We start from the raw sequence: 72,089 nt of genomic DNA on the forward strand, positions 1-72,089 counted from the left end.
AGCCTATACGAACGGAAGAACTTGATCATCGACTTGGCCACGGATAGAATGAAGGAAGAGAAATTTGGTGAAACGGTAAATGTACCATCCATATTTAAAATTTCAGATTTGGTTAAGTGCTCAAAATACTTTCCGGAAGTGTTGATTGCACAATTTAGTATTGTGGCAATTATATTCCTCCCACTCTCCAAGTTGACTCGAGCTTTTTCTGTGACTACATTGTACTTTGTTTTTAAGACAAGGTCAGAATTTACAGTATCAATAACTTTTTTCCTGTTTGTGGTATACGCTTCGTTATAATATTTTCCAATGTGGTTCATAATTAAAGTAAATATTTCCATCGCTTCTAGAGTTTAGGGTACTGGAGATTCTTTCTATTTTGCGCATCAATCCATTCTCTCATTTCTTTTGGCACTTTTGACACATCCTTTTCTCTTAACACATGCCCAATAGCTCTGCTGTCTTTCGAAATTTTTGATTTTAACAACTTATGAAAAATGAAGCCTTATTTTCAACTCGAACTTCAGAGGATATTTTATTCGTATGCATATATATTTGTCCAACATCAAATAAGTCAGTCAGGGAAAAGTGAAGGCCTGTATATTTTTCTCTGTCAGTGAGGTTATCAACTGTCTGTAAAATTATTTCATTTTATTCCATTCATTTTATGGGCACCAAATTTACCTTTTGACTATCGCAAACAAGCATCTCAATTTCTTCCTTATTAGTTAGACTTTTGAAAAGTTTGTATTGTTTATCTTCTGGGGTTTTTGAAAAGATACATGCCCAAAGACGTTTGACTTGTTGAAAAACAAACGAAGATTTGTCTAAAGACAGAATATAGCTGATTATAGTTGTTTGGTTTGGCAAAATTGGCAAATCCTCTTTTTATTTTAAGGTCTTCTGAGCTTTAGTCCAAGAACTATCAAACATTTCTTCATAATCATTTGCTAGTAATGACATATTTATTAGGCTTGAATTTAAACGAAAAAGTTGACCAAAATAAAAGCTAATTACTTGTAACTATTTGTTTAGCATAAGAAGGTTTTTCAATAGTGGCTGTTTGTTCCCTAAAAGTTAAATGGGTTGTTTAATCAATAGAGTTTAAAATTATATTAGCTACTTGTGCAGGACAATTATTTAAAAATTGAATAAAAACAACGATATTTAAAAGTACACAAGATTATTTATTTAAAAATTTGACCCGACTAGTTTCGGTTGCGTTAGTGTACCGTCATCAGGGGTATGCCCCGTTTACAATTATACCTTCTATTTATAACCTAGTTTAAAGTTTTTTAAATAACAGTTTTTTCCAAGTATTAAGTCCGTAATCGCGGTTTAAACATTTGTTTTCAATCATCGATTTTTACAGTGTTTTTTAAGTGTGACTGACTCAAAATTAATGACATGATTAGTTTGGGATACATGAGTGGCTAGGGCAGTTTTTCAACCCTCTTATGTTTTACATCAGTGTAATGCTCTTTTATACGTTTTTACCTCTCCGAAGGGACATAGTTCCCTCGGAGGGGTTTTACAATCACCGTATCTGTCTGGGTGTGTGTGTCTGTCTGTCCTGCGAACGCGTTCGCATTTTCGGTGCAAAGCGTAATTTTTTTAAATTGTATATATAATCGCATGTAACTGTTGTTAGTTGGTTTAGTTTTCTCGAAATCATGTAACCTTGTACATATATATGTAAATGAACCAGTTTCGTATTGTTATAAGCCTCTTCATCACTTGGAAGCTTTACTATCTCCGTTGAACAATTACTTCAACACTTTTTAACGATTTGTTTTTGGATTTTGGTCATTACGACTTTATTATATTACTAAGTAGGATTTCAGATTGCCCAGTTGTGATAATAGAGAGCGCTACAGGGTCCCGGGGAGCTGCGAGGCCACCTGGAAAGAAATGGGGTGCAAGAAGAGAAGCCCCCGGACAAACAAACATGTGAATTTTTTTAAAACAGCGTTTCTGCAATATATATTTTTTCTTGGTAATACTTGATCTTCACCGAAACAAAACTGCCGATTTGGATCATTAATAATGAATTTTCATTTAATCGTGTCCCTTTAATTAATTCCGCAAATAACTTTTATATGGTTTAATCTTTGACCACTGATTATCCGAAAGAAATAAAAAACCAAAGGTGCTATTGTTAAAAATTTCCGTTAGAGAAGATAGCCTGTATAAAGATCAGAGGATTATGGATCTAGATTAGGCTCCATGATTCCCTTATCCATAATCACATTTTTTTATAGATACCAAAATTATAGAGCGATTTTTAAAGAGCCACCGAATTTATAGATCCAAAATTATGGAGCCCTCTAACTTCGCCTTTTTTTCTTCACCTCGCGCCTCATTTTATGGATACCTCCACTTACCTATATTTCTTTTTTACCTAAAATGTATCGGAAAAAATAACGAGACGAATATTATACTAAATCATTTTATATAACACTTTTCTGTACATGTTTTATTAAAATAGGATGTGAAATATTATTAATACGGGAGATTCTTCTTTTAAAATGGAAATTATTTAATAAGGAATAGTTAGTTCGATCTTCTACATCGAGGAAAAAGAGAGTTACGCGATGTTGAGCATGAATGATTTTAAAAAGACGTTCCCGCAATAATAGTTTTTTGCAAATTTGCAATCGGGAAATAGTCTCCCGTGTTCCAGAAGGCATCGTATTCCGCTCCCCAGTCCTGGATCTCTCCCCCACAGAAAAAACACTTCACGCAGTCCGCGAAGTCGGTAAAGAAAAAACCCGCGTTGGTGAGTTCCATGTGGAACGGCTTCTCTAGCGGGAAACTGGTGAAAGTCTTCAACCACTCGTCCGCATACCTCATAGGGCCTAGTTGGGCATCGTAGGTCTCCAGAAGCTTTGCGAACTCGAGCTTAGCGTACTCGCACTCGGGAAACAAGGCGGTGTGGCAATGTAAGGGGTTAGATCCCAGCTCCCAATCCCGCACCAGACCGTCGCACCAGAAGCAGATGGTTATGTCCTTATGCCCGATGTAGAAGAAGCCCACCTGGGCTAGTTCGAGAGTGTCCATATATTCCACCGGGAACTTTTTAAAACTAGCGACTCGCTTTGCCAGGGTATTAATTTTTTTCTAGAGTAGATTAAAAACTTTGTCCGACACCTTCGTAAACTAGCGATCGAATGATTCCTATCGAACTAAAATCCCGGGAGAAATCTCTATCTAGGGGGCAAGAGAGAGACCCCCGAATGAAGGAATTTCTCAAACCGTGAGAAAGTTAGGGAAAAGAGAGATTCCCACGGCCTCCAAAACCTATTATCCAATTGTGCAAAAATGTTTAGTCTCCAGTCGTTTCCTATTATCCCCCTCTAAAATGTCAACAACCTTTTTCAAAAAACAGTATACTATGGCTTTCTCGGCAGTCGAAGAATAAGGTGGCTGGTTAGTTTCTACAATATCCTCGTCAGCTATAAAATGAGATACATTTCCACATTCTTCCCCTAATATAAATTTACAATGGGGGAAATATTTCCTATGTTCACCGAAAGGACTATCGCCTTTTACCCACACCATAAGTCCACCCTCACACGCGAAACACTTAACAGAATCTTTGTAATTTAAATAATAAAACCCAGCCCGAGTTAAGGCTCTACCATCTACGATATTAACCGGGAATCCGTTGTTAAACGAGCGAAGTCTCTCGAGCTCATGGCGCATAGGATTTAGCTCCGTGTCCTCCTCCTCCGTCTCCTCTTTCGGCAGTGTTAGGACGGGGACATTCCCTGTATTCTCGTCATTTACCAATTTACACAAGCGATTCTGTTCTATATGTCTCAGTAACGGGACGTCGTTAGGCATCCACCCCTTGACGACCCTCTCGCAAGAGAAGCACATGACGTTATTAGTGTGCCCGGTGTAGGAAAAACCCGCTTTCGCTAGCTCCCTCAGGATTTAAAAACTTACAGGGAAACCCTCTGAAACTAGCGATCCTATTTTTCTAAAAATGCATCTTTTAACGGAAGCCGAGTAAAATGGTGTCTATCACCTTCGTCCGACCGATCGAATGATCCTTAGAACCGAGGCGGGGGTAAATCCCTCTTTTCATCTCTCGCTGAGGGGTGAATGACCCCCCTAAAAAATAGTCTATTATCACGCGGCCCCCCTCGAATTCCTCGGGAGAAATATAAAATCTATTATTGCCCGGGCATGTCTAGATCTTGGCCTTTATCTAAGACTTCGACTATTTCGTTTAAATAATCGTATATTAATAGTTATTCGGGGTAAGTCGAATAATTCAATTGGTTGTCTTTTTCTACGATATCCTCAGCGGTTATAAAATGCTTTACATTTCCACTTCTTGCCCTTGAAAAAAGAAATTTACAATGAGGAAATTTTTCCCGATGTTCCTCGAACGGACTATCTTCCTTATTCCAGTTCATTAGTTCCCCAGAACAGGAAAAGCATTTAACGCAATCTTTGAAATTCGTATAATAAAAACCAGCTTTGGATAAATGCCTAGCTTCCCTTAAAGGATCAATCGGCAAACCTTCCTTATTATTAAATCCTCTAGTAAAGGAACGAATTCGTGCAATCTCGTATCGCATCGGCTTTGACCCTGTCCCTTCAAGCTCCATCGATACGGCTGGGACGTTTCCCGAAAAATCATTGCTCATGAACGGAAAAAAGTTACACTCTTTTTCGTGTCTTAGTAACGGGACGTCGTCGGACGTCCAGTCCTTGACGACACACTGACAGGAGAAACACATTACGCTGTCCCAGTGACCGACGTAGAAAAAACCCGCTTTCATTAGCTCCCTCACGTTTAAAAACGTACAGGGAAAACCCTTGAAACTAGCGATTCTGTTTTTCTCAAAATTCATCTTTAACTTAAGAAAATTACGTCTACCTCTTACTTCTCAGACTTCGGGAATGATCCGGTACTAGACGGCTAAAAAAACCCTCGACTTTCTCTTTCCCCCACCCCCCTTTACAAGTTTAGGCGCGTATGTTGAATAAGAAAACATAAATTCGAACGAAACATTTACTAATACATATTACAAAAAATGATACGAAATGAAAATACGCGCGAATTGAGAAAATTACGTAATGGTTTTTTAAATACACTAGAGTTCGAAAAAGAATTAATTGTTTTGAAATAAAGAAAAGTTTCAAAAGAATCCTTCGTCTTCTTCGAAGAGGGGCGAGGGAGCCGTCTGGTGATGGGCTTCCAGCCACTTGGCGAAGCGGCAGGCCTTCTCCCGCGCGCAGAGAAGCGTCGGGCTTCCTCGTCGATGAAATCGACACCGAAAGTTCTGCTCGATAGTGATGTCCTTGGCCTTTGGACAACCGATTCCCCCGAGTTCGATCACCTCTTGGAGGGTGAGTTTCCTGAGAACGTGGCATTTATCCTCTCCCTCGCAGTAAACGAATTCGGAGTCCTCGGTTAAGGCCTTGGGCCGATGTTCTAGCTCGATGTAGGGGGTATCGCCGTGGTTCCAGAGGTAACCGTTGATGTGGGTAAGGACCCATGGATTTTGCCGGGCTACGTGATGAGAAAGACCGCTACCGTGGTACAGAGGTTTAACGAATAAACTTTTAACTAGGGGAAATTCCCCGACGATGGCGACGGCAACTTCTTTAACGACCGGTTCGTATTTCGCGCCGAGTAAGAATTCAAAATCGACAACTACCAGCGGTCTTTCCATGATGTTCCTGTTGGCTGATACCCCCTCTGACTCAAGGTAGGTTAAATCCGCTTCCTTAATAGGGTCTCCACGCGATTGTCATTACTCCATTGGTTCCTCGGCAACCTATTAGCGAAGGAGGTCAAACTCCGCCCCCTATAGCGATGTTCCAGATAGAGCACGCAGTATTGTCCGCAAACTTTGCTTCCCACGGCCTGTAGACGACGTCTATTCTAGGATAATTTCGAGGATTTTTTTTTCAGGAACTTTTTTTACCGTGGGAAGATTCACGGGACGACGCACCGAGTCAAAGTACCCGGCCCTCCTGAAAGCGTCTAGGTAAATAGCTACCCAATGAGTCCCGGGCACATCGTGAGGGAGGTGGGGAAGGAAGGGATATATTCGGGGAGTCTATCGGAAGCAAAGGCGCCTTGATACCCGGGTAAATGCCCGAGGATCTCGTTTATTTCTAAAGTGTTCATTTTTAATAATCAATCACCACGTTACGGTCTTTGTCTATTTGCATTAAACTATGGAATTCCCCGTAAATAACGACAGAAACCGATTCCGTGAGCGGGGTTTCGAATCCCAACTCGATACGTAACTGTCCCCGTCTTACGGGGTTCCAATGAGAGTTGTCACTTGCGGAAAGATCAGGCGTGATATCAAAGGCATATAGAGTGTACCTCCTCGGATATTCTGAGGGCGATATATTATTCCCATCATCTTTAAAGTGGATATTCGTCCCCATAAACAAGGTGTAATATTCACGGGCAAATTGATTCTGGGAAAACTTGGGCTGGAGAGGTTTGCTCGGAACCGCGTCCGAATCAACGTAGAGGGATAAGAAATTTAACCCGAATGGTTGAAAGTTATAAGGATTTTTATGAAAATCGCCCGCGCAAGCCGTATGTGAGACTAGGCCGATAATAACGCGTTGAGGAAGCGGTCCCAGCCACACATTGTCGAGACTCGTATTTGAAACGCCGGTGAGCAGTACGTGGCTTTTCACTTCGGTTCTGGTAAAGGGGTATTTCGCTGTGGCGCTTAAGGGAGCGTTTTCGTGAGCCCGAATGATTTGAGGACTTATCTTGCATTTTCGTATTTCCAAAGTAGCGTCCATTATAGCGATCTTAAAATTTCCCACGTTTAACGAGGGGTCTCCCATAAGGACGAAAGCCGTTTTACTCCTAGAAAGTCAAACTTTAATTTCCACGCCACTTAGAAGGTATTTCGGAATGTTGAAAAGGTCGGCGTATATTGCCCCTACTAAGGAAATTTCCTTTGAATCCTTATTAGCTGCTTGACGAATCTTGCTCCCCGAGTTGGTAATTATATCGTCAAACTTTCCGGCGGCGTCTTTAGCGTAGAGACACGAAGTCAGGTGAGAAGTTTTCGCCTCACCGGAATAGTTCAAAAGCGATTCTAAATAGGCCCGATATGAATATCGACTTGCCGAGGGCGTGATTAAATTGTCGTTCAAGTAAATTTCAATTTGATCGAAGAGACTATGCATTAGGTTATTACAAGTTGATAATTTAACGTCGGGGTCTAAATTAGCCCCATTCTCCCGCATGACTTTACATTTTACGTGAAGGAGACTCATCGCGAGATCCGTATACTCCGGGCTTTCATGGATACAAAATTCAATTTGGGAATCATCTCGTAGCGTAGAGATCGGTCGATAGAAAGTTGGAGTCGCGCTTTCGACGCTAGTTTGCACGGGGGTGACCGAGAACAGGTCCAATTCCGATTTCAAGGCTTCAACTTTGTACATTTTGGTCTTTTAGTTGAGGGAAAAAATGTCACGAACGTGTTTCGCGGACTTCCGACGAGCTACTGCCCCGATTCTGCGTTTAACGGTCCTTTTTCTAGATTTCCTCCTGCTAGTGGTTTTCTTCTTTCTAATCGTCTTAGTTCTCCTACGCTTTTTCCGCCCCGAACCGCTTTGCCCGGTTATCCCTTCTAGTGCTTCGCCGAAGATTTTATATTCTCACCCGCCACGGCGTCATTGAGGATTTTACTTCCGACCCCCAACGCTTGTTTTCCTATATACTTCGCCCCTCTAACTAAAAGAGGGGAGGCCTAGCGGAAGAGCCCCGAGAACAGACTCCCGAGACCGTGTCCTTTCTGATATGCGGCTCCTTGATAGAAATTAGACCCCCCGGTTTGAGCTTGATTATCTTGTTTCCGTAGATGTAGTTTAACCGTCAGAGACCCGAAGGCAAATGGCGCCGGTTTCCCCTGAGGGTTCATTATATGTACTTTTATCGTTTCGAAATAGCGTTTGGAGACTCGCACGTAATGAGGCACGTCGTACATTTTCCCGACGTTATCCCCAAACGAGCCTTCTACGGGGACAATCCTAACGAGAGGAACGAGAGTGTCACCAACCATTTGATCTTCGACGATATTAGTGTAAACGTAAAGTTGAGGGGGGATTTGAAAGCCTATAAGGGCCGGTCTAACGCCTCGGTAACCCTTTTCCAAAGATGGAATTCCGGGATCGAAGCCCAATGTCATGGCTAGGCCATAATGAAATTGCACTAGTACGTTATGGCGAAAGGGGGTTATACGGACTCGCCGCGTGATCTCGTTATATTGGAGAGACGTCTTCATTTCTTTAATAATTTCGTTTATTACCTTAATTAAATGTTCGGTAGAAGAATAGTATCCTATGGGTACCCTATAAACGTGGGAGTTCCCTCTGGGTCTTCTAGGCTGAGCTGCGCATTCGGCGATCTGAGCTTCACCCGTAAGGGTTACCTCGTTTTTGGTGACATCGAAAATCTGCTCCGATTTTTTCCGTTTCGGATTTTTTTCCCCCGGCGTGGTAATTTTAAGTGTTATACCCAAACTAGGTTGATCGGCTTGAAGCGGCTCGCCAAGTGGCTCTAGGTTCATTTTGTTTGACTTCGATTGGAGACGGGTTGCATTCGACAAGAGGGATTTCGTCGACAACCATGAAAACGATAGTGTTTTGCCCCTCGAGAACGTTGAAGAATGCGCTAGTGTAATTTATCTCAGCTATTCCGCACTCCCAAGACCCCGCCAATTCGACAGGTTTCGGTAACGCGGAGGTATAGGAGGCCATCGTATTGTCGGCGTAAACCCGCATGCTAGCGTTTGAAGGTAATGTCAGATACATCTTTTTTCTTGACCCTCGAGTTCGCGTTCGGCGGATATCCTACGAAACTGACAAAGTATTCGACCTGAATTTTGCGTTTACGAGACTTGAGAATTTTATTGATCTTGTATAACCGAGGTTTAGCGGCTAATTGCAGTTCTTCCTGATAGTAACGTCCCTTTATTGGTTCCCCCGTTAAATCTTCGATCGTGTGAAGGGTCTAAATTCACGAGACGAGTGATTTTAAAGACTTCTTTTGATCAAGTACCGGGGTAGGCTTTATCAAAGACCCCTTTGTATTTGCTGATCCGACAAAATTCGCCGTTTTTAAGTTTAGGAAGACGCTGTCTTTTACGGGGATCTCCTTGTAAATTGTTTTAAATACTTTCAGGATATTGTTCGGTTTAACGTCTAGGGGTGCCATTTTTATCGTAGAATGTGGCGTGAATTAAATCAGGGAGGACGTCCAAGTATTGATAGGTGTTATTCGCGGTGAAATATTTATACATTTTAGAATTTAGCGTACGATTTAGTCGCTCGACCATACACGCTTTGATTGTATCGTTTTCGCTAGTAAAGAATTTAACTTTTTTATTTTTAAGGAAATCCTGATATTTTTCCCCGTGAACTCCCCCCTTTATCGGTTTGAACTTTAAGATGCGTGAGATCCTCGAATATTTTCTCGGTTGCCGCGATTACGTCCACGGCTTTCTTACTTTTTATAGGGACGGCCCACGCGCGTCGCGAGAATGTATCGATACATACTAGTAGGTAATTAAAGCCCGAATTGAGTTGGGAAATGTCTCTCATGTCCGCTAAGTCCATTTGAAACTGGTCGCCTATATTCGTCGCAAAAACCTTGCTCTTTTTAAATTTCCGATAGGCGGTCTTATGTAATGTGTACGATTCTTGCTTCCCCAGCAAACACTAATCGTCCCTGGGACGTCCCAGCATGGTCCATAGAGCCCAGCTTGGTCCCGTCCAAAATTCGTCCTACGGGACGAATAACTGACGTCCCATTTTAGTCCTCGTAGTACCAATTTTGCGACATCCGATATTCAGCCCAATCGACGTCGCATGGATCTCCACTATTCGTCCATCAATGATATCTAGAGGCGCGTTTATCAGCAATTAATTTTAATTTGTTTCACCTTTATTTGTATTTGAGCTGAACCACAAAATATTAATTTTATTATGAATATTATTTAAATTTACGAGTTTGTTTAACAATAATTAATGAAATTACGTGTTAAATCAAAACTACATAATTATTTAATTAATTTTTCTGTTCTTAATTTTTATATTTTTTATATTATTATTTTCTTAATTTTTATTTCCATTATTTTCATTTGATGAATTATTTCTTCAATCACAGCCAATTACTGCGAAAAAGCTGATCTAAGTTGGCCGCGCTAAAGTCCTTTTAAAATATCTGGTAGCCCAGTTTGTAGTATCTTTTGTACGACGCCATTACTCGATAGTTTGGAATCGGTCACCATAAAGTCCATCATGCGTTCTACACAAACGTTAAAGATTATAACATAGTAATCTCTAGTATCGCTGATAATATATCATAAGAGTAAGTATTTTATTAAAAAACTGTTTGATTTTTTTTATGATTTTAATTCGACTTTTTTAATGTGTCTTTTACAGAGGTAGGAAGAAAATATGTTTGATCAAAGTTTATTTTGACTCGTTACCTTTATGGAGTATTCATCTTCACTCTCACTGAATGGTGGACTTATAGCTCAAATGTGTTCCGTGAATAGTTTAGTGAATTTGTATTTCTAAAAGTAAGATTTGCGTTGAATTCTCCGAAAGTTAGGGAAGGTTCGCTGTTTTTAAAGTTCATTTTGGACCTGTACATTTTTCAATTGAACTTTTTAAGTTTATTATTCATTACTCTCACTGAGTGATCCGCCTAAAGCTTTATTTCATACTGTTATATTTTATATATTGAATTTGGAATTCCAAAAGTAAGATTGGGGTAGATATTAAAATTAAGCTTCGAGAAACAGCAATTTCTAGAGTACATTTTTCATCCCATAGTCTTAATTTTTTTTATAGAATAGTATTAAATGGCTTAGTTTTATTTTGCTTCTGATTTAAAAATTAATTTTATTTTTTTTTACATTTGTATAAGGGAGGTTATTTAATTTTTTAATAGTTTAGTTCCAAATTTATTTTTTATATAAAAATTAACTATATAAGTTTTGTAATTTATATGTTAACTGCTAATACTTGAGTTTCCTACTTTCGAAAACCTATCGTAAAAATTTATTAAACTTATATAATAAATTTAAATTCTCAATTTTTATGCAGAGTTCGTGTTATTACAATCAAATTGTAATCCTGTTGCTGGATTTTTTCCGTTATCTTATATTTTAATGTTTTGAATAAAATTTTAATATAAAGTTTGGCTTTTTAAATTATTTGTTCAGAATACGATATCCAATGAACGTCCTAGTTTCATCCCTATTGAGCCATGATTGAACCAAATTAAAGGCAGAAAGACATCCAGGGGACGACCGCCGTTGGACGTCCGAAAACTCGTCCCCAGGACGTACTACGGCTATAGACAAACCGGACATTTGGACGTCCTTTAACGTCCAACCGACGTCAATCCCGGATTTTGGGATGTCCTACGGACGAAGGCAAGATCCGAGTGTGACGTCTTTCGGATGTCCAAAGGACGTTCTTGTGTTTGCTGGGTCGTTAACCATTTTTCTACCGTTTCCCGGGGAATACCTCTGTCTCTCACGGCCTGATAAAGTTTTTCCAATCCGTCGAAACTCGCGGGGTGTTTTGGATCGTAATAAATTTTTTCAAGACTGCCTCGGGGTTAGAAACTCTTCCCATATTGGTTGTTCCGTTTTCCTTTTTTTCGCGCCTCTATTGATAACCCCTTTCGATAAGGCCCGGGGTATTATTTCGAGCGGTGTCCGAACGACTGATGCTTTTCTTGGTTTCGCCGAAAATGTTATTTTTTTCTTCTTCACTCGCGGGATGGTTTTCTTGAATGATACCGTAGGCGTGAACATGGCGTCGAACTCGTTCCAACCGGTGGAGGGAGGCGTTCGTTTTCTATTTATAGCCCCAACGGCGTAACTCACGAGCGTAGCGATGTCTGACCCGGGCACGCGCGTCTGATCTAAAAACTACTCGCCTTCACTCGACCACGAAACTTTATCTCTTAAACTAATCAGTCGGTTAATTAAGTCCTTCGCACTCGCCCTAAACTGAATCGGTACGAGATTTAAGAAGGCCATGTCCTGTCCGGTTTCTTTTCTATTTTTTGGCTTCGTCGCTGTATCCCTAATGTTTTGATATCGATGGAACATCTGCTCGAATGTCAAGATTGGAATTGAGTACGTCGGTCATGCTATTATTTAATTCACCCATGGAGGGCCCTAACGGATGGGGAAATGAAAATTGAGGGGTATCTTGAGGGGGGATGAGAACATTTTTATTATTATTACCTAATGAGTCGAGGGTGACTAGGGATAACTTTTGAGCGTACATTTTTTTATTTCCTCAAGAACGACCTAAAAACCCCCTGAGGGCTTAAGTAACGGTGGGGATGATGATACTGCTATCTGTCTAATGAATTTCTTTTGTTTAGCTAGTTTTCGTTTCTGACAAGGGTTTAACTTTAAATTCCCTTTCAAAGTATTATCGCAGCATTCAGCAATAGCATCAATTAACGGTTTTTAGCGTGATAAAGAATGGCACGTTGTTGTTTAAAATTCGATCTACCTAGGGCCGAGAGAAAATCTTTGTGTCCGGCAACCAGGGCCGGCATTTTCGAACTGGTTAGGGACTTCTTGCTCTCCGCTGACTTTATACCCCCTACTTTTTTTTCTTGGGGATATAAACCATTTCGGTTTCGTCGGGAAAAATATCCGTTCTTAAACGGAAGTCATCGGGGCACTCCTGCCTATTGTCGATAATAATATAGCCGTGAGGACGTTTGGTCGCGTCGAGATAGGCCTCGATGGCAAATCGGTAATTGGCGACGGAATAATATAGTGGGTTGAAGTTGATCACGAGGGTTCTTAATTCGAATTCTATGAGCAGTCGCGCGCATCCTTTGTTTTTGGGAAAATGTTCTGGGTTATAAATACGAAGCTTATATTACGGTGGTGAACGCCTTTCGTGAAGAAAGCCCCGATTTGACCATTGTTCTCGTTCATTAAATCGTTGGCGATAAGGAGAATATGTTCGCCTTCTTCACCGGGATAATCATCGAGATTCGGGACTCCATCTCGGAACACTACGGAGTCTTTTAAAGTGTCATAAAGTGTTTGCCGCTCACTATAATGCGAAAATATTCTAGTCGGCGGTGGGGAAATCATTTCATCTTTATTTTTTATAATTCGCGCCATCAAAACGGACTTTCCACTACTGCTCGGTCCGCTCAGAAGATCGGAGAAAGGACCATACAGTGGTAACATGCTTTATTAAATGAGGCCTCTAAGTTAAACTACATCGATATTTAAAAAACAAACCGTTCGGGTAAAAATAAAATATGAGTTTAGCGGTGTTCTTTACTTAATACTGATGCTGCCATTTTAAGGCGACTTATCGCCTAATATGAGTAACATTATAGGTTAATAGTTTTAAAGCCATAACGACTTATCTTTGAATATGTTGGATAAAAAACAGTTATTAGCGAAACTTCGCGTATAAGGGTAATTAATCAATAATTCCTTTACCGACATTCTATAAGAGGGTTATACCTGAATATTAGGATATGTTTTCATTCTCATTCTGAACTAGTCATTTTTAAAAAATATTATTCTTTATATCCGAACGGTAATGTTTCGAAATTATCGATAACGCGTAATTTATTGACAACTGGTCGATATTTTTTAACTTGTTTTACAGTTACCACTGTATGATCATTTAACCGACAAATATGGTGGGGAATTTCGATTTCTTTCTCGAGAGTGGGTGCGTCTACGTCGATTCCAAGCATCCCTTTCAATGAGTCCATAGAGATGGAATTCCTGCCTAAGACCTTTAGCCTTGACGACCTCCTTAATTTCACCAGTATCGCGGTTGAGTACGCGGAAGGCGTAATTTTTGGGACCGCCCGAGCAAAATTCGTTAATATGGCAATTTGCACCAAATTCGGAAAGTTGATTGGTCATGTCCCCTAGAAAGCTCTCTTCCTGCACTAGCTTATTCCCATCACGTGATCTATAAATTAAGCTGTCCGTATCGTGGTATAAAATACGATCTCCTAGAGCCTCTAAATGACTATAGAGCCTCATTCGGGCAAAAGCGGTGGTATAACAGGCTAAAACTACGTTTACATGAGCCAAAACCGGATCAATTTCCTTGAGATGTTCCCATTTGAAAAGCAACGTCTTATCGTTTATCGCCAAGACACTTTTCCTTTCAATATTCGGATCGTTAAATAGTTTACAGAATTGTTCGCGGTCCTTAATGATCTCAGTTTTTACGAGGTTATTCCGTTGCCCCCACTTACCGTAAAAACTATTTAACATGAACTTAGCGACCGCGCGTTTACCGGGGTTTAACGCGATATTCGTAGGGTCGAGTTTAACCCCTTCGTGGTCCTCGAAATCCGAGACGTATTTGTTTTTTTTTCGTCGGGGGTAGTGATACCCGCTGGAAACCCCGAAGCCTCGGCCTTCATTTTGTACATTGTCTTGATGTAGTCCGAAAACAAACCCCCCTCCTGGGTCTCCTTGTTATACTGTGTTGTTTGATAATGCCAAGCCTCGTACATTTCAAATGTAACCTCTGGAGACGGCTAGTTTCAGTTCGTCGGAAACGAATGTCCCCACGAATGCCCGCTCGGGATCGGAATGAGGACACCTTCCTTGAATTCTTAGACGTGCACAGGTACCGCATAAGACGAATAGAGGTCGCGAATTACAGTGCATGGGTAGGATAGGATGAAAAAGTCTGGGAGGGGCGAGAACGCGGCACTGAATTAACTCGTCCAGAGAATCGAGATCTCGTAAATCATCCGGGTCTAATAAAACCTTTGGATGGCCGACGGGTATTTTATCTAAAAGGTTCACAGTCGGGTAAAGTGAAAGCATGTCAACGTTAAACGCGCGTTCATCGCCTTTGGCCTTGAAGTAAAGGACTGTCGCGTTAACTCTCCCTCCGAAAAACGCGTCTCGGGGATTCAAGGGTGAAATTAACTTGGCGCGTACTTTTTCGAAAAAAGCCTTATCCTTGGCTTGACGACGGAGATCACATTTCCAGATCTCTATGACGTTTTTCTTAAGTTTCCGTAGTTGAGCAACGACCCTGATTGTTTGTTGGTATCGTAGGTTAAACGTTTGTGTGGGATCTGACCATAGGGGTCTGTCTCTCCCCACTACTTGACATCGTACACAGCCATGAAAATAGCATCCTTGAAACATGTAGACGTCGTTCCCGTCTAGATTTACCGACCATGGCCTCTCGCCCCTGCATAGCTGACACTATTCTTATACCCCTGCATTTTTCTTCCCAGGCGAGCCATTCAAAGGCCACGCCTGACTGTCGGTCCCTATTTCTCATCCCCCCGGGGGAGTATCCCTATCGTATCCGGAATGAGGAAGCGTTTCCTAAAGACGTAATTGCAGGTGCCTGGAAGCGTGATGGCGGCGCGGAAAGGGTCAGTGTCGCAGATTTCCATAAATTCACGTCGAAACGTAGCGCATCCCAGTCGGAGAATATTGACATCCGCCGTACAATACGAAATCGCATCTTTTAGAAAGTCAAAGAGACCACCCGCAGCTATTTGCTCCCCGTGCCATTTAAGAAGGGCCACTCTTTCCTTTACCCCTAGGTAGTTAGCCTCGTACGCTTCAAGGGGCGGAAATTTATCCCCCTTCTCGGTCGAATATTTAGTGGTTATGGGGTCAGCAGGATCGAAATTATTTTCGACAAAATTAAACAATAGGTGAGGGAATCTACCCTTATCCATGGAAGGCCCTAGTCCAAACGTCCTCCTAAACGCGGTGAGTCCCATGGGAATGAATGAATAGGAATCGAGAAAATTGAAATTAAAGCAGTTAAAGAAGAGAATTTTAGTCCCGTTTACTATCACGATGGGCACAAAGGTCTCGTCGATTGATAGAACGGCTTTAAAAACAAATTGTAGATCGTAGCATTTAGCGGCGTGGGCGAATAAGTATTTTTATTAATAGCCGCGAGAGTTCTGATTTAATCCACAAACTTATTCACGACATTTCCTCCGTAAAAATTTTTGTCGCGAGCTAAAGCGGATGCACACCCCACAATCGAAGTTCGAGTCTCGCTAGTCGATACACGCGGGGCATACAATTTGGTATATTAGAAGAAACGGCTCGTGCTCGAACGCCCCCTTTTTATTTACGTGTTGTTTATTCTGAATTGACTCGATGTCATAAAACACGAATAAATAAGAAGGCACGCCCCCTAGTGATAATCTTTTGGTCATGTCAGGATCGGGGCGGTCTTTAATTCGGTGGACAAAGCAAAGGTGAGGATGCGGCGCGTGTTTTTGGCAGATACGACAGAAAACTTCCGAACAAGAATGGAGAGTTTCCCTAGAGCGATAGTCCACGTATTTGTAACAGTCTTTACAGACTTTAACCTGACCACAGAGGGAGGAAACCGATTCGCGATGGCTTTGGAAGCATTCCAGTCCGTGAAAGGAGCGAAAGCAATCGGCGCATTTGACGAGCTCACCAGCGCAATTCTGCTGTCTGAAACAGGATTTACAGAAAATAGCGCATTTGTGGCGTTCCTTTTTATCGTATCCGACCAAGCAGGTGGAACAGGCATAATTAGTGGCGAAGAATGACGTCAATTTCGCGATTACGTCGTAATGTTTTTGATTATAAATTAAATAAAGTTTATTTTCGGAGTTCCCGCTTTCGCCTTGGAATAAGACTCTAGGTCTGTCACTATAAACCTCAAAAACGATTATTAGATAATCAGAGATAATGAATTGGAAATGAACTAAACTATTGAAAGCGCCACATTCGCGTTTCGAAACGCCAGCCTCGACGCGTAACTCCTCGGCTTTATCTCTTTGTTTTCGTGAAGAGGCCTTGTACAAAGCCTTATACTCCTGGAAATATTCTGTATTTCCGGGGTTTCGCGTTTTCTTTAAATGAGCGATAGCTATAATTAAGGCACGCGGTAGACATAACGAGTCTTTATTTTGAACCGCTTTTGTCGCGTATGTAGTCGATGTGTCTTTTTAACCCGCGTCGCCTCAATGACCCCCATGAGGTAATCTTACTCCGTTTAAAGGGAATAAAATAGGTGAGTTCCAGAAATCATCTCGCTCATCAAGGTAAATTTCCCCTTCGAGCCGAATACATCACCGGGCTCAAGTTGTGGTTTCTGCCGGAAAGAAATTTCGAGGACCCTGGCCGGGAAGACTTCGGAGGTACAGGAAATTTGAACTTGGTCATCATCGAGAAGTTGATCGAAAATAAAGGTCACGAATTGGGTAATCCCGAGTTCTACGTCGCCCAGGAAGCGTACTTCAACGTATCTACCAACGAGATTGAATAGCGGATATTCTTTCGTCCCGTCTTGTAAAATTTCGAAATTCGCGGGCAGTTCCAGCTGAAGACGCTGGCCATCTTGTTGAACGGGTGGAGCCTCGATGACTTGAACCGGAAGTGGGGGGATTACTGCGACCTGAAGAGGCTGAATTATTTCCTCTTGTTGAAGAGCAGGTACGTCTTCAGGCTGGGCTGCTGGAAGAGGCTGGACGATTTCCGGTTGATTGCCTCTAACTTGAATCGGGGATGGTTGATCGATATCTAGTTCATCAAGCGGGAATGGTTGAGGCGGTGGAACTTCATCATCGTCCGTGGGGAGAGGCGACAAAATGGGAGGAATATCTTCACTCTAATACCATTCGAATGATGAAATTGAACTTTCACTTTCACTGCCCCACTTTAAAATTTTACGCGAGGGCCCTGGTTGATCTAGAAAAGTGTCGCGGTTCTTGCGAGGAGAAGGAGAAAACACGGGACATGGGGAATCGCTGCGAGAAGAGAAATATCGCGTTAGTTTGAGGGAAAGTCCCGGGTCGCGGCGAAACTTCCCCGGATTCCGCTTCAGGAACCTCTAAATTACGCGGTGGAAGTTGCGATAAAGACTTTCTTTTTCTAGAAGGAACTAAGTTATTAACGATTGAACCCTCGTGAAATTCTGACGTAATATTCAAATCGAGGGGTGGGATAATAGGAGTATCTACTCCCGGATTCAAACGTCTATTTTTATTTTTTCCTCCTTATTAGAATAGTTAACGCCATCGACGTCAGATGGCGAGAGGGGTCCAATATTCGCGAAAGAGGCATGTCGCTTAAGACCGCCAGATGGCGAAAGCGTTCCAATATTTGACGGAGCAAGGAGCGAGCCTCTCCTCTCCGCGCGCCAAGGCCCCGGGCGAACCGCTCGCAGTAGCTAACCCACGTGTCGGAGCAAGGAGCGAGCCTATCCTCTCCTCTCGGCGCGCCAAGGCCCCGGGCGATCCGCTCGCTGTAGCTAACCCACGTGTCTCGCTATTCTCGGAACTGTCAGCTGGGCGTTTTGACGTTTCGTTTAAAGGGAATTCCGCTAGCCAGTTTTCTTCTTCAGAAGGTAATAATAAATCGTCGTTAAGGGAGTCTATATGGTTTTCGGGGGGGATCGAGGGGGCTCCCCTTTCATCATTGTTTTTAAAAATATTCGTTCCTTCAAGTTCAGTCCCGATTGTTTCCCTGATTATATCAGCTAGTAGGGAAGTCTTTGGGGGCTTAAGGTCCCGTGTTGAAGGACATTTATCGGGCGCGCTAGCGATAGGGATAATATTTTCGATCGGTTTTTTGAGGTCTACCGAATGTCCGCTGGTTTCGGGTTTGCTGTTAATTAGTAATGCTTTTTCAAGCTGAGAAAATTGCGAGAGGAGGCTGGAGTGCCCCCATTCTGGGCTTTTTTTCTGGGGAAAGTTGAGTAATTTCTAGAGGGGGCGTCGCGGGGTTAGAACTGATTAGTAGAGTTTTTTCAAACTGAGAATATTCGGGGGCAGTGAAAAATCATCCGTAAATATTTCGGAATTCGTAATCTCTTTTTCGGGGGTGGTTGATTCAGGGCTAGGTGTTTTTTCCGAAGGGTTAAAACATTCTATGAATTTTATCTCGTCATTCGAACTGGAAGAGTCCCCGTTTAGAGTCGCGTCTGATATCTTTTCAGCCAGGGGCATCCACAAATTATTTGAGAACGGGAAATCGGCGTCCAGCGAGTTGTTATCAAGGGAGCTAACGGGGCTAGGGTTAACTGGAAATTCGCGTGGTTGAGTGGCCGCTGGATCGTTTGATTGGTTAGACAAAATGTAATCGAAGTCATCATCTTCCCCGAACTTATTTAATACATCGCGTTGTTTCGCGCATTCAGCTAAGAAGGTCGAGGTTTTAATTTCGATTGGGACATTATCAATTAACGATTCCAATTCTCTTAAATTATTGCAATTTCGCGGGGGGCTAGAGGTATAAGTTTAAGGTAATCGAGAAGTTTAATAAATACGCGTATCAATTCCAAATCTTTCAAACATTAAGGTAATACGCGCGGTAATTCATCAGGGCAATGGTGTAACGAAGTCAAATAAAAAAAAACCTATAAAGGAAATTAAGGCTTACCGGTCTTATATCCGATTTAAAATCACGGAGTGCGTCAAGGAAATTTTGTTCCATATTTTTTGGGTAAATATCGAATGGAACTTTTAATCGGGTCCCGGGTCTATTTATGGTCTCGGTTTTAAGGACCCCTCCCCCTCGGGGGATGGTATTCCAGACATGTAGGGGGGTGGAAAACACTTAAGCGATAAAATGAATCGTGTCTATCCAACGCGTAATATTATTCAGGTAGAATATTTCCCATGGTTTTTTTGAAAAACACCCCCGTTAATCACAATTTGAAGCAGGGTCCGCTCGTATTATTCCCCTAAATTCATCGACAGCTAATAATTCTGATTCGCATAATCTCGCTTTAGAAATAAAAAATCCTCTGATCTGTCTTTGTATTTTTCCCCGTTCGCTATAAAAATTCCTTCTTTTATTGAAAGTTAACCTTAAGTCGTAAACTCTCGGGTTGTGTAAAATAACTTGGACGCGCTTTTATTTGGTGAAAGAAACTGTCTAGCTTTTCGCAACAATCTCTAGCGGTAAATTACGCGTGGGTCCAATGAAACTCCTTAGGGGTTAACCCCCTAGAGGTCATCCGGGTTTCGACCTCGCCCCCTAAAATGGCTGGTGTTAATTCTAACTTTAAAAATTTATCTAGTCGTCAATCGTCTTCATCGTCGGATTCCTCCTCTAGGGCAGAGCTGGAGGTTCTTACCTCTATTTCGTGAGTTTTGATATTTATATATTTTCGTTTCGTTATTGTAATATATATTGTTACCTAGTTATTCCCCTGCAAGCCCTGTTCCAGGCTATTCTCATTGGAACGAGAACCTTCTCTTCCCTTCATCACCGGAAGTGGTGATAATTTCTCCCGAGTAGGTTTTTTAGAAATAGTTCACCCCTTTTTTAAAAAATAGCCTAAATAATTTTTTTCGTTAGCCCACCTTCATCTCCTTCCCCACCCCCAGCGGTTCATTCACCATCGCCGCCTGTACTCCCCGCAGTTATTCAGGGTGATCACCGCTATGTGTCTTCGTTAATCTCCCTGGCCACCGTGTTACGTGGTGCCTTTCACGCGGCCCGTAACATGGCGGACTCTCTTCTACTGTTTTCTCTCGACCACGATGACCCCCCTTCCTTATTAAATACTGCCCTTGACTTCCAGGTGGTTGTCGCCCACGCTTGTGATGCCCAGCACGCCGCAATTTCCCATATCACCTCGGTGATAACCGGAGATTTTGCCGCGACTGCCTTCGCTGCTGATATGTTGTAAAAAATGACAATTTTCAGATATAAACTAGGACTCTAACATTTTTTACGAAACTAGATTTTTCGTACCGCCTCCTCTGCCTAATTTCTAGAATGACCTTGATGTGGCCGTGCCTTCTCCTCCTATAATGCCTTCGTAAGTTAATTTTTATAAAAAGTATAGCTTTTTACAGCTCCGTCCTCCTCAATTCACCCCCGGTTTCGCCTCCCCGGGACTTTTTCCATCCCCGGATTTAGGCAAAAAAAACTCTCGCGAAACGTTTACTTATTTATTTGTTTATTTTTTACTTGTATATATCAATATATTTTTCTCAATAAAAATGTTTTTTCGAAAATCGTCTTTTAAATAATTCCCAGTAAGCTTATTTTTTAATCTATTTTCATCAAAAAAGTTGGGTATTGTCCCCACCGCCGTTTGGCTTGCGGCAGTTTCTACTTGCAGGTGTGGGTAATTCAACCCCCCCGCGGGCTAAGAACCCTCTTCTCTCTCTCGACAAACCCATTGTCAACCTTCTCGTTTTTTTGACCGTGAGTGTTAAAATTCTCCGGCTTCATTCCAAAATGCTAGCTCGTGGAAGTAGACGAAATCCGTTAGAGGCCATGCAAGTCGACCGTGGTCTATTTTTTTACATTTCTTAAAAAAATGATTTTCATTAGTCCCGAGGAAAGCCTACCACTCCCGAGAGTTTCGGGGTACGGGCGCGGCCGACCCGTCGTCCCCGTCGAGGTCGAGATTCCTGACCCGTAAGCGTTTTTCCTAGAAAATATCGGTTATTTTTAACTATTTTTTTTTACATTTCTTAAAAATATGATTTTCAATAGTCCCGAGGAAAGCCTACCACTCCCGAGAGTTCCGGGGTACGGGCGTGGCCGACCGGTCGTCCCCGTCCCAATAGAGATTCCCGACCCGTAAGCGTTTTTTCCTAGAAAATATCGGTTATTTTTTTATATATATTTTATCGTTAGCGGCTGTCAACCCTCCATTGGACGGGGAGTCTTTCGGCGTCGTCGTTGTCTAAGAAGAAATTTTACTAATCTAAATAAAAAATAATAATAATATTTCTTTAGCCTACATCCGAGTTACCGGACGTCGTGATAGACGCGGTCCGCGCCATAATAGCGGCGGCGGTGGCGGAGAGGGCCCATTAGTTTATATAATGTCTTAAGTATTTCTTACTTTTTTAATCGCGGCTCCGGAAATTTTATTAAAACATTTTCTTTTTTTCCAGGTAAAATTTAAAAATCAAATACTCGTTCTTATTGCACCTATATTTTTTGATACAATCAGTGATGGAAGGGTAAAAAAAGTAACTCCCTGGTATAATTAAAAACCCCCTTAAAAACGTTAGAAGTTTTACTAGATTCTTTTTTGAAATTTAGATTCTATATTTTAGAACTTACTTTTTAAGGATAATATAAAAAACTTGTCCGGGCTGATATATTTTTTCCCCGGGGTGCATGAGTCATCCGAGGGATATTAATACAGGGGAGAGCTCCCTGGTTTGCGTCATTTCGTATTCGGGTTTCGAAGCGTTAAGATGTCTTACGATTTTGGTAAAAGTAAACAAGATGCTAACTTTCAGCGGAAAATCAATTTCCGTTGGCGTTAAGGAAAAAATTCGTGTCTATCAATCGGCTTAAAAGGTGAGGATTTGGAAATATTCTTTTTCAACGACGTTACTTTCCAATACTCGATATGCCTCCCACCTGTAGCTTTAAATAAGATGTATCAAAATTGGTACCTCATTGAATCACACACCAGAGAAGTTGAAAAAAACTCGCCAAAATTGGGGGGCGTACTTTTGAACTTCAAGCTAGTAAAGGAAACGTTACTCTTTTGGCGTATAAAAGTTTCGGGACAAAAGAGGAATTCCAGCTTGGTGAATCTGGTATCCTAGCTTTTAATTTATGTATTCGCCACCGAAAACTACAGCTGCGCTACCTAGTCACACTGCCTAGAACTATATTTGGGTGATACGGGTATTGGCGTTATGCGAAAATGCGCGTTTTATAACATCAATTAAAACATTTTACTAACGATTTTAGCATATTTGTTTAAGCGTGTTCGAATGTTTTGTATTAACAAAGGTGTATATACGACATTTATTTATTAATTTTGAACTGTCAATAGGTATTGAATTCGTAAATATAAGTATAAATATTCGAGTTTAATAACACTATGAGTAGGCCTTGGAGAATTCATTCACGGGATCAGTTTTAAAGGTATGTAGGAAATTTATTATTATCTTCACATTAGAACAAGCCCAGATTGTTCTTATTTCATAGACTAGTAGCTTCAGCATTTTGTATAATGTATAATGTATTTTAAATAATTTTATTTGGTATATTAGTCAATCGCTCCATGCTTGAAATTTTTAAGTATATTGGAGAGTAATCTACTCTTGATCCATAGAATAAGGTGTGCGGATGCTTAAAACAAAAGTAAAAATTTGAAGTTGGTGATGGAAAACACAGCATTGAAAGTGTCCATTGTTCATGCAATAGTGGGTAAATATATTTTTTATTAAAACCCAATTCTTTAATGTAACCTGTTTTACTTATTATTCTAGAAATTCAGGCTTTTGCAAACATGCAGTAAATTGCTGGTCTATTTTATATATAAAGATACTGAGAGCTATCCCAACTTTCTGACTTTAGAAGTGGGGTAAAATGAAGGAAAAGAACTAACTGTGCCTTCGGTTTTGTACGGTAATAAAATGGTTAGAGTTGCGAGGGTTAAATTTGGCTGGCTCAAAAAGGTTTATGTACTCTTATTTGGTCACTTAGTTAGTCTCAAAAATTTATTTCTAACTTTTAATCGGGATAAAATATTTGTGGAGAGTCCATTTGTAGCGAAGATAATATCAATTGAAGAGACAGTGGCACAAAATAACTAAGTTGGAAAGGAAGGAATCTACTGGCTAACGACTGTAGAGGCTACTATGGAAAAATTCAGCTAGGCCTTTTCATTTTTTTGTCTATTCTCTCAAGGGCTATTTTTAATTGATATTAAGAGAGACTGACAATATTTGAAGAAAAACGTTGTCCAAATATATAATTTTTATTTTAGATTTTAGTTAAAGAAAAGTTATATTTTTAATATGTTAAATTAGTTCCTATTTTAAATTTTGGCCAATTAGTATTTGTAGATAACAAATGAACTGAACTATTTATGTTATGAATTTTCTACTCAAAGCCATGTTAACTAAAAAGGCAAAAAGAAATGTATTATAGAAGTAATTCAAAGTTAAAAGCTAATAAATTCATTGAAGAAACCACTTAATTAGAAATTACAATAGAAGTGAATAAAATGTTAAGATATAAAAACCATTTGAATTTACAGTATTATTTTTAAACATATTGGGATCTGCGGCAATAGCTCGAAATGTTATTAATCAACTCGAAAACTCATACCGAACCATCAGGGTGGCAAAGATTGGAAAATTGGGGTCCAATACAAAATAGAAAAATATGCCCCTTTTAACGCATAATTTTGTGGGCCTCAATGTAATATTTTCCCGCGATAATGACAATCGAACGGCTTGACCTAAAATTAATTTAATTCATTAGCATTTCCTTATTTTGCAGTAAATAATAAAACAGATCACCTTTAAAACGATTCACAAAACGTAGGGTCCTCTCTTTTTATTTAGTTACATTGGATTTGTAATAAGTCTACATGGTAAATTATTGCTTGGAATGGCACTGCATTTCATGCGTCTCTTGAATTCTCTTCATCTAAATGACAGTTATTATGATATATATTTAATAATATTAACTTTAAAATCAGTAATAACAAGTAAAATTTGTGTCTCACCATTTCTTTCTAAAAAGTCTTTCTCTTTAAAATGGGCGCTGCAAATCTGTGCCCACTAACTAGGCATCTTCCCTGATTTTATATTAGTTAACCACACATTAAAAAGATTTTTGCATTTCGGAAAATTGTGAAACGATAACTCCAACGTTCTTTTCTCACCATTTACTCGAATTGTAATATTTTTAAAGGCAGTATTACTACAAAAAGGCAATTTATGCCACCTCTGCGCCTACAATCCGCCATATTAATCGTTTGTTTTGATCAACAAGGTACGCAGACAAACCAAGCTGCAGGGGTAGCGACTGTGGCGCCGCCTATACCCGTTTCGCTAGCGAATACATGCCGTTGACAAACATTTGACTGAGATTGAAAAGGAGAGGCCGTGCATTGAAGCCATGTTCGAAGTTCTCAAACTTCACGTCTAGCGACTCGCCGGGTACCCTGACAGCAAAGATTTTGAAGAGATCCATTTCGGCCAAGAAGATTCCGATATATTTCAGGACGTAATGCGTAAATTTGGTAGTTATTCCAATCCCTTCAATATTATAACCGATTACACTAATCTGATTGAAAGGCGTAACCTGACATCTGCCCTTCAAGCGTATAATCTGTTCTTCTTGTGTTTTACTCAGTTACCTAGTCTGGTGTATTATTAAAATTAAAATTAAAATGAAATAATATATGTCTTGTTATTCAACTTATCTAATATTAGGCAATTGGACACGCGCCGTGAAAGAGGCTTATTCCTACGAAAAAAGAGCGAGGGAGCGAGTAACATTCTTAGGGTTGCTATTGTCGGAAAAAAGAGGGGGGACCCCTGGCGCGCGGAAATCAGCGGCTTGAACGGTCATTGTAAGTATCCATAAACGACGGGTGGTAAGCGAGACTCCGTAAAACGCCGGAGGCAAAAAAAATAAGCGAGGTTAAGTATCTATAAATTCGGTGGCTCTTTAAAAATTGCTATATAATTTTGGTATCTATAAAAAAAAAGTGATTATGGATAAGGGAATCATGGAGCCTTACCTATATTCCTGTTTATCCATAATCCTCTTATCTATATACAGGCTATCTTATCTTCCGTTAATTCTTAATTGTGATTTTTCAAACAGTTACGTGGTAATAATAACCAGACGGTGGCATATTTCTGAGGACCATGGCTACTCAATAAAGTCTAAACGTGAAGTAACAGAAAAAGTTGAGTCAAACATAGTTCAAAACCCTTTGAGTCTTCGTTTCACGATCTACCCTAAGAGCTAGCTTTCAGATTTGTGGTATTGAGAAGGCTTATGCCAACAATGCTATTATATGGAATTCGAATATCTGGAGATTTTCTGAACTGAAGAACTTCATTTGTTATTAAGCTTTTTGACTGAGAAGGGTAATTTGTGTACAGATTGATCCAGAAGTTTTGGTTTTAAATAAGGAAAACTCAATTAAAAGTATATCACTGATTACGAAAGCTACCCCATATTTACACTATGAATCATCCAAATGTACTTTTATGAAACCGAACCAAACTAAAGCCAGCCGAAATTTTCGAGAGTTTATGAAGTGGCTGTGTAATTTGAGAGCGCACACGGAGAGAAAAAGGAAAGCTGAAGACGGGTCTGGATCAAAGCCAGTTAAATTATCGAAACAGATGTCACATCTCTTACGAAACTATTAGTATTGAAACCATGAAGTTTTTAGAAAAGAGTTCACAACATTTCCTCGCAACAACGGAATTAAAAAGAAAAGCAATACAAATTCTACGCATAATAAAAGGGATTTGTAAGGGGATACACGATGGTGTAGCGGACCATTTGTTTATTAGTTTTTTTTTTAATTTCATAATTTCAATTGTCTCAAGCGTGTTTAGCATAAACCGGTTTTCTGCACTTTTGACGAGTGTGACATCCCAAGTTTGAGACGTATGACTTTGCTGGTTGGCATGGTCAGCTACCACTGATTTCTCAAACCTTTTCAGCTGTAAATCGGCTTCGTGTCTAGAGATTGCGGCAAGTTTGACCAATGAACGCCATACCGCACTTGAATTCTAATTTGTATACCCCGGTTTCTGCAGAAAATCCACTAAATTTTGATTAATTTTCCCAATCGGCTGGAATATAGATACTACTAAATTATAGCTAAAAATGTGGCCGGTAGGGAAAATTAATAAAATTTTAACTTCACGAAAAGATAGTGGATTTGCTGCAGAAACCAGGGTAATAATAATTATGGTGCGATTTTGCAAAATGATCAGTAAAATTTCGCGTTTTCAAAGAAGAAGCCATTTTTGAAGTACAAAAATCCACAAGTAGATGGCTACAATGAATTCCTAAAATACGAAACCCCTCCCATAAAGTAAAAACAAGTAGAACTTGACGCCTAGAAAATTTGGTTCCTAGATCGTTCTTATACATAAATTAGTTCTTGTTATTACCCGAAACACTGTATAATTCGGTATATCGTACCAGAGGTCTTTTTCGTGCTCACCTACGCCAATCCAAATTTCATTTGAGATAGTTTTTATAATCTTATCTATGTGGTGCTAAAATGTATAGGTGAGCGAATTCATTTAAGGCTTACTCTGCAAATTTTCTAGTTTTCTCGTTTCACCCTTAATAGATAGCGCCGTGGTTTCCACAGCTTACCGAAAACATTTGTTACTCTTTCCCTCCCTACCAAATGTAAAGGGTAAGGCTTTCTGGTTTTGGAAAATAATTCCTCTCACAGCAAGTTTCGCGCTTCTCTTTAAGAAAACTTCGGATCATAGAGACGAAGTAGCACATCTTTGTTGGTTCTCAGTTGCTTCGATCCGTTCATGGTTCCATAATTTTGTGAATAATTATATTAATAACTAAATGGTTTCTTTCTGATCTATTTATCAGGATAAATTTTGACGATTACATGATTCGCTATAAAGATTTTGTGAATTTGGCAAAGGCTCCTCAAATGTTTAACGCAAGTATATATTTTTTCAATTACGAAAAGAAAGTTTAACTGAACGTAGCTACTTTAAGGGAAAATTATGTTTCACCAGTTTCGTGCTGTTAGGGTGGAAAGTTGAGCAACCACCAAATTTTATATACATAAATAAAGTCCGGTTTTTAGAGGCCATCACTTTAAAAACCATTAAGGAAAATAATTATTTTTACAAAAACTTAAAGGTTCAATTTCGCCAAGTCCTCCGCGTTTTAACGAAAATGGTCATCCGCTCAATCAAGTTTTAGTATTTCAGCCCATTAAGGCCGTGAAATCAAGGACAGTAGATACAGGGACGAGAAAGTGTATTGGCGGCCTCTGTTGGAATATATCACCTAAAACGACCTAAACGCAAGGAGTGTTTGTTGTAAACAAAATAAAATGGCGGTCACCTAATTTAGCGGTTCTTGACGAGGCTGAAGTGTTCAAAACAAATGGGCATTTTTTATTTACGATCGTAGTTTTATTTTTAATTTAACATCAAAATCATAAAAACTAACTACAATTATACTGTCCATGGTGAACCACGTCTTAACAATGGCCGCGGTTTGTTTACATCTAACTCCCCGTGAATATGAAGACGTTTAAAATCGAATTTTTTCCCCTGCTTTCTCGTCCCTCTATCTACTGTCCTTTTTGAAATTGAATTTATTTTTCCACTAGTAAACTATGTAATATTAGAAACATGGACTTCTACTTTGGTCTGTCCATAAATGTTTTGAAAAAAAATTAGCATATCACCTGACATCAAATGCGATAGACCTTGCGCGGCCCGTTTTTCTAAAGTTAATTTATATCGTCGTCTTATACAGGGTGTCCATTAAAAACGATCAAGAGCTAAAAAAAATATTTTATAACTTGTTTTTGGTGTTTAATTTTTGAGCTTCCTTTTGGCCAATTATCATCGGTTCAAGGCACTTGGACCTTAAATGCGATCGCGCACACATTAATAATTTGAACCGTGTCTCTTAGCCCAACGGTTCTAGAGGTAGATTAAGAATGATATGGCGAACCTGGTTCAAAGTCATTATAATTTTTTTGATTTTCACCAATGGCCGCTGAAGACCTAAGCACGGCCTTGCGTTTGACGGCTTCTTTAATTACTCTCCATGTTCATTTTTGAAACATCACAGGGTTCTACAAAATGGATTTTTAGTTCTAAATCGCATATATTACTTAAAAATGTAATTATTCTATGCATAGATTAAAAATTCTTCTAGTGCTTTAAATAATTTCGAAATTTTTTATATGATTAGTTAATCATAAATAAAACTAGTTTGAATCAAAACCATCCCAATTTTACATAGAAGTTCTGTATAATACTTTGCAACCAAAAATTTTATTTAAATTAAGAGGCCAAAACGTGAAAATAATAGGTGTAAATGCCAAAATAAAAGAATGAGACTTGAAAAACAAAGGAAGGCAAAGGTCATCATCTTCTTCACTTGTTGACACAAATCATGTTGCTTCGGTCCATAAACGTCTAGGCGAATTCATTGTCTTCAAAACAAGGGCAGACGATCTGTTCATAATCGTTTTTGGTCTCAATTTTTTATTACAATAAGAAGCTGTGCTCTCCTAACACTAACGACACGGCAACCGATTTCTCAAATGTAAATCTTGACACAAAACGGCTCTGACTAAAACTTCAGATTTTCTTTTACCTAGCTGTAACCCAATTTTGCTGAAGTGTCGATTGAGCATGAACGAAGTAAAAACCAACAATGAAATGATTTAATATTCTTTTAATCACGAACTTTTGGCGCAGATTTCCATTTTCCTATTAAAAACAATTTTAATCTTTGGTTTAGAGATCCATGTTCATCATTGCTTCGGCTACTTAATGCGTTTACTTTTAGGCCATTAATTTGTTCATGATGCCGATAGAGCTCTCGTCATTTTCCCGACTGACAACGTTTGTTCCTTCTTCAGCGTTTGACGGCACGGAAACTATCATCGTTTCTTCAAAGCCCAAGAAAATTGTCACCAACTCGATGACATTACTGGCTATTAACAGAGAAGTGGGTAGTGTTCTTTTTCTGCTTCCTGTCTTTATTTGATCGATAACTTCAATATTTTTACAGGTCATTGAGATGATGATATTGTCTATTTCAATAGTCGCGTTATTTCTTGCGTTTTGCTTCATTTTAACCGAGATAGTTGATAATCCGAGAAAGAGAAAATTTTTCCTGACTCGAAAACTTTTAATTTTCTACCACTTCGTCTGGGACACGGCAGCGTTGCTGTTTTGTGAGCGTGAGTTATTTTACTTTTAGAAACTGGCACTGTCAATTGAAATAAGCAAAGTCAACGAAACACCACGTCTAAAATACTCCAATGTTAATAAATTTTCAGCTTTTCCCGTAATTCCGCCGTTGCTGTCAGCGAGAATTGTTTGCGGGGTCTGGCTTCTGGCTGTGGTTTACATTCGGTGCGTGTTGGGCTGTTTCTTGAGATCGGAATACTCTATTGTCACTTACGACGTAGTGGAGACTCTCGACGATATAATCTCTCGCAAGATTGAGCCACTCATGATCAAAGGAAGCTTCGCCCACATTCACTTGAAAGGATTGGTTAGTGCTCAGTATTTGATTTCTCATTCATCTTCATTTATTCATCAAAAACACACCATTCGGATTAAAATCTTCTATAGTTAATTAATCGGTGTGAACTGTAAACACTCTATACCATCAATATTTAATTCAGGTTCCCATTAATCTGGAGAAATACAATTAGTCCTCGAAATAGACTTCTTAAAAAAACTCGTTTGCTTAATTAGAACTGAACGTTAACGTCTATATTACGATTAATGGCAAGCAGACGATCGTTTGCTTTGAATTATGGCAACGTGCAGTTAGGTACTTGATATAGAAAAACAAATTATAACCGGCATTTTTCTAGCTTTAAATTACTTCGAAATATATATTTAACAGTCACATGGCTCAAGTCTTACAAAAGCTGGTGACACACACAGCCCATAGAAGTTTCTCCCACAAACTAGAATATTATTAGATGCTTACACTTTTAGAAAGTTGATTTTGATATATACCAAAACAATAAATGTTTTCTATCTCTCTGCTTTTCATAACTTAGGCAAAACTGTCACATCACGCCTTAGTTTGAAGCCATGTGACTGTTGAATAGATATTTTGAAGTAATTATAGACTAGAATAATATTGGTTATTAGTTTTTTCTATTTGAAGGTTTATTATTATTTTTTAAATACCTCAAGCACTTGAAAATTATTTTTCTCTTGAAAAAAAAATACTCGGTATTAACCAAGCTTCCCGAATTTCCGGAGTTGTAGCAGACGACAGTTTACTCATCCCCATCGTTTGGCGATAGGGAATAAGGTGGATTCATATTGCAACTGAGGTATAGTGTATGTTATGTGTTCAGTGGCGGAGATTCATGGACATCCTATCTAAGGGACGAAATGGACCTGAATTCCGTGTTGGTTAAAAAGATAAAAAGAAAAAGAAAAATCCAACGGCTTGGTTTCTAAATTCCATGAATAAATAGTGCTACACCACCTTTATTTGGTAATATATATTTGTACAAACAATTCTGAGGACCAATACTTGGGAACTTTTATTAAATTCTGGATTATGCTCAAGTCTTACCATTTACGAAAGGAGTGCAAAGTATCTGATTTTTCTAGGCTCAAACTGATATCGTCACATATGTATGGTTATCATCATTGAAGGAAGATAGTTTCTGTTCTCTTATGGATCTGTTATCACTAAATCGATACCTGGAGGTGCTAGAAGGGAATAAATCTCTCATTATCACCAAATTGTTTCTCAGTTGGCTGTTGGGGGAGGTAGTTTCCGAAAATCGGAAGCTCATGGACGACATCAATCAGAAATACGGAGGGTTTTATTTCGGAAAGCACCGAATCAAAACAGATTATGTTGTATTCCCTGTCAACAAAAGCTACTGCCGAAGCGATCCTTGGGCCGATGAAATGAGGAGTTTATTGTAAAAATTTAAGATATATGAATTGTCTTTACTTTGGTTATTTTTGAAAGAACTGTAACAAACGTGCTCCACACACTGACACATAATATTTTCCAGGGTGTATCCGTTCTTTGAATCCAGGCCATTAGATTACCTCGACAAAAAATTTCATTACAGTTTAGATTACATATCGTGGAGAAAGCCAATTGATTCATCGACTGACATTACTTTATTTGAATTGTGGGCACCTTTCCAATTTCTTTTTTATGGGCTCATCATTTCCAGTATCGTTGCCGTCGGAGAGGTGAGAGTGTCTAGAATCTAGGCCTTATTCTTTCATTGGAGCTACAAGATAAACGCATTTTTTTTAGTTATTTAATTAAAGTATTCCTATTCTGAAATGATTTTTCCCCAACAGGTACTCTTTGGAACCTTGACCGCTACTTACAAAATTATTCCGTAAATCACAAGACCAGTCGACTTTGAGTATTTTTAAACTGTTAATGTCATAAACTACCGTTTTTAGAAGCAATTTACACCAGCGTTAAAAATCGAGTAGCTGCTCCTCTTCTGTACCTTGCGGTAAGAGATTCAACTAATTATAAAGTAGTATTTTTCCGGCCGTTCTTTCGAATATCGGGCAGGAAACTTCTTAAATTCAAACAGTGGCTTCTAGCCATTTTAGAAGGGATCGTTTAATTTTTGTCTAAAGCCCTGTAAAACCACTTGTAGGTAGAATTAGAGCCCGGTTTTATAATATGAAGATAATAACCACTTTCTTTTACGGAATTGATTTCTACACACAGGAAACTTACCGTCACTGAAACCATAAATACTGCATTCCATCTACAGTAAGGTGCGGTTTAACTGGTTAAACAGCAATGAATTGTGAAGTTTACAGCTTTCTGTGATTTTAGAAGAAAACATGCATTAACTATTAAAATTAAAAAGGACTGATTTTAAGCTATTTACTTTTGTAATATCAACAGTAAGTAACAGTATTTTCTGTTTCACTGCAACTGCTCTTAAAATTTGCCACCCGTCGCTGTTTTTTTTGAAAACTGCATTATTAAAACCATTAACAGAAAATAAAACAAAAGTAAAGTAAAATAAAATATGCAATAAAAAATCATAATCGCGCTTCTTTTTGAGATTTTGGATATTGTTAACTAACAAGGAGACGACCGAAGGTGGTTCTCGCCGAATTTCTTCAAAGTTGGAGGATTGTTAGACCTAGATGTAACAGGAAAAAAGCTAAATTGAAAATTATTCTGGGCTTCCGATTTGCCATGGCAACCAAAAATGTTTCTTAAAACTTAAAATGTAAAACGATTCCACGTAAAATAACATGGGAAAATGACCAATTCTTCAGAGACAAGTTTTATTACAAAATTAAGTCTAGAATAATTTTAAAGTTAATATATATTGAAAAACTTTATTCCACCAGCAGATAATTCCATTAAAAAAATTTAGTCTGACATATATAAGTTTAAACTTATAAGCGAACTAACTAATTAGTGGCTACCTACGCTACATAGTAAATTAAATAATATTTTTTAAATGGTTAAATTTTAATTTTTTTAATGGAATAATGACTGAAAAATATTATTAGGTTAAAATATGTCTTAAACACCTAGTTGAAGTAAATATTGTAATTGTTAAGGATCGTAATTAAAATTGATCCGAATATAATACACGTTAAAAAAATTCACAAAAGAAAAACTCATATCGTCGGATAAGTATTTATTAAAGGGGAACGGTCAAGCTTTAACCAGTTAGATAGCCCTATAGCCCATTAAAAACTAAAATTTATAGCGAAAACCGAATCAATCAACCCCTGCAATGGTTTTCCCTGCTTCGTGGGTACGTGCTTACGGAAGCCTACTTCCAGGGGCTAGAAGGCCAAACTTTGAAGCCCACTAGCGCTCTTTAAACTCGTCGCAGAGAATCGCAACAAAAGCAAACATACTTCTCAGCTCATCCCCTACAATCACCAGAAATTTCTGTACTGACCACTGAACCACCTTGTATATAATTCCATGACGATATTTTCTTTATAAAACTCATGTGTAGCGTTGAAAATTAGAAATCGTCGTTTTGTGTGCATTGTTATTAGCTATGCATTTAATATTCAACTTTAAATTGTTAAATATTATTACAAAGGCTAAATAACGCAAAAAAGATGTTTTAATGTAATATTTTCTATTCTCAGTACTCAATAAAAAGTTCACGCTGATTTGTCATATATCGTAGAATAATTTTGCCAAAGGAACGTTCCAATTTCCATAATCTTTGTTTGAACCTTTAAAAAGGCCGGCTTCGAAGATTTTCAGGTAACGTTAACCGGCATTTTCAAATATTAGAAACAACATTAGTCCTTGGCCACGTGCTGATTTTATGGTATATTATTGAAAACAAACCGACGGAAGATAAGGAGGTGATATACCTATCAAATTTTCCTACTAAAATTACTTTAAATACATATGCTGTACATTAATTGTACTTTCTTCAGGACAATTTTGAATATTGATTCTACATAATTTATTTGGTAAGAAATAATAATAAGTTACGAATTATTAAACGGCTTTAAAATTTCTAAATTTTATAATCTGTTTGAAAGATTCATGAACTGGAAAACACAATTTTTTTTAGCGTCAAGCATTAAATGTATGTTAATTTTTTAAGCTAGAAATAAATGGTAAGTGTCGATTATATCTTTTAAAAATAAACAATTTGTGGAAGATGAATTATTTTTCAAAAACTGTTAAAAATAATGATTCCCAAGTCCACTAAATAGCCGAAATTTAACTAGCTAATATTACTTGACAGTAAACATTTTCCAACAATTTGAAAGGTGTAACGACGTTTTGGTTTTGGGGCGAAAATTAAAGAAAATTGTGCCGAATCTGTTGAAGGAATTAACATACCCGGGGCAAATAAATTAACAAGACTATAACTCGTCCGCCGTTTATAATCGAAATTTATACGACTCGGGATAACCGTACTGTTGTCGTGGAAGAGTTCGGGCGAAAAAAGAGTCAAGGTTAAATGCAACTACGACTTAATTGAGTCATTAGACCTCAGTATTAACTGAAATGAAATACAAAATATAAAGAAAACATAACTTGGGTTAAGGGTTAACCAAGTCATTACCCAACTTAATAATACAGATAGACTTTTTATTCCTTACACTATTTTATATTCTTTTTAACTCTAACAAACGATCTAAACCTGGTTCATTATCAATAACCTATACTACACGATTTGATCTTCAGGTCCGAAGTACTTTTTCTAAATTTTCAAAAAACCATTTTATTTTAATTGGATCATCAGGACCAGTTACCAATAATCACAAAGTTAATTCCGAAAATTAATCTTACGGCTTTTTTAGCTTTGGCATCATTTATCTCTTGACTTCCGACCGTTCACAAAACACAGAATCTGCTCTTGGTAATATTCCTTAATCTTTAGTTAGAATATCAAAATGTAACCTCTATTTAGTCGTTGAACTAAGAGTAACTAATCTAGACGTTTTTTTAAAATAGAATATATATATAACATTTTATTATCATGCGAGTTATTACATCGTAAACAAAGCTCCCTTCGCGTCATGTGAATAGTCATATGTTCTAGAGCGTGCTCTGTTAGTTCTGGAATCCTAGACCACCACACTATCTCGTTCTACCGAGACAAACTAAACTTAAATATAAAACACGAAGTTTTTTTTAAAAGAAACAAACGAAACAAAAAAAAAAGCTAAAGACAACTATATATATTGCAATGGAATTTCTAAATGAAACACATATGATGAAATATTCATTTTCCTTAAAACCGAATTGGTGGTATGACGGCTCTGCCGATTCGGGTTCGTACTACATGAGGTACCTGTAGACGTGGCGTAGTTCGCATAGTAGGACGTCTCTTCGGTGTGTCAAACGTAGGTAGAGATTCAGTAGATTGACATATACCTGAGTCATCAGGTTGGATCATTCCCGGTATTTGTGAGTGATTCAAAGAATTTAGAAGAGGACTATTCTGAGGACGTGTTTAAACAGTCTAACATCTACGATGTTGCTCGGCGATAGTTAAATAACTCTGTAGAAAGGATCTGGCATTCGTAGAGTGAGGAAGCGTAATCAAAGAAAACGAAAAAGAACCAAAATTGATTTTCTCTACTAAAAAACATGCCAAGTCAATTTGAATCAATGGCATCCGTGTTGGAATTGTTTAGCGATCTGATGCTTAATGCTAAGGTAGAAGGAATTAAATCGGTAGACTATTTTCACATTGCACCATTGACGGGGGCTACTCAAATTGATTTTCAATCCCCGTGGCGATTATTACATTGACTTATCAAACCTAAAGTTAAGAGTTCGTATACGTGTAAAAAAGGAAATTATGGAGTTTTAATAGACATTCCTGCGGTGTAAATAGTCTCCCTCTGCAATCTATCCCTCCAAGTTGATATTTTTATGAATGACACTATTGACACACTCGTACAGAGTAGTTCTAATTGCTATCTGTATTTCGCGTATCTGGCAACGCTATTAAACTATGACAGGGGGGGGGGGGGCAAAAATTCATATAAAACGGCCGAGGGTTATTTTGAAAATGGGTTTTGTGATCCGGCGAAAGCTTTTGACTATGATAGCAAATCGAAAGAAAACAATGGTAATTTTAAACGAAGTAAAGATATTGCAAGATTGGTGACCTGTGAATACATGGGAAGGCTGCGAGTTGACTTCTGTCTTCTGTAAGATTTACATATTTCTTTTAAACAAAGTAAATTTAAGAATTTGACTTTAGAAAAACTCCTACGACTTTCTGATTATTTCGCAAGAAGATGTAAACAATTAATATCGCGTTGTAATAGAAGATGTGGTTTTAAAAACAAGACATGAACTTGTAAATCCCGATCTTCCGATGGTCCACTTCAAAAACAGAGGGTCCTTTACGATATCACGCAAACTATCGTCAAAACATTTACTATTTCGGCCGGAGCTAGCGAACTTGTTAAATCAAACATTTTCTTAGCTAAAATTCCAAATCGCGTAAAAATAGGTATGGTAAATAATTCCGCCTACAAATAGTCAAACCGAGAGAATCCTTTTCAATTTTGTCACAATATTCTATGCTACGTTCAGTAGACGTTAGACGACCAAAATATACCCAAAACCGCTCTCACCCTCGATTTTGGAAAACATTTATACACACGCTCTTTTTACTCCTTATTCTCGGAAATTAACTTAATTGGAAAATACACTGGTAACTGTATAAATTACGATAATAACAAATACGGAAATACACTTTTCACGTTTAATTTAACTTACGACTCGTCGGCAAATTCTAATAATCTAATAATTTTGTCTGCGAAAAACATTATGCGTGACATAATTATACAAGACCTCATCGACAAAATGTTACAACTAACCGAAAATTGCAAAAACCCCAGCTGTAAAAGCTCCATTAATCACGATGTTTCTTGTAAGATGGGATACAGAACGAACTTTGAATAATATAATAATATATAATAATGCTCGATTTTCCACAGTTAAATTATGATAACATAGTTGTCAGATTACAGAAAGAATTTGGTTTAGATCCAGCCATTGAAGAAACTCAATTATATTTTGATATTGTGCCGGATATTTGGAAGAAAGTTTATGGGAGTCTTAAGCTTGTGGGCAAATCAACCTTACAAATTGGTGTTAAGGTTCGGTTAGCCGTGGCAAAATCTACATTCGATAAATCATATAGGGGGACATTTACCGCCGAGCCTTTCGTGATACATAAAATAATGACGAGAGACCCTTTTATATATGTGGTAAAAGACTTGTCGAATAGTAATAATAAAGGCAGTTTTTATTGACAAGAAATGGTTAAAATAACGAATGAACAACCATGATGGTTATTCAACATTCGGTAACCATGCGACACGTACCACTTTTAATTGGCGCTGACATTATTATTTTCGATCAATCGTCTCATCAACAATTAAATTAAAAAAAAGAATTCTGAGTATTTACTGGATATTGGAATGTGTGACAGGGCATATGACCTAGGAAAAGACACTTATCTCGTGAAATGCAATGGGACTCTCGATGTGCAATATTTTAAGAAAGAAGATGGAGTTTTGAAACCCTCTATTAAAGGAATTAATTTAACAAAGGATCAATATGAAAAGTTACGCATTTTAACGGTGACATGACAGATACTCATTTTTCATAATTTAGTCTATACTTCAGTTTTACCCACGAAGTAAAGACATTTTTACATGCATTTTCCCGGCAAATTGAGCACCCAAGTTACCGTGTATTTAACACCGATCCCGACACACTTCCCGGTTCCCATTGAATTGCTGTTTACAAATCGGGTAAAACTCTGAATTTTTTTGTTATCTGGGCAAATCTCATCGTGAATATGGAACGCTATTGTAAAAGCTTCCGGTACAACAGTTATAAATTTCAAAATGACGATAGTCAAAATAATAATAATATAATAATTAATACATTTTTTATCAAGATGTACGGAAATATATTACATCAAAATAATAAATGAATTGTATAATTTTATTTTAACACGCAATGATAGTCTTGCTTATTAAATTTATTTATTCATTTGATGAAAAATTGGCAAAATAAAAAGATTTGTTTAAAATAAAAATTGTTTCTATTTTCTACTTATACATAAACATGTTACATATACTCTTGCCAGCGCAGAGGCTTCTTTGTTTGCCGTTTCGACATTTTGGGATTTTTTAAGAGAAGGTGATTTTATTCTTCCGTTCTTGTGGTGAGAAAGTCAGTGGAATACCACCCGTTTCACCTTCAACTTAATCTTCCAGCACTTGGTCCCAATCAACTTCCTCATCGTTTTGTAATTAATTTCCAATGTTGGTTTTTTCTAAAAAGTCTTCATAATTTTTTTCGGGAGCTATTCAATCATTGTTCCATAGCGTTATCGCTAGTTGCTCTCTTTCGTTTAAAAATATACGTTGAAGTTTTTCTTTCCCTAGCATTTATCACTTTTACGATCGCGGTAATTTGTTCTCGCCACTCGATCTCTCGTCTACCCGAATTTCCCGTTCGCTGAGGTATCGCCTCATTTTTTCAGTCAGCGTTTAAACGTAATTTGGCCGCTTCCACAGCATTTTAACCCTAGGGCGTATCGAGGGGTGAATATGTTTGTCGATGGAGAGGCGATGTAAAACTAGTTTTGAACGTCGGAAGAATAGAAGGGAGGGTCGATGGTCTCATTGTTGGATAATAGCTCATCTCGATTTTAGGAATCGGAATCGCGGACGTCATTTATCCTGCTCTATTTAATTTTGCGCAACTATTCATATCAGAATTTAATATATTTTACATTTCATTATCCAGTAAATTGAAATACGTTTCCTAAAGGAGAAATAATTGGTTTATGTTCTGGAGCTAACTGTCCGATACTAGAAGCGGGAACTAAAACCATCTTTTTCATCTTTTATTGATTAAATTTTGAATTAACGGATCAATAGATCCTAAAGGAGCTGGAAAAAAATCGACTTCCTTTCTGGATTAAAACAGATCGTTTACGTTTCTGAGATATTTTTGGACTGGCTAATTATCTTATAGTTCGTTTATAATTGCCTAACTTTGTTTCTAGGTTGGAGTTAAAACCACCTTTAAAATTTTTGCAAACCGTTAACAATGCTCTTAATTGCTCTGGAGAGCTGTTGGCTAATAAATTTTTGCGGATTTTACCTTTAGATTTATACAATAAACTTAAATATGAGTAGGATTTTAATTTGGTAGAAGGCTTTGCGATAGCAGTTTTTTTACGTACTAGCCGTTTTGAAGCCATCGTATCTAATGAAGTTGTTGATATTATAGTAAATTTAATATTCTCGGAAACACTAACATCTTAGTCGTTAAATACCCGGGGTTGTAAAAAATATCGATAAAAAGTGAGGCGTAAGGCTCACTTGTGGCCACCTCGTAAGCCTTTTTAATTTTGTTTGTGTTGTTGGGTGCCAATTGATTAGCTAAATAATTAATTTGTCTTAAATCACGGGGACATCGAAACAGGTTAAGATACGTCATATTAAGAGAAATTAAGTGCGATTGCTTACCCCGTGGAAATATGGTTTGAGCAATAAGGATTGTTTAAATATTGTAATGATGACTGTCAACGGTTACCAGTTTGGCTATTTAATCATTTTTGTAAAGCTCGTCCACCAAGTCATCGATAATTATATTAAAGGTGCTCTATTGGAATCCCAAAAATCAGTTTCAGTAGGGGGAGTCCCTTAATAAAGACCATATCAGGTAAAAGTTGAGATAAATATTGATATCCGGGCTGCCAGGCGGAATAACAACCAATTATTTTACTAGGTGGAATATCTTTTAATTCGTTACGCAAATTTATAACATTATTAATCCATTAAGTATATCCGGTCCTTGTCGATCCCGTAACCATCATTCGGAACGGCGAAACAAGCTTTATGTATGACCTTGTCAAAAACAGATTGTGACATAATGATAAAATATTTATTAGATGATGGTTATATCCATTAAAAAACAACAAAAATACAACTGATTTGAATATAAAAATTTACTTATAACAATTTATATTAAAAAAGAAATATAAAAATCAACTTCTAACAATTTATACAAAATAATAAAAGAAATATAAAAATTCAAAAACAGATTTATCAAAAAGCAAAATCCATTTCCATTTTAAAGACGGAATTTAATTTTAGAAATTAAATCTTATACTGTTTAAGAAAAAATGTTCACTCTGTCTTCAAATGGAAGATTCAACACTGAAACTACGGGATTAAAAGTAACACTTCTTACTTTAACCGTAGGATATGTTTTTTTTCGGTAGAACTTTCCACGATCTCAACCAGTTTAACCAATGACTTGTCTACCGAAGTGGTTGGGGTATCCCAAAGATCCCGAACCGTTCTTACAAAAGCAGACGTGATCGAATTATATTTTTTTTTCAAAAGGAGAGTTACCGCACAAATCGCACACTATTTTGTTTTCATCGAACAAGGAAAAATCCGTCATCCACTATTTTTCGACTAATGGAGGGTTTACGTTTTTTTTAAAAGAGCCCAATCCTAGTTCACAACGGCTCATCTTAACTTTCACTCTCGACAAATATTACCGTCTAAAAAGTGTTTACTAAATGTTTATTAAACGTTTTATGGAAATTTGCTACGCGTAATAGCATATTGTACTTATCCTTGATCACATTAAACGGAATTTTGACACTATACGATGTATTTGGAAAAAAATCATCTGTTTAAACGCATCGAAATAAATTACCTCATAATTTCTTTAGTCACAGGTATGCCTTTTAATTTGATTACGGATTTGATGTCCGAAGTCATGAAACTATAGGATTTTGGTCCTGTTAACACAAATTTTGTAATATATGTATTTGGAGTTCCGCACGTTAACTCGCCCAAATTACAACCGAGGGGAGGTAGCCATTCGTTGGGTAGATGTGTAAAATGGACTCCATCCGTTTCCATATACAAAAATAGTTTCTTTAAATTTATTAATAGTTTATGTAAATGCATTCGTCCATAAATGGTTACAAACGAAGCGACAACAACATTACCTTCTGTGCCGTATTTCCGCCTAGGGGCCCATCCTTGGAAGGGGCCCTCCAGTGACCGTAATTACTGTATTCGAAGGCATAAATCTATAATATCAATCGTAATTTATATTGGAGAAATTCTTAGGTAGAAGATTTTGATTTAAAATTAGCAATATTTCTGCCTGGCAGTTTACGGACGCAGCCTTAAATCAGAATGTTGCATAATTATCGCATATTTAGTCGACGATTGTTACGAGCTTTTATTTAGTAATATAACCGTAGAGCTCAGATTTCTACGCTGAATCAGGGAAATTCAGGCACAGCCTAGTCCAGGAATAAGAGTAAATGCAGCGCGTGAAAAGGGGGCATAGACTCCTTATCAGCCTATGGGCCCAGGATCTCTAAGTCCGGCCCTGATTACCTTTGCGAAACGTTGATGCCAACTCACTTTATTTTTTATACATCACCATGGCCTTGTCGGGCTTAATTAAATGAAAGTCCGTTAATTTATTCGTGGTGTCTGCTATAATCTCGATTTATTGCGAGTATTTGTGAATAATTTTGGTCGTGGTCTTATCCATTCTTAGGGCCAATCTTCCGTATAATGAATTCTGAGCTAATTTGGCTGATGTACCAGCGCTAGTTTGTAAACAATTTCCGCACGCTGTAGTCTAACACCATCCGCTTCGTATATTTGGTCTAACTATTTTTTTTCTATTCTTATGTTTTTACATTGGGGGGAAAAGAACTATTTTGAACTTTCGCTTTGAAAAAAATATCGATATATGGTTCAATAAACATTTTTCGATCTTGCTCGCGCTCATATATTTCCTTAAATATTTCCCTAAAACACTGTTCCATTTTAGTCCGGGGTAGTGGGTTGGATACGCGTGGCAATAACAGCCTAAAATATCGAGGGCTACCGGGGGATCGTTACTAAAACCGTCCAGGAAGAATTGTCCAACAGCCTTTTCTCCTCCCGGGGATCAGTGTCTGGAGTGTTAGTCCGTTTTCCGATTCATACCACTTTAGGTATTTAAGAGCAATAGGCTTTGATTTGGCCAACCCACTAAACCCTTAGCTAGAATGGTACACAAAGTGCACGGTTCTAAACATAAGTCGATAAAAACAATGTTAACGGCTCCTGAAAGAGATAAACCGTTGTAATTGGTAATGACAATCTGTACTTAATCCGGGGGTTTGATTCGACAATGGAAACAGGCGGCGATATCGCGTCGTGTAATTTCCATGACCGCTCAGATGCGTCGACACCGAAAGGTCGCTCTGGATGCGCTCATGGAAATAGCCTAAGAGTAGCACTTGACGCGTAGATTACGAAATGATTTTATTTTTGGGCCGCAAATGATAATTTTTTTGATTAACTTAATTTTAAAAAAGTAGTAATTTTAGAGGATTAGCCGTTTTGTTTTTTTTTTTGCGGATAATGTAGCACTTGACGCGTAGACTACGAAGTGATTTTTGGGCAGCAAATGATAATTTTTTAATTAACTTAATTTTAAAAAAGTAGTAATTTAAGAGGATTAGCCGTTTTGTTTTTTTTTTTGCGGATAATGTAGCACTTGACGCGTAGATTACGAAATTATTTTTTTGTGCCGCAAATGATAATTTTTTTAATTAACGTTAAAAGGCCCAACAAATTGCAAGCTTTTCAATTAAATTAAAACCTGAAATAAGCGTTTGTGGCCCAAAAATACAAAACACCTAGAAAATGAACAAAAACTTAAATTGATTTTATAAACTACCGGAATATCACGTGGAAATTATTAGAACACCGAAACTGTGGTGTCGGCGAACACTTGACGGAAATAAGTGCAACGAAACACGTGAAAATGCCCAAATATTTAAATTTTTTTAAATTAAATTAAAAAATTAAATAATCATTTGCGGCCAAAATAAAAAATACCCTCGGCATCTACGTGACAAGGTTTATCAGATGCAACCAAAATGAATATAAAATTCAATGAGGCCGCTGTAGTTCACTTCGCTGTCCCTATCTAATTGTGCGATCCATACTAGACATTCTATAACCTTTCGGGGAAGGGCAAAGACGTGGAAGAATAAGTCACTCTAGTCCTCAGCTGAGCGAGGGTGGGTCCCGGGCAGCCCATGGTGTCGCCTTTTGTTGGGCCATGCTGAGGGCGTTTGTTTGCTATATGTGAGGCAGTCACGATGACGTTTTGGTTTTATTAATGGTTTTAATGGAATTTTTTTAATATAGGATCTCTTACATATACAGCGATTAGTAGGGAAAACCGTTTATTTTTCTTTACGAATTTTGTGGATGTCTCCTGGCGAAACGTGATCTGTGTTTATAATTTACCTTTTTAAAAAAAAACTTGCGCGAAGATGGGTTACAATGTTGGTGAGTAAAAACAAGATAGAGTAGGATAAATGTTACCAGATGTTAATAAATATTTCTGCGTTCGTAAGTGTGACATCATCAGTAAGTTAGTGAAAATCACAATCCAAACTAGTTTTACAAGGTTATAATGTAGTAGATCAAATCTGCACGTGATGACAATCAAGGAGTAAGTTAAAAAAAAAACAATTCGACAAGGTTGTAATGTTGAACTAGTTCTACAAATTTTTGTGACGTCTTTAAAGTGTGTGGTAATAAGGGGTGTGGTTTCCCATTCGATCAGGTTCTCTCGAACAATCAAAAAGGAGGAGAGCACATTCCAAACAAGTGTGTAAACACAAGGTCAACAACTGATGGACACTCCAAACCAGTAACAGCAAGCTCAACAACTACAAAAGCACTGTTTAAAGCTACGAAGCAGTTCTACAGGCCGCCACCTTGGATTTGTTTCTGCTCGGGAAATTTTTTATATTCTACCGTTTCTACACATGGTATTTTGTATTGTTGACCGCTTCTGCTCTGGTATTTTCTATACATTGGCGCTAGCAAAGGCGTATTTTGTATTGTCTACCGTTTCTGTCAGGGGAATTTTTTATGTCCTACCACTTCTGCCGGAGGATTTGTATTGCCTATCGTTTCTGAACGGGGTATTTTGTATTAAATAAATAAAATAAATAATAATTAGCTAAGCTTATACCCATGGAATATTTGTTGTTAAAATGACGTAGAATGGAAATATTTTTAAACTTCATTTTAATATCATTAGCACGTAAGTAGTACTTAAATATGCTTGGCACTTGAACCTATATCACTAGTATTTCTTTAAACGAATATCTCAAGTTTTAGTATGAGAATCGTATTGTTCTCAAATAATACTTGAATGTATACTATGAAAGGGTTGTATAGCGTTGTAGGAGGTCATTCCACGGTTAACTTTGGTAGCTATATTCAAGATGCCTAAAGCCCAACATATTTGCCCCACGTGCGCGAAAAGTTTCGCTACCAAGTCCTCCTTAAATCGGCATGTTAGAGAAGTACATAACGATAAATGTAAATTCGTTTGTAAAGTATGTGGTAAGACTGCTGCTAGATTGGAATATTTCAAGAACCATCAACGAAGCCAGCATCTTCCCGTCCACCGTCACCTAGCCTGCTTCAAGACATTCAACTGGAATCTACCCATACACAACCATCTACAGCGGATTTACCCAAAAACCCAACGCCATCACCTGTTCCCGCCTCATCAATACTTGATGAAACACCACCAGCATCTCAAAGTATGGTCCAGGCCTTGAATGATACATTAGCATCTATCCGTTACAATGCTGAAGACTATGATATTGATGCGGGGATGTTTATCGGACGTTACCGAGCCGCTTTCAGTAAATTTCTAATGGAAAGACTTTCCGGTAAACGTGGAATTAAATGGTTCTTACTCGTAAGATCAGCCTATATGAGACCTTTAGGGGGTGCGGAACAAAGAGCGGAAGTATGACCCTATTTCCAGAGCACTATGCAAACATCATTAACGCCCGACGTCATTGAAAACCAGCTGAATGACTGCAGTGAAACAATACAGTCAGCAGCGGAAAACTTTGAAGCGACAGGTATGTACTAAAATTTATAAGTTAAATTTTGAACTTAAACATTATATTTTTGATAGGATCGGGTTGGGTAATTGATCGTATTCTGTATGTAGAATTAAATGTAGCATCTTACCAACCGTTACGCGGGTCATCGTATATGGAACTACCTGAAAAACTATCTCAACGTCGTGCAATTCTTAATATTAGAAACGAAAATGATGATAAATGTTTTCTCTGGTCAATTCTAGCTTAACTTCACCCACAGGGTTTCCAAATATACACCTTATGAAAATGAACTTGATACCAGAGATATATCTTTTCCTTTCAAATTAAACGCTACGGAACTTTAAAAATTTTAATTAATGAATAATTTTTCAATATCTGTGTTTGGCTTCTTGGGAGATATATTCCCTCTTTACGTAAGCGCTTACAAGTGTGGTAAGGAAAGGGAGGTTGATTTGCTAAACATCACCGATGAAACTAAAGATATTGACGATGGGAATAGACATTACTGTCTTATAGGACACCTACGAAAACTGCTACAGCATCTAACAAAACACAGAAGTAAAAGTTATTATTGCAGGTAATTTAGTTTCCAATATATTAGTTTGCAATCTACTAATTATTTTCTGTATTAGAATGTGTCTTCACCGATTCAGTGGAAACAACGCGGAACAGCGACGTGATGCGCATATCGAAGAATGCGCCACCCACGGCGTCCAAAAAACAGTTTTCCCTACCAAGAAGAAGACGGTTTATTTTGATAAATATGAGTGGGCGGAAAAAGTAAAAATAAAAAATTATTTAATTTAACTCTTAATGAAATGAAATTATTAGGTGCAGTATGTATTTTACGATAAGTTAAGTTAGAAGAGACCACCTATGGACTGTGAGAAGGATGATAAAATACGCGAAAAAGTAGATTAGTCCATAATTAAAAGGGATAATATATCTAAATCCTAAACAAATTTGAAGACATTAAAAAACTTACTAATAACTCGTACCGATAGGTCTTCGAGCGAATCTCGGATCAAATAGATCTTTGAGAAATAAACTACATAAAAACTAAATAAAATAGCCAGAAATTCTAGAAGATCTATTTGATCCGAGATTCGGTCGAAGACCTATCGGTACGAGTTATTAGTAAATTTGTTTAGGATTTAGATATATTATCCCTTTTAATTATGGACTAATCTACTTTTTCGCGTATGTATTTTACGCCGATTTTGAAGCAATCCCACCGAGAGTTCAAGGATGTGATCTAGATCCTGATATAAATACCAGCAAAGTAAATACGCATATCAGTTGCGCGTATTCGTGGGTGCTTGTTGGACCTAACGGTAAGTTATTCGGCAAAATTTCCTTTTAGATATATTACAATAGGATACTGTTCGAACCGATTGCTATCGAGGACAAGTTGCAACCCGAAGATTTCTGGAGTCTATTCTGGAATTAGAGACTGAGTTGATAAATCTCATTGAGACAAATGTACCAATGATTATTACTCCGGAGGAGGTGGAACAGTTTCAAGCTGCTACGCTTTGCTACATTTGTCAGAAGCAGCTAAATCAGTGAAATATGCCCGCTGTTCGAGATCATTGTCATTTCAGTGGCAAATATAGGGGGCCAGCGCATAACCTCTGTTATCTTCAAAAGAAAGTTCCAGAATTTATTCCCATTTTCCTTCATAACCTTAGCAGGTAAATTTATTAATTTAATTAACCAGGAATAGTAATAATAATAATAATACATCTTCATAGATACGATTTACATCTTATATGTCAGGAGATTGGTCATTTTAAGGAACAGACACTTGACTGTATGCCTTCCACTAGTTAAAATTATATTTCGCTGAAACTAGGTAAAATATATTTAATTATGAATTTAACCTTAACATTAATTTTATTTTTTTTAGGGAGATTTCGGTTTTTAGACTCTTATCGATTTCTAAGTGATAGCCTCGATGCTCTAGTATCTAATCTCGTTTTGGAAGGAGACAGTAAATTTCAGATTGTTAAGAAATATTTTGAAAGTGATAAAGTTCAACTCCTCCTGCGGAAGGGGGTCTACCCGTACGAGTAAATGGACGATGAAAAGAAATTTGACGAGACGATGCTGCCATCTAGAGAAGCGTTTTTCAGTTCATTGAAAAATCAAAATATTTTAGAATCTGATTATTAACACGCCCAAAATGTTTGGACAGCGTTTAATATTCAAACATTAGATAAAATTACTATAATATCAATATTTCAAATCTCTTAACCTCGGTTTTCGTAGGGGAATACACCGACCTCTATGTGAATAGCGATGCGTTGCTCTTGAAAATTTTAGAACATTATCTATAACTCATTATATATAAGATCCCGCTCACGCTTACCCTGCACCAGGTTTAGCCTGGCAAGCAGCTTTGAAGATGACCGATGTTCGCCACGATCTCATACTTGATATAGATCAACACTTATTTATTGAAAAGGGTAACGCTTTTTTGTTATTTTAAATATTATTATATTTACATAGAATTTTTAGGTATTCGAGGCGGTGTTTCAATGATCTCAACTCGTTATTCTGAAGCGTATAACAAATATATGCCCGACACATATGATTCGTCTAAAGAGAGCAGTCATATATGCTATTTAGGTAATTTACATTTTTATTTTTTTTTAATTTTAATTATTTTAATTAACTTAATTTATCTTAATTGAAGATGCGAATAATTTGTATGGTGCTGTTATGTGTGAACCACTACCGCTAGGCGACATCCAGTGGGTTCATGAGGATGATTTGCAAACACTGAAAATATTCTGGGTATTCCCAATAACGAAAACGGATACATTTTAGAGGTAAATAACAAGTGTTATAATTATTATATCATATTTTTAAGGAATTGTTTCCTTTGCAGGTGGATCTTGAATATCCTCCAGAGTTGCATGACTTACATAACGATCTCCCAGTAGCGGCGGAATCTAAAGTGATCACAAATAATATGATATCTACATACTCCAAAGATCTCTTAGGAAAATTAAATGTTAAGGAGAATCAAAGTCTACCAAAACTTCTTCCTAATTTAAATAATAAAGATAAATACATAGTACATTACCGCAATTTAAAATATTATGTAGAATTAAGTTTGAAAATAACCAAGGTTCATCGAGCTCTAACCTTCATTCAAGGAAAATGGTTGGAAAAATATGTTAGATTCAAGACTGAACAGAGGAAATAATCCAAGAGCTCATTTGAAAAGAATTTCTGGAAACTTATGGTTATTTTTATTGCTGTTTTTTTCCAAAGTCTTAGAGGACTAGGTGAAGATGATGATAACATTGAACTACTTGGTGGTGTATGAAATACAGCGAATGTTTTTAACAGTGTCGATCTTACAGGATTCTTAATTAAACGTTTTGAAATATTTGACTTATGAATACCCTCGTAAAACTCTAACTCCTATAGGATCAATCGCTGTTCCAGGCGTTTTTCTCACAGCATCATACAAAAGATCGATTATATTAGATCCTCCAATCACTTGTCCTCGAATAGAAAGCTCTCCTGAGTTAGCCCATCTCATATATCTCGGATCTACCGTAGTCGCTCGGTATAATGAAATTGCATCACTAACATAAGTTGCAGGTAGAGAATAAGATATTTGCGCGAACCAGGTTTTAGGTCGTTCAAAGTTTTCAATAACGGGAGAGATTTGTTCTTTACGTACGTAAGTTAACCGTCGTTGGAGAGTTTGATTGTATAATGCTAATTTCTCTGATTCGTTTAAATCTGGATTATCTAGAATAGATTTCATTTCATCATCGAGTGTCTTCTCTTTTTGAAGTACAGGTGTTTTTTCTGTTTTGGAAGGTGTAGTGTTTTTTATCTCTCCATTACATATTCAGGAACTAGAAGCATTTTTCGAGCCATCATCGGTTTATAGCTCGGCTTATTGCACTTCCGGCGACTAAGCTAACGATAGATAGCAGTGGCGCTAATAAAAATGGAAGAAAACCACCCTTTTGTACCAGAATCTTTCGTCGTTTTGATAAAGGTTTCTTCTTCGACACGTTTCGTATAACCGCGCTATGTTTCTTTAACCGTTTACGAGGACGTTCTGACAGTTCAATTGTTCCGTGCAATACATTTATACAACATTCAACGAGAGCCAATATAGCTTCCTTGCTAGCGTATTTAATAGCTGTCTTTCTTTGTATTAGATTACAGGATGTCAGGAAACGTAGAAATTCTGTTTTTCTTTACTCGTTTTGAGACATCCATTTAGAGATTTTCTTAGCCTTTTTTAAAGCGCAATGAACAGTTTCGGAATGAAAAGGACAGTTTAATTCAACGTCTTCTAGTTCTGATAATTTAGGACAACTGGTATCTTCGATGTTAGTTACTGGAACACCGAGGAGTGTCGATAATACTGCAGCTTTTTCTTAACCTTTGGTGAAAAACGAAGTCGCTTTTTCCGCTATCTGATTGCAAATGTCACGTCTCGTTCTGTAAGAACGTTCGCCGTCATCCCATCGAAGATGACAAATGTTATGAGATATCCATCTGCATTGTCTTTTATCTTCGTTTGAATGCTCTTTGAAAGGGCATGGAGATTTGAAAGTAAACACTTCCGATTCTTCAGTTTCTAATACTACGTAAGCTAATTCTTTAATAATCCACTCTCGATTAACCCTAAAAAAATTCCCTTCTATAATACACTTCATTTTGGAATAAAGACAGCCGATTCTTCACCCGGTATTAAACCTGTTCGTAGTAATTACTGATCTGGAGTGTGAGGTTTCAAGTCAACTAATGAATATCCAAATTTCCGTGACGTAGCTTGTTGAAACGCATCAATAACGTATTTGCTATTGGTTGGAGATATCTGCCTCGCGAGATGATCAATTGTTGATTCATCTCGTGTTGATTTAAAAATAAATAGATAATGATCATTTAAATTTAAAGTTCTTATTTCTTTTCCGGGGTAATAAAGGTTTTGCATTAAAATTAGTACGGAGGTGTGTCTGTGATGAGATCCACGAATAAATAAATTAGTTACGTCTTTATTATTAAATACCTCACATAATAAATCGTCCAAAATTACTAAATTCCTAATTTGCGGGTTTAATATATTAACATCGAGTAACCCTTCGTGAAACTCGACTGAAGGTGTGTGTTCTAAAATTGATTGAAATAGTTTCGGCTGATACTCGGTATAACACTATATTATCCTCTCAGGAGGAGGGATATGCAGGTTTTCTTATGTTGAATTAACCGTCGCACTAGGAATGACTTTCCGCATTGGGTGGATCCGGCTACAAGCCTATTCATTGGATGTTGTAAGCTTAAATCCATAATGGTTAATGAGAATCGGAGGATTAGTGCAATCAATTTTATTAGCTTTTTAACAAGTTTTAAGCATTGCGTATTATTAGTGACATTATATTATTTGAAATTTCTTTTGACAATTCACAGCAAATAGTAAACATTTCAATAATATTTTCACAATCTACCGACATAATTATTTCATAAAAATGTAAATCTACACGCTTAGAAAAATCCATCGTGATACAATCATGCTGGAGTTGAGATGGATGATCAATTTGACAGCCATTGCACGCTTTCTTAAGAACTTCATGTAATTGTTTAATTACAACGTTGGTCATCACCTCCTTTATTTCCTTGATTTGCTTTAAACACTTCTGAATAGACTCGTACTGTTCGAGGAAATTCAATCAAGAAGATTGAGCGAAAGCTACCCCCTCTTTAGTCGGTAACAGTTTTCCATAGTTTACTCCATAACCACGGTACATTTGTCTAACATCTAGAACCTTTTGTTGATTCTTCAGGACTCTTTCATAATGACTAACCATTAAAGTTGTTCGTTTAGACTTCAAGTTCAGAGAGTGACCCTTTAAGATTAAGTCAACAATTATAGGTTAATTCAATACTGATTACTGAGTGATCCCTCCAAAAATTTATTTTTAAAAAATGATAAACTTATCTAATTGTTAAAAGTTTTTTTGCTTATTTTAATATTAACCAGAGTTGTCTGATTTAAAGCTTCTTATTAAAAATTTCATTGATTTAAATCAACATGTTTAAAAAATCAAGTTTAAAAAAACTTTAAAGCCAATCAGGAATATCCAATAAAAATTCACCTAAAAAAAGTTACTATAAAATTCTTCTACTTCAAGAAAATTGTTCCTTTCAAAACATTCCTAGTGACGATAATTTTAAAATAAAATATCCTCTAAAAACTAATTACGATATTTTATTCTTTGAAAATCTCGAAATATATTATCCTTTCAATAGTTAAAGAGATAATAATTCTCTAAACAAACCATAATTTGATTACCATATCCCAGAAGGGTTCCTGGTGATTCCCCTTCACCTTCTTTCCAAACACAATCCAGAACTTGACCAATGTAGGAATCAGGATCGGAATGAACATTTTCTCCTAGTTTCAGGTTATTTTTAAAAGCCAACTCTGAATTCAAAACGTCCCAAATGGCTTGATCAAACCATAGACAGTATATATCCCTAAGGTGACGAGAAAACGCCTAGCTTCTACTGCATTAAAATCGCTCTTCCTCTCACTGACGCACTGTTATTGAAAGAGGGGGGAACCAGCGTTGCCAACCTGATCGAATAGAATTATCGTATTTCAGTCCTATTTATCGTACCGTTCGTACGCTTCAAAAATATCTAGAGGTCTGACTAGCGAGTAGAAAAGGGGGAGCGGTTCTTCTCTCTCTTTAGAGCACTGATCATATCTGAAGGCGCGATATTCCAAGGCCATACGTTCTATAATTATGGTACAAATAACATAATTTTGCATAATTTTATAAATGCTACTATTTTTTTGAGAGCGTACTATAGTTTAGTTGTAAACATATTTCTAAGAATAAACTTCGATACCAAACCTAAGCGTCAAAACGGGTATTTTTCAACAACGTAAATTACAAAACCTCATTCCTACTGAATTATCGTAGAATTTTCAATCTCGTACATTGTAATATCGTACATCCTACGGAATTATCGTACAATTGCCGATATCGTACGTTGTGATATCGTACATCGTACGGAACGTGAAATCATCGTACAAAACGATAATTATCGTACAGGTTGGCAACGCTGGGGGGAACAAACGTATGCTTCTAAGTTCTTCAAATGACCTTGAAATATCCCGATTTTAAAATACAGCCGTCTTTATTCAGTTGAGGCCCTAAAATCAATACGAACTCTTGGAGTTGGCTGCAAAGCGACTGTGATGGGGTCTAAAAATCGGAGCCTATTCTCGTCCCCTTAGGGGTATACATCTATAACAAACCACTTCACAAGAACAAGAGATTGCTTCCTATTTTTCCTGCCCATGATATAAATCTAATAAAAGACATTGACAGTTTTAATAAACCAATACAATAGAAACTAACCTAAAAAAACTACTAATATGAATAAAATTAAGCCCGTGCTATAAAACGTGTTTTTGGAGTTGACTTCACCTGCCGATGATGTTTCACCTACACGCTTAACCCTTCTAGTAGCATTTCGTTAATATTTATTGCTATAGTTAAATAATTTAATTTCAACACCCATTATAGTTTTCTTTTAGCCAATACAAAATTTTAGAAATACTGTACCCTAACGATAGAAGTATAATTAGTTTATTTTAAATATTTTACTTACCGATTGATTTCGATTATAGTTTCTTCAACAATAAACAGTTCGATAATGGTCAATGGCTGCCTCACGTGTACGAACGTTATGAAACACTTTTCTTCTTTTAGATGTAAAGTAAGGTCACATGGTCCAATTTACCCTAGTTTATAGGCGGAAGAGTAACTAGGTCAGAGATAAAGCATGACCCCGTCCCGAAGTGAAAGTTAAAAGCGGGTGGGAAAGAAGTCTAGGCTTCTAAATATTTCTAAGAAGGGGGCTACGCATGGTCACTTTTCTTAAATCGAAAACAGTTGTTCATATGCTACCTTGGATAAAGAGTAGTAGTTCCCTATTAATAATAACTAATTTGGGAGAGCTTTAGTTGTAGACTGAAATACAACAATTTTCCGTTACAAGTTAATTTATTTTTCTTAGCACTAAAATATATTTCCTCCTTATCAAACTATAATTTTCTCGCGACCAAACATTTGAAAATTTTAATTTCGTGGCATACTCTCGCACGCGTTACAAGGAGTGGAGTTTATATATATATATATATATATATATATATATATATATATATATATATATATATATATATATATATATATATATATATACAACCTGAATCGGCCGTATTCTGCATGACCCCGCAAGTAAGGAAGGAAACGCCTATCTTGCTTCGGCACTATCATTCGACGAGAGCTCACTTATTTCATTCTTCTTTCCCCTCTTCCTTGGCTAATTGAAGGCCTGGTGTGACGTCAGGATGTTAGTGACGATACTAATGATTATGCAGTTTCCGGAAGTAACGTAAAAAGTCCACCTACTCAAAAATGAACGGCACGGTGCCATCTAGGTTTATTTTTAATAGTAATAGGACAGTGCCATCTAATGTGTATTTTTGACACATTGTTGATCACCATCTATTTACAAAAAGAAAAGTAATAGCCATAAAATTATGCCATCGACTGTGTGTTTTGCAAATAAATGGTTTAACGCCATCTACTTACAAATATATAAATGAATAGCCCTGATATAGTGTCATCTACTGTGAATTTTGGAAATAAATGTTTTAACACCATCTATTACAAAGCGATTAATTAATAGCCCTGAAATAACGTTGAGTATCGATTATTAATCTTTTCTCTAATTAAAAATTAGTAATCATTCAAAATATTTAAATTAAAATAGTCAGTAGCAGTTTTATTACATAGAGCTTCAGTTTACAAATTATGGGAATAAATTAGAATAAAAGTACAGCCAACTTTCAATTCTTGGTTGGACGGCAAAAACTGGCCAAAACAGAAGTTTAACCACATGGTAGATTTAATTCATTTAAATTATCCAATTAAATCTTAATCTACAACAAACCAAAAGTAACAAATGTGAATTTAACAATTATTATTTTCTTACAGTGTTATTAGGGCCGGGGCCATATTAGAACCATCTGTAAAATATGTAAGTATGAGTACACCAACAATTGGTAGTTGATTTTAAATTCACCCTTTAAAGCTCAAACATTGACAATACAACTATTTCAGGAGAACGAAGTTTTGAAATTGGTGAAGCTTTGGTCGTAGGGTAATGATTTGATGATTAACTGATAACCTTAAAGTACCTTGGAGTTCACTAATTTTAAATTTTAATTAGTGATTCAAACAATTACGCTTAATTTGAGGAATATTTCACGTAAAAATTCGAATCCTATATCAAGGCTGTGCATATATATTTCCGGTCCCGAAGTATGACGTTGAACATTTTTCTTGCAGTTTCCATCCCTCTGCACAGCCCTAGAAATATTGCAAATTCTTGTTTCAAGGGAGAAAATTAGAGAAAGTTATTTGGATGATCACGAAGAGCTTTCCCTTTAAATAAATTACTATTAATTATATAATTAATTTTAACTTGACACGACATTACCATTTGGAGCAACCAGCACCCTGAATATCGCGGATAAAGTGATAGCTGATTTTGTACAGCATGGAATCTTTGGTAAGTTTCCAGCATGATAGTTCGTCACTTAAATTAATCTATGTTACTTAATATACTGTAAAGGCATCAGTGAAGACTCATTGACCAATTTTCAGAGTGTCGGTTCAGTGGATTTGGACTATGGTTGTTTAACTGCGAAATCGTGGGGTGCGTTCGATAGGAATTTAATGTACCCTGTAAGAAAGACCAATCAATGATTGTGTCGCTTTGCTAACTATATCTACCCTATTTGGTATATATATCTATTGTTATCAATTATGTTTCCGTAGTTTTGACAAAGGCCCTCTGGTCGAAAGCTCAACCTATGAATGGGTTAGTTTTAATTAATTTTTAATATTTTAAAAATTGAAATAATTTTTTTTTACATCCATGTGTTTCCTCAGTTAAATTTTTTTAAATTATTATTTTCCTTGGACTCTAATAAATCTTTCAACATTTATGATTATCTTCACAATCGGAAGGATGTGTCGCTTTTTTATCGTCTCCGCCACACTAAATTGAAAATTGCATCGGTGACAAATCAATTGGTCTTTCTGCAAAAGTGCAAGAACTTTGGTATAACCCCTAATGGTTTCACTCGTGGTGCCTCGTTGAATTTCCCTGCTAATAAGAAGGTGCGTGCTTCAAGTCTGGTTCTACGAAAACCAATTATAATTCAGGCAATTAGTGAATTTAAGTCTCGCAGAAGAAGTCTCGTTCGTGAAGTTGATTGTTTGATGGACTCCTTCTATGACTACATAGATTTTCAGACGGCGAACTTTATCGTGGACATCATCAGTGAAACGTACAATCGTGAGTTCGAAATTATTAAGCGGTCCCAAATTAGGGAGCTTGAAGGTGTGTTATAGTTTGAATAATAGTAGTTTAATTATCCCTACTGGTAAAATTTGCAACTTAAGTCGGGAAGAAGAAACCCTTTATTACCCCTTCGCTCCCGCGCCTATATCGATTGGTGTTTACGATACGTAGCAGTGGCGTCGATGGCAATAAGTACAAGAAAGAAGATGATAGCGGACAGTGATTAGGATACTCAATGAAATGCTCGATTGAAATGCTTTTATTGACAGATAAAAAAAAATAATAATAATACACAATATAAACGATAAGGTTAAAAATGGGATCTCTTCTTACTTAAATCTGGCGTATCCTCGGGATACCTGCCAGCCATGAGAATGGTTATACACTTAAAATGGGGGCGATTAAATTAAATAGAGAAATAACTTGCGTTAGGCGCTTAGATTTAATATTATACTACTATTTATCGGGGAGAGCTCAAAATTATACTAACGTGGTGGTGCAAAAAAAATCTGTTAAGATACTTTTGGGGTTGGGGGTTTGGCTTTTATACTGGTTGGAATAAAGGGGTATTGTTCGGGACTCTCGACACGGGGCTTTTCTCGTTATTTTCGTTCTCGGGACAGGATATTGGCAGAGCACTCTAACTTGGTATTGAAGGAATTATTGGGGAGTATTGATATAACAGGATTTTAGGGGCTCTAGACTCAATCTTTTAACCTGTCGGGGATTAGCGTATAGTCCTAAACGTAGTTTTTTCGTCTTAGGGGATAGTGAGGGGAGGTTTTTCAAGGAAATTTTCAACGTTACGGTTTTCGCTGTCAGGGGATGTTGTCTTCTCTTCGCTGGCTCTGTTTCTTGATGTCTCGAATATCGGGTTACTGCAAAGCGACGTGGACAACTTTATTTCTTTGTGGCTGCTCTTCGATTTACGGGTTTCCGGGTGACGGGAGCTTCCCGGTTACGGGGTCCGGATTACGCAAGACACACGCACACTTGCTTCTAAAGAAGGGGAGTGGAACCCAGGAATGTCCTTTGCCAGTGGGATGATACTTCGACGACTTTTGGATTGGAGGGGTGCCTTTGGTTGACTCGATCTGCTGATAGTTTTTCCACACCGGGGAAAATGTTCTTGGATTTAGGGATTCATTTCAAATTAAACGCGATGGGCCTTTCACCTCTTTTGGGTTGTGCATTATGCATCTTTTATTGGGACATCGGGGACTACGTTCTTGGGATATCGCGGCCTAAGCCCGTACTGGTTTAGGGATCTCTTTTAGTTCCGCTTATGTTTCGGAACTCTTCCTGTTAGAATCTCTTTCTGTTTCCTTTGCGTTCTCTGGTTTTGTTGTTCTTCCGTCTAGAGGGGGTGGAAAAGTCGGGTGTCGGAAGTGTAGGCTTGGTACTGGATTTTACTTGCAGTTATGGTTTCTCGGGGTTTGGAAGGCGTGGTTATTATATCGGAGGGGTCTCTGTTTCTACCCCTTTTGGATGACTTTCTATTTTTCGTCCTTGGCAACTAAATTTGAGGGATTTTTCCCGAGCCGAATATGACCTTTCACACTGTAAGGCAGGGGTTAGGTCGGCCGCTACATAGTTTGCATGGAAAAAGGGGGGAAAGTTCGGACGCTCTTTCCTGTTTGAACTGTCGACTCATGGTGCAATTTGACCTTCTGGGTGGATTTTCTATTTTTCTGGGCGCCGGATTGTCTATCTTGGGGAAAGTAACACTAAGGTGGGACAATGAATAGAATAGATTCGCTAAATTACGGGTTTAAAATAAACTTTTCCGTTTATGGGGTTTTTTAATTTAATTTTAATATTTAGAAGTTTAAAATTATATCTATCTTCTGGGATTTATCTGGGGCTTTCTAACCATACCACATATGACATACCAAGTATCGTAGGGGCTAATTAAGTGTATTAAAGGATTTTTAATCAATTGGGGATTTTTGATTAAACTTAATGTACACTACGGGAATTTTATCAAATATAAGAGTATGGGGCACACAAAACGAAAAACAGTCTTATTTCCATTAACATTCATAAATGGGATACATAACACAACAAAAAACATAGACAACATTTAACAAACGAAACAATTTAATATTAATGATTATGATTTTATAGGTTTTATTTTAACTAGGGGTTTTAATTTGTTTATTTTATTTAAATTTGATAAACATTTAATTATGTTTATAGGGGCTTAATGGTAACTAACTTTATTTTTGAATTTTCTTGTTGGCTTACTTATGGTTATTTACGTTTATTATTTGTAGGAGAGATCGATTTGTTTCATTTTATCCCGTTATGCGGGGTTTCAGTTTTTATTAGAGAGAAAAAAAAGATTAATTGGTTAATACATAAAAAACACTTCACACTAATAATTTTTCATCCTCGATTGAGGGCATTTTAATTAAGGAAATATATAAAAAAGGACACAACAAAAAAAAACTTTTCGCCATATGGCGCCACAGGGGGTAACACTTTCTGTCCCTTGGCTTGGGCTTTGTACCTTACAAAAAAAATGAACTTTATCAATATTGCTGCAGACACTGAACGTTTTCTAAACCTACAACATGAACTCTCTGATATCGAGAAACAAGAATTCGTTTTATCGTAAAGAACAACTTTAAATCCTCATCCAATAATTCTTCGGCGAATAATTTAACCACTAGTGAAGAGTTCGCGCTAAAGTGACTCCGCACCGATAAGTCTATTAAAATTATCGGGGCTGATAAGGGTGGAAGAGTCGTTATTCTCAACGCTGATGATTATAACGAAAAAATGTTACATATTATAACGGCTACTTCCGATTTGGTGCGAAAATCGTTCCGATTTTTTGAAGGAGGGATTTACAGTTCTTTTTAAATTCGCCACTCCCGCGCAAATAAATTAAACGAGAATCATTCGTTTGCCGTATATTGAAATTTATATTGGTTCGGATAGGAGTACTGATATCTTGTGAGAGTAGGATTAAATAATGAGTAAGATAACGGTTAAGTCGTTTTATTTCATATTAGCTTCGTTCATTCACTTATGACACGGGGTCAAATTAACAATAATATGCAACTGAAGCATCCGTTCATGTGATTTGGTCGAACTATGGATACCGAGGACACTTCGTCGGGTCGTGGCTTTCGTCTATCGTCCGGACTTCAGGCTGAGTCGAAAATCCGTTGTTCTTCGGCTTTTATACTAATTTTATTGTTTTTTATGGTTTGACCAAGGGTTTGACCGAGGTTTTTTTTTCACCACCTGAGATCTAATGTCTCCCAGATGTCGCTAGCTTCGCGATTTTTAGTGAGTTATACGGTGGCGCGGGAAATTTCAAAAATCGTTTTCAGAAAAATAGAGATATTTTTCGCCCAAAAAATGACTAGGTCGTTACAATATGTTGAATGAGTCTGGTGATTACTATGAAATTATGAAGGACGAAACTGTTATTCTAGATAAATTGGTACGACAAAAAATTAGGAAGTGTATTTCGAATAACGAACTTGATAAGAATGAATTTTTTAGATAAATTTCTAATAATCTTAAAACCCCAGTTATCTATGGTCTTCCGAAAATTCATAAAGACAATTGTCCTTTGAGCCCAATTGTAGCTTCTAGAGATAGTCCAACTTTTTGGTTGGCACGCGTTTAGTAAAAATTTTGTGCCCCTTAGTTGGTAATAACGCTCACCACATTGTTAATTCATACAATTTTGTGGATAAAATTAGGTCTGTTAAATTTTAAAAACAGGATTGCATACTCAGTCTGGATGTTATCAGTTTTTATACAAATGTCCCTATTCCAGGTGTCTTAGATGTCCTAAAAACTAAACTTACATCGGAAATTGAGTCAAGATTCTATTTTAGAAGACTTAACAAAAATTTGTTGTGATAGCACATTTTTCTTTCAACAATACATTTTATGCTCAATCGAGAGGCCTAGCTATGGGGAACCCCTTGTCACCAATCTTAGCCAATTTATACATGGAATATGTCGAAAACAAAATTTTATCGAACAATAGGAATAGTCGTCATATAACACATTAGTTCAGATACGTAGATGATATTTTTATTATCTTTAAAAATGTAAAGGGAAGTTCTGAAAATTTGCTAGATTTTGTAAATTCGGTAGATGCCTGAATTCAATTCACCCTGGAAATGGAATCTATGAGGAAACTTCCATTCGTGGACGTCCTGACCGAACGTATGGAGAGTGGACATCTAAAGTGTTCACTGTATCAAAAACCCACACACTGAAACAATTCCTGAATTTTCAATCTTAACAATACCAGTCTTTACTTGATTATTATGGTAAGAGTTTGAAACACAGAATTGAGGCTATCTCTGATACTCCCACCTCTGATAAAAACATTATTACCGTCTAACTTATCAATTCTGGTTATCCTAAATCCCTGGTGTCTGGCATCTTCAATTCACATAATGTGAAAAATAACCACAAAGAAACTTTGCCTTTGTCGAAAACTACCCCCATGCTTGTATTACCATATGTTAAAGACAAAAGTGAAATAACGCATAGATTATTAAAGAGTAAATTTAATATAAAATAGGTTAGTCGTGGAGGTAGTAATCTGAAAAGACACTAATAAGAATATTCTTGAAGACAATTGTATAGAATATAAATTTGATTGTATCCGTAAATAACCATATGTCGGAGAAACTTAGCGCCCCCTTGGTACAAAAATCAGTGAACATAAATATTGTATAAAAACCGGCGATCTGAATAATGGTATGGCACACCATATTTGGAATTCTAAAAATAATGAAAATCATGACATTTTGTTTAATGAACCATCGATTTTATACAAAGAGACGGATTATTTCAAAAGAGAATTCATAGAGGGTATCTATATTAACGACAAATCCGAATTAAATTTGGACGATGTTGTTTAACTGCGAAATCATGGGGTGCGTTCGATAGGAATTTATTGTAACCTGTAAGAAAGACTAATCAATGATTGTGTCGCTTTGCTAACTATATCTACCCTATTTGGTATATAGATGTATTGTTATCAATTGTGTTTCCTTAGTTTTGACAAAGACCCTCGGGTCGAAAGCTCAACCTATGAATGGGTTAGTTATAATTAATGTTTTAAAAATTGAAATAAAACAATTTTAACATCCATGTGTTTCCTCCGTTAAATTGTTTTAAATTATTTTTCCATGGACTCTAATAAATCTTTGAACATTGATGATCCAAGCCCTGAAGTTTCAGCTGGATCATCAGTTGCAATCCATCAGCCTGAAGTTTCAGCTGGATCATCGGTTGCAATCCATCAGCCTGAAGTTTCAGCTGGATCATCGGTTGCAATCCATCAGCCTGAAGTTTCAGCTGGATCATGGGTTGCAATCCATCAGCCTGAAGTTTCAGCTGGATCATCGGTTGCAATCCATCAGCCTGAAGTTTCAGCTGGATCATCGGTTGCAATCCATCAGCCTGAAGTTTCAGCTGGATCATCGGTTGCAATCCATCAGCCTGAAGTTTCAGCTGGATCATCGGTTGCAATCCATCAGCCTGAAGTTTCAGCTGGATCATCGGTTGCAATCCATCAGCCTGAAGTTTCAGCTGGATCATCGGTTGCAATCCATCAGCCTGAAGTTTCAGCTGGATCATCGGTTGCAATCCATCAGCCTGAAGTTTCAGCTGGATCATCGGTTGCAATCCATCAGCCTGAAGTTTCAGCTGGATCATCGGTTGCAATCCATCAGCCTGAAGTTTCAGCTGGATCATCGGTTGCAATCCATCAGCCTGAAGTTTCAGCTGGATCATCGGTTGCAATCCATCAGCCTGAAGTTTCAGCTGGATCATCGGTTGCAATCCATCAGCCTGAAGTTTCAGCTGGATCATCGGTTGCAATCCATCAGCCTGAAGTTTCAGCTGGATCATCGGTTGCAATCCATCAGCCTGAAGTTTCAGCTGGATCATCGGTTGCAATCCATCAGCCTGAAGTTTCAGCTGGATCATCGGTTGCAATCCATCAGCCTGAAGTTTCAGCTGGATCATCGGTTGCAATCCATCAGCCTGAAGTTTCAGCTGGATCATCGGTTGCAATCCATCAGCCTGAAGTTTCAGCTGGATCATCGGTTGCAATCCATCAGCCTGAAGTTTCAGCTGGATCATCGGTTGCAATCCATCAGCCTGAAGTTTCAGCTGGATCATCGGTTGCAATCCATCAGCCTGAAGTTTCAGCTGGATCATCGGTTGCAATCCATCAGCCTGAAGTTGCAGCTGGATCATCGGTTGCAATCCATCAGCCTGAAGTTTCAGCTGGACAACCTAGTAGTAAAGTTTTTTAATTTCCAAATATAATAATACAACATGTAGGATATACCAATACCTATAACCAGAGACATTAAAGATTGCCACTACAAGACTGATTTGAGAACGCTTTCCTCAAATCAGTTTCTGGCTGCTTGGCCGTCATCATTTGTAGGTAGGGTAACTTCCACTTGAAGCTAAAACTTATATTACGATAGGTTCATCAACCAGTAAACGTCCATTTAAGGACAAAATTAGTGGTTCCTTGGAAGATATTGTCCACAATGAAAAGCAGCTCATCGTCGTCTTAGACGAAATTAATGAAAATCAAAAATAAATGACATCAGCCATACAGAGAAAAGCTGCTGGCATAGCATCTCTGGTGGAGACTTTGAAGGATACTAAAAATACATTTGAAGTTTATATAGAGGTTAAGAGGAGGAAAAGTGAAGCTTTGTGGCAACTCGTCACAGCCTTTACCGGTGGTCTGGTACTGGTCCGGCAAGAGCTTCTCCCTACAGATGAGTATGAGGTTTAATTTTTTGGTTAACACGCCTGAGGGTAGGCCTGATCCTAAGTTATTTATTAATTTAAGGAGATGGGAAACATCATTAAAAACACAACGCGCCATTATTTCTACCTCATGGGTGGTGTGGAAATGAAATAAGCCTATTTTCTATTCCACATAAAATAAAATTAGGTTTTTTAATTTACCACTTCTGCTACAGGTCCACAAATTGTTGCCTAAGAATTCCTCCTTGAGCTAAGAAATTGTTTCCAATTTCCACTTGGTGCAATTGACGACTTTTAAAATTCATTTTGCGCGTGAAAATACCTTTAAAAAGCACGCAAAGAAGGCTGTGTGCCCTAGTCATGTGTCTGTAGTGTCGCGCGCTAAAACGTCATTTCAAAATCCGCCAATTCATCATGTGGCATTTCGTGTGCAGCGGCAATCCGTAGTATATCACCTGCAAATTCGACTATAAGGTCATAAAAGGTTTAAGTTGTATATTATTTCACATATTTATATTTTTAGTGTTGGCTGATATTGTAATTTAACTGATTCCGATACTAATTTTTAGAAATTTCCAATACCGAAGCACGTTAAATACTCGTTGACCTGTGGTAACCTAATTCACGAAGTCAAAAGGTCAAGGTAAGTGGCGTCATTCACTTGGTTTTTGAGTAAATCGGATTTATATTATCGGGAAAAGCTCGGTAGCAGATAAGATAGGCCAAATAACAATATCTGTTAAACACTAACTACTTTCTTTGTACCAGGTGCAGCGGGATGAGGAATATTGTTCTTAATGCAGAAATTATGCAAGAGGCAGCAGACTAAAGTTATTTTACAAACAATCACTGGTGGCTCGTAACCACCTCCAGTTTCGTCAAGACACCTGAACCTCGATTTCAATATTTCATTGACACGTTCATTAACGTTTCGCCCTTAAATATAAATGATGTCAATGACGCTGAATAATAATAATAATAATCATATATGTACCTCGTTTATGACGCCTATTAAATTCTATATCTTGCGGTGGGACAGGATTTAATAATGGAGTTATAAGCCAAGGCTGAAGACCATATCCATTGTAACCAAGTAGATATCCCGGAGGCATTTCACCATTTTGAAATCGTTAACATAATTCCGAGTTAAGCTAAATAAAAGAGTCATGTGTAAATATACGACCCGGCCAACGTCCTACGATATCGGTTATCATCAAATCATTGTCGCAAACCAGGTGTACATTTATTGAATAGTTCCCTTTACGATCCGAATATTCGAGGGGATGTACACTCGGGGCCTTTATATTGATGTGTGTACAATCTACCGCACCTAGGACAGTTGGTAGCACACATCTATTCAAGAAAGACCTCTGAAAATACAAATATATTTATTTCTATGCCATAACAGACAAACAAGAAATTGTAATATACCTTTGCATCTTCAACTGTTTCAACAGGAAATACACAAGTGTTGAGTTTGGCCTCAATTATAGCAGAGGTTACTCTTTGAATAGCCCTACTTACTGATGGTTGGCTCATACCAGTTTCGTTGAAAAGAACCAGATCCATAAAACAATAGCGTGACACGAACCTCATCTTCAACGCTTAAAACGTACGAACTGCGATCCTGTTTTTCCAAAAACGGTCTTAACTGGTCACATAACACACGCACATCGTCTTTCCTCAATCTATATTGAGCAAAATATTCTTTGTCAGGCATAACAAATACACCACGACGCTCTCTGCGATATATTTCTCGTCCTTCCTCTAAGCCTAACGCTTCAATTGCCACGATAGCAACAACTCCAGAAGCAGCTCCGGGAAAAGTCATTTTACAAATGACAAGAAAAGGAAAAACTTAACTGGAAATTGGGAATTCGAAAAAGTAATACGTCATACTAGTGACGTCACACCAGGCCTTCAATTGGCCAAGGAAGAGGGAAATTAGTGAGCTCTCGTCAAATGATAGCGCCGAAGCAAGCTAGGCGTTTCCCATCTTATTTTTTTAAATTTTTTTTTAGAATTCAAGATAATATATAAGTTGAATGGGTCTTTTCAACTTCATTCCGCTCGGTAGACGTAGCATACACGATCTTGCTATGTCAGCTCGACCTTTAAAAAGTTCATCGATTACGGCCCTTTTCCACATTAGTCGAAGAAGCTTCTTTTCTTCAATTAGAACCACGTCTCATACTTTTAAAGGTTTCGAGTTATGTGTGTTTTGATAGTGATGAACATATCTCAGCTCCAATAGATAATTCGATCGCCAGCGTGACCAGAACCTATCTACCAATGCTGGACGATATTTAACGCGTCTAGTTAGTTGTTCATTTGTTGATGTTTGCTCTGTAGTTGGTGTCTTCGCTGGTAATACTGTCAGCCTTTCCCCAGTAAAAATATGGGCCGGAGTTAATGGCGCCGGTTCCATAGCATCTTCGGACAAATAAGTTAGAGGACGCGAGTTAATTATAGCTTCAGCTTCCGTTAACACAATCCCTAACTCTTAATAACTTAATTTTTCATGTCCCAACACCTTTCTTAGGGAGACCTTGACGCTACTCACCACCCTTTCGTAAAAGCCACCCTACCATAGCGCTCTATCAGCGATGTACTGCCATTTAATCCTGTGTGTGGCTCTAAATGTCGCAATTTCAGGGTCGTTCACGTGATTTCATAGCTGTTTTAAATCTTGTTCCGCTCTTTTAAATGTTCTGGCGTTGTCACTATAAATTTTTCGTGCTATTCCACGTCTTGCTATGAATCGTCTGAACGCCCATAGTATCAGACTTAATTACTCAAAAGTTTCTATCTCCAAATCGACCGCTCGTGTTACTGATAAAGTAAAAAGCGCAATATAGCAAGCTTTCATTTTTACTAATTGTCGTACTCTAGGTACCCAAATTTTTTCTCTTATAGCATTACTTCCAGCATGCATCAGACGTTTATGCTGCTGTGTAGCTAAAAGTATCGTAAAATAATGTCCTGGATCCGAAATCCAAGGATTTTTCTCACGTTAATTTACTTAAATGGTTTCCAAGCAAACGGCTTTCTACGCAAAGAAGACCATCTTTATCTAGCACGGGATTTAGGGTGACGATTTTCGAGTCCCGAGGTATCGATTTTCCTGATTCTAGATGACTGATTTCTCTACCATAGGATTCTCTCTGAGATCTTGTTATGCAATAGAACTCGGCTTGTAAAATTTGTTCAGTAGTTACTGGTCCGTTTATTTTTTGTTTACGTCGTAGAATTTTGATAAATCTCATCACAAGCGCAGAGATTCGGTAAACTTTATCCAAAGAGCTGTAATTCTCTTAATTTAAAAATGGGGTTTCCAAAGTCCCTCTTACGGACAAAACTACAACTTGATTTTTCGGAGGAGTTACTCTTAACTCATTCTCAACACTTTTCGTTTCATCGTTGTCGTCGTTAGTACTTGGCTTCACTATGAAGTATGACATCAAGAATTCAGGACCTTTCCACCATAGGTTACACGTTGACAGTTTTGACAGTGTCTTACCGCGGGTTGGTAAGTCAGCTGGGTAAGACTGACCAGAGCAAGGTCCCCAAAAGGTAGGATCTACTGTTGAATTTATCTTACTCTGTTTTCCACAAATGGTTTCCATTTGTTCGCTTGACCTCTTATCCAGTGCAGAGCTATTGTTGAATCCATCCAGAAATAAATTAAAGTTGGATTAATCGTCATAGCATTCTTTACTCTGTTCACAAGTCTCGCACCAAGTACAACTCCCATCAACTCTAGCCTTGAAAGAGATAGTATGTCGATTGGTGAAACAGAGTTTTCGAACAGTCTAGTGCCACGGAATATTTTCCTTTAATATCCCGAGAGCAAAAATACACACTCTTTTTAGAATCGTTTACTGGGCGCCGCCATTATCGTACAACAAACCAACGAGCAAGCCCTCTACCGCAGTAATTTCATCCCCCCAAAATAGGTTTTTTCATCTCCCTCCCCGTAGACTGTAGAGTAATGGCGGTCGATTGGGAAGGCGCTTTTAAGAGTCTATACAACTGCAGCGTATGCTCTTTCACTGGTGTCCACAAAACAGTGAATTTCCTATTCGCTTTCTTATTCTTCGGACGTGTCATGGTCATACCAATAATATCTTGGAAAAGATAATTCTTGTAATTTTCTTAGCTCACAATGCCATGCGTCGAATCTAGAAGCCAACTATGATGAGACCTCGTCATCCCACGTTAATCCACGGTTCCATATTTCTTGAAATAAAATTTTCATTCTTGCTCTAAACGGAGCCAATATTCCTAATGGGTCAAACAATCTCGCCGCTGACTTTAATAGCCATCTTTTCTTGTTTCTTCGGTGTGCTTCAAACTGAAAGAGGTTGCTGAATTCAAATATCATTTTGTCTTCAACTTCCTTCCAAGCGAGTACTGAAACTTTTTGTGACTAGAATTAGGTAGACTTATGTTCGTTTGTTTCACCGATGCTTCTTCGACGACATCAATGACGTTCCTTACATTACAACACCATTTTTGAAACTTCATTCCACCTTCCTTCGTTATTTGTGAAGTTTGCAATACTAATTCATAGCTTCATCTGTTATCCAAGCACCAGAAAGCATATCATCTTCATATAAGTCTTTTACCAACACTTCACTCGCTCTTGTGTATTTTTCGGTATACTTCTTCACGTGGAATTTTATCGTTGCTGATAGCCAAATTGGACTTGTAGTTACGCCGAATGGAACTCTCGTCAAACGATAGACTTTCAACGGTTGGCCCAAAGGGTCATTAAGGTTTTCTACACATAGAAATCTCAGAGCGTTTCGGTCATCTTCATTTAGAGAAATCTGACGAAAGGCACGTTCTACGTCAGCACTAAAGGCGATTCTTTGGCCTCTAAATCTGATTAGCACATCGTACAGTTCTGGTATTAAACTAGGTCCAATCTCGAGACAATCATTTTGTGACAATTCCCCTTTTGCATGAGACGAAGCATCGTACACAATGCGCATTTCTGTCGTTTGACGTCCTTCACGTATAACGGCTCTGTGAGGTGTGTAATAATTGGGTGAATTTCCCTCGTTATTTATCTGAAATTCTCCAACTTATTCAACTATACCCCATTGTATCTGCTCCTTTATAATTTCGTGATATTTCTTGAAAATTTCTTCATTCGGTTTCAGCTTCTGAATTAAATTCATGGTTCGTTTCTTGGCTACTTCATAATTGTCGGCCAACTGCTCTTTATTATCCATCCACGGAAACGAAACAATATATCGACCGTCTTCCAATTTGATAGTATCTTCAAACTCTTGTATTATCTTGTTTTTTTGATGTGGTATTTGAATCCAAAGTTGGGTTAATTCCGATTGAAACCAGTTCCCTGAAAGAACGTAGCTGTCGAGAAATCTCTTGTTCAACTCCTATTCTCAGACATGCTACAGGGTTGCTTCCGACAGTGACTGCACCTATAGACGTTGGGCCTTGTAAGGTCCATCCCAGGATTGTATCCAGTGCAACGAGAACGTTGCCCCATCTTTCGACTTTTCCTGACGCCACCTTCCAATAGACGTCGGAACCAATAAAAACGTCAACAGACGTATTCGGACGTCCGTCACGCTCAGAGCTTAGACCACCAGAGAGCACTAATCCTACATTTTGCATTTCTATCATAACATTTACTTCCGGTAATGCAAATACTGCCCCGCACAGCTCAGGGGTTTCATATACTTGCAAAGTGACAACTTGACTGGGATCTTTTACGTTCCTTAATTCCAGGCGTAATCTTTTTCTAATACTTTTAATCGGCTCAGTATTTCCAAATGTCATTATATTCAGAGGCTCTTCACTTAAAACTTCCAAGTTAAATCTTCTGGAAACGTCTTTTGTTATGTAAGACAAATGACTACCACTATTCAACAAGCAGCGAACTTTCTCGACTCTTCCATTTTAATTCATAACCAATGCTTGCGCTGTTTGAAGAAGCACTACTTCTTCAGAATTCGCGTTCGAAAACAACGTCATCTTCGACTACTTCTTTTACGTTAGTTATAGTTTCATCCGACTTTTTATCGCACATTATGACATGGTGTCGTCGCCCGCAACTCTTACATCTATTAAATATTGATCGACACTCTTGAGCTCTATGACTCGCTCTCAAACAAATGAAACACAACAGTTTCTTCAGCGCAATTCACTTCCGTTCTTCAACTGAACCTTTCGTGCACTCGTGGTAATTATGTGACTGTTCATTACAGAAGGCACACTGTTTTACAACGTTAACACCTAGAGAAGCGGCGGTCAGATAACTAGGTTTTCGACTCGGCTGGTTGTTCTGTTGTGTCCTTTTCTTTCGTTAGACATGATGGTTTTTTAGTTGACTTATAACTTTCTTGACATGATTTCCCGACTTCGGTTCGTTGCACTGCAATCGCTCGTTCTCTGCTCGATATTTCTTTGTTTAAAAACTTCAATAAGTCGTTGACCTTCCATTCTGCATCACTATCTTGCTTTCTGCTTAACGATAGCGCAATGTCTTCTGCCAACAATTTCAGCAACACCGGACATAACAAAGATCCATAAGTATCCACGACAATGCCTTGCGCCAGCAGACTTCTGACTTCAATTTCTAAAGAATAATATAATGATTTGAGAGAGCAAATTTCCGAAGATCACCGTCATCGCAGCTCTCAACGTCCCTCTCTTTCTCACTAACGTTTTCAGATTATCAGCCATATTCAATTAGAATTATTTCGTTTAGACTGTTAAGCGTTAATATTTATAAACACCGGACTATCCCGGTTTTCGGCACCAAAATTATTAATAATAACTATAATTTGGGAGAGCTTTAGTTGTAGACTGTAATACAACAATTTTCCGTACAAGTTAATTAATTTTTCTTAGCACTAAAATATATTTCATCCTTATCAAACGATAATTTGCTCGTGACCAAACATTTGAAATTTTTAATTTCGTGGCATACTCTCGCACGCGTTACAAAGAGTGAAGTTTTTTTAATACACGGATTATACAATGCCTTAACAATTTAATAGATATATATATATATTTTAAACACAACCTAAATATTTAACAGTTCCTACTATAGATCAGAGTTGATTTCTAAAGTGTTTGTTACGGGTTCTGCATTGTAGAAGGCTATGTGTTACGGGAGTTTCGTAAATTCTCCGCTTACTTAGCCAAAGCGGCGCTGCTTTCTCAAAAGCTATTTGCGGGTCAGGTTGTTTTCAAGTGATATATCCAGGTAGAAACCAAATACTATAATTAAAAATGCTTTTATCAAAGCAGTTTAAAGGTAATTTATGGGGGGGGGGGGGTGAGTTGGTACCTAGAAAGGTACAGATATTTCTTTAGATTTTAAGAGATTTTTTTGCAATTACTTTCAAAAGCCAAATATATTTTATTACATTTCATCAATTTTCCTATCCTTTTCACAAATTGATATTCATATTTATCAGATGGAAATGTATATATTTTAAAACCCTTTCCTTAAATTTGAGCCTTGAAACTTCAACAGGAAACTGATAAAATATTAAAATTTAAAGGAGTACGCGTGTACGTCCAGGGTTTTCTATTCGGGGGGGGGACTATATTGGAAATCACTCACTCTTGAAAAGTTTGAGCTTTTTCCATATGAAAATAGCGAAAAGAGACACAGAAAAATACACGTATTCCAAATAACGAAACATTCATACTCATAGGAAGCAGATTTTTACTTTAATAACCTTATATCTGGCCCTTTGTTTTAAAACAGTCGTCTGCTACGGTGTCGTCACTAGTTTGAATATATATTATACAAGTGCATAGTTATTGTAAAGTAATTATCATCCTTTTTTATTTGTATTTAATTAATATGTAAGCGAGTTTTACTTTCATTTAATTTATAAATTCTGTCTGTTAGTTTGCATTTTATAATATACTAGCTTGTGATAACGTTTAATATCTATTCCTTTTTTAATGTTTTTTTTTCGTTATAAACACTTACAGAAAAAAAATTAGATGAACAACATTAATTTGTTATGGCTTGCGAATAAACAATGTTTCGGGTTTTTGAACTCTCAGCCAGTCCGTATAAATTTCACCCGATCCGACTCTTAATACGGCAACGTATAATTGTCCGTGAGTGAAGCATTCGCTTCGAAGGTCAATACCAGCGACTGTAAGAGACTGACCCTGCGATTTGTTAATAGTGACCGCAAAAGCAACGCGCACCGGAAATTGTAGTCTTTTAAACGCGATTATTGTGTCTGATGGCATTAAGGGAATACGTGGAATAAATACTTCCTCACCTTTGCCAGAGCCCGTTTGTATGATGGCTTCAATTTTATTTGGGCTCAGCCTTTTAACACTTAATCTTGTGCCATTGCACAATTTAGGAGCATCTAAGTTCCTTGGAAGCATAATTGGCGATCCAATTTTTAAAATTAAATTATGTGGTGGCAGGCCGCTTGAATTAAGTGAATTAAGGAATTCAACAGGGTACCGAATGGCCTCGTCGATTTCCACGACTGTGTCAATAGATATATAAATAACAGGATTACCAGGCAAGAGCTCTTGAATTTCAAAATTAAGTGCATCTACCGAGTGATTTTTGACATTCTGGTTCTGTCTAAGGACTTGCAACGTCCTACATAGTGCTTCAAGACCATGTTTATGTACCATTGTAGATTCGTCCCAAACTATTAATTCGCATTCTTTTAGCACTTGCACTTTGTTAGTCCCTTTACTGATATTGCATGTTGGGACTTCACAGCGAGCTAAATCAAGAGGCAGTTTGAAAACGGAATGCGCCGTTCGTCCTCCTTGTAATAACGTGGCTGCAATCCCCGAAGTCGCGACAGCTAGAGCAATTTTTGAGCGTCTAATTTTTGACAAAAGCAAACTTAACAGGAATGTTTACCTGTGCCACCTGGGGCGTCTATGAAGAATAGAGTGCCCGAATTATTATCGATTGCTGCTAAAATGGATTTTAAGGTGATATCTTGATCTTCGGTTAATAATGGTTCATTAACCGCTACAAATTGCTCTAATTCTATTAGGTTATAGCTCGTTTCTTTCAACAATTCACGATTTTGTAACGTGCCATCTACATTGCGATTAGGACTTGCAAGGCCAACGTTTTCGAGAGTTTTTCCAATTGTGTCTAAAACCTTGTCTTCAATTATAATTAAGGCTTCATTAAACATGGCTTCCGAATATGATATTTCTAAATTTGGATTCTGGCGCCTTACACGCATCAATATATCTTCCGTCATGGATTCCTTGAATGATTCCCATGGCTCTTTGTGATTGAAAAGAATTACGAAGAGTGATCTGATTTTTGGGGGCGACTGCGACAATTCTGCTTCTCTCAAAGTTTCTTCCCAATGATTGTCGTTTTCCAATAACCCTTATTTTTGGCACGCTTCTCGATAAGTTGCGCATATTTCACCTTCGTAAGTTTTCAAGGCTTGAAAGGACGAAGGACCCCTAACAACGTGCAGTAAAAGTCTAAGAAAATAGCATTCAAAGTTGTTTGGATGTACTGTATAAACGCGGCCTAGAGCGTCGCTTGATTTAACTCCACTGTAGCCTGGTACAGATTTTCCCTGTTTTCTTCGTTGGAAAACTTTCCTTGTCTTATCCCAGGTTTAAAACTTGGGAACCTCGTTATACAAAAGAGTTTTAGCAAAGGCGTCGCGGTTGCATAGTTCAAAGAATGAAGTTAAAGTGGTTTTTTGAACATTATTTTCCGTAAAGTAAACCCTTTATCCATTTTCGAGGTGGACATTCAAATGAAGAACAGTGGGATGCCGCTCGTGAATAGGGAATTCCAAGATGCGCCAAATTGCTTCATTGCTGCTTATATATAGCCCCGCTTGATATTCGGA

The 72,089-nt window shown here is 37.6% G+C and overlaps 7 protein-coding genes across 7 annotated transcripts in view; 1 reads left to right on the forward strand and 6 right to left on the reverse strand.

The window, feature by feature from the left end:
* Positions 1–3,303: 3,303 nt before the first annotated feature.
* LOC149964395 (baculoviral IAP repeat-containing protein 7-B-like) lies at positions 3,304–3,882 on the reverse strand. The gene has a single exon (XM_090167144.1). The coding sequence runs from the start codon at positions 3,880–3,882 to the stop codon at positions 3,304–3,306; it is 579 nt and encodes a 192-aa protein (XP_090023270.1).
* Positions 3,883–4,259: 377 nt separating this feature from the next.
* LOC149964396 (baculoviral IAP repeat-containing protein 7-B-like) lies at positions 4,260–4,796 on the reverse strand. Its single transcript, XM_090167146.1, has one exon. The coding sequence runs from the start codon at positions 4,794–4,796 to the stop codon at positions 4,260–4,262; it is 537 nt and encodes a 178-aa protein (XP_090023272.1).
* Positions 4,797–6,156: 1,360 nt separating this feature from the next.
* On the reverse strand, positions 6,157–6,795 carry LOC149964397 (uncharacterized protein F54H12.2-like). The gene has a single exon (XM_090167151.1). The coding sequence runs from the start codon at positions 6,793–6,795 to the stop codon at positions 6,157–6,159; it is 639 nt and encodes a 212-aa protein (XP_090023277.1).
* A 1,996-nt stretch (positions 6,796–8,791) lies between these two features.
* LOC149964398 (uncharacterized) lies at positions 8,792–9,223 on the reverse strand. The gene is made up of 2 exons (XM_090167158.1): positions 9,068–9,223; positions 8,792–9,019 (listed from the first exon to the last, which is right to left on the reverse strand). Exons 1-2 carry the CDS (start codon positions 9,221–9,223, stop codon positions 8,792–8,794), a joined length of 384 nt encoding a protein of 127 aa, XP_090023284.1.
* Positions 9,224–29,480: 20,257 nt separating this feature from the next.
* LOC149964399 (uncharacterized) lies at positions 29,481–55,657 on the forward strand. The gene is made up of 8 exons (XM_090167171.1): positions 29,481–29,507; positions 29,571–29,742; positions 29,842–30,059; positions 31,148–31,467; positions 31,564–31,750; positions 36,998–37,159; positions 55,296–55,473; positions 55,536–55,657. Exons 1-8 carry the CDS (start codon positions 29,481–29,483, stop codon positions 55,655–55,657), a joined length of 1,386 nt encoding a protein of 461 aa, XP_090023297.1.
* An 11,122-nt stretch (positions 55,658–66,779) lies between these two features.
* On the reverse strand, positions 66,780–67,214 carry LOC149964400 (uncharacterized). The gene has a single exon (XM_090167175.1). The coding sequence runs from the start codon at positions 67,212–67,214 to the stop codon at positions 66,780–66,782; it is 435 nt and encodes a 144-aa protein (XP_090023301.1).
* A 1,296-nt stretch (positions 67,215–68,510) lies between these two features.
* The window catches only part of LOC149964401 (uncharacterized), a 5,846-nt gene continuing 2,267 nt past the window's right edge, over positions 68,511–72,089 (reverse strand). Inside the window, exons 5-8 of the mRNA XM_090167183.1 lie at positions 71,651–71,709; positions 71,120–71,608; positions 70,302–71,060; positions 68,511–68,830 (exon numbers count right to left, since the gene is read on the reverse strand). Coding sequence (XP_090023309.1) covers positions 68,511–68,830; positions 70,302–71,060; positions 71,120–71,608; positions 71,651–71,709 — 1,627 coding nt within the window. The remainder of the gene's footprint in view (positions 68,831–70,301; positions 71,061–71,119; positions 71,609–71,650; positions 71,710–72,089) is intronic.

This window comes from Leiobunum rupestre, chromosome 1 (assembly GCF_980474605.1).
Source record: "Leiobunum rupestre chromosome 1, qqLeiRupe1.1.hap1, whole genome shotgun sequence".
NCBI lineage: Eukaryota > Metazoa > Arthropoda > Arachnida > Opiliones > Sclerosomatidae > Leiobunum > Leiobunum rupestre.

What these genes read in the sequence shown, in the direction of transcription:
- LOC149964397 (XM_090167151.1), bottom strand. Translation starts at nt 6,795, where the DNA reads ATGGACGCTACTTTGGAAATACGAAAATGCAAGATAAGTCCTCAAATC.
- LOC149964398 (XM_090167158.1), bottom strand. Translation starts at nt 9,223, where the DNA reads ATGGCACCCCTAGACGTTAAACCGAACAATATCCTGAAAGTATTTAAA. An exon ending in CTTTGATAAAGCCTACCCCG is followed by an intron (nt 9,020 to 9,067) that starts GTACTTGATCAA and finishes TCGTGAATTTAG; the next exon opens with ACCCTTCACACGATCGAAGA.
- LOC149964395 (XM_090167144.1), bottom strand. Translation starts at nt 3,882, where the DNA reads ATGTGCTTCTCTTGCGAGAGGGTCGTCAAGGGGTGGATGCCTAACGAC.
- LOC149964399 (XM_090167171.1), top strand. Translation starts at nt 29,481, where the DNA reads ATGACATTACTGGCTATTAACAGAGAA. An exon ending in AGCGTTGCTGTTTTGTGAGC is followed by an intron (nt 29,743 to 29,841) that starts GTGAGTTATTTT and finishes ATAAATTTTCAG; the next exon opens with CTTTTCCCGTAATTCCGCCG. An exon ending in CCTTACAAATTGGTGTTAAG is followed by an intron (nt 37,160 to 55,295) that starts GTTCGGTTAGCC and finishes ATTATAATTCAG; the next exon opens with GCAATTAGTGAATTTAAGTC.
- LOC149964396 (XM_090167146.1), bottom strand. Translation starts at nt 4,796, where the DNA reads ATGAAAGCGGGTTTTTTCTACGTCGGTCACTGGGACAGCGTAATGTGT.
- LOC149964400 (XM_090167175.1), bottom strand. Translation starts at nt 67,214, where the DNA reads ATGCGCATTGTGTACGATGCTTCGTCTCATGCAAAAGGGGAATTGTCA.